This window comes from Amborella trichopoda, chromosome 5 (assembly GCF_054954075.1).
Source record: "Amborella trichopoda isolate Santa Cruz 75 chromosome 5, AtrichopodaSantaCruz75HAP2 v2.0, whole genome shotgun sequence".
Lineage (NCBI taxonomy): Eukaryota > Viridiplantae > Streptophyta > Magnoliopsida > Amborellales > Amborellaceae > Amborella > Amborella trichopoda.
Window position 1 is genome coordinate 45,574,591 of NC_142340.1, and position 55,959 is coordinate 45,630,549.

A 55,959-nucleotide genomic window follows, 5' to 3' on the forward strand; every position below is an offset into this window, starting at 1 on the left:
TTTGTAACACATTTTTGGATCGTCAATTTTCACGTTTTCATAGATATGTCGATTTACATTATTTTTTAAGCTTTAAACTTTATAGATAAATATAAAAATATATTTTAAGGCTATCAACGAAGATTCCAGCATTAAAACCACATTTCTTGACACTATTTAAAGGTGGGTTGTAACTTGATTGTTCAAAGTCTGGGCTCTATACAAACGGCACCCTTTAGATGTGAAATAGTTCTCAAAGGTTTTCAGGAGCGTATCGTCGATATTTACGCTATAATCCAGCCCCAATGTTAACCGTAGGGCTCGATAGACTGTAATTAAGAGGGGAACCTATATATGGCGCTAATCCTGCTCAACTGCTTTTGACCTAGCAGGCCCTACCCTCTTCTCTGAAGCTTGGGGATTTGCGGTCTAAGCTCTGACAAGATTAGGGTTTCGAATATTTATTACTCAGAAATCAGGAAGCTGATATTCAGTTCCAGTAATGGCGATGCAGGCTGGAATGGGGCTTTCCAGGATCATCATACTCGTTGGAGCAGGTACTTTTGCCTGTGTTCGAGTTTTTATTTTTTCATCTCTTGGCCATGGTTTCTGAGAGTAAATTTGCTGGAGTAATGATGGATAGGTGAATTTTAGGATATTGACATCAGTGTGCTGGCTTGGTAGAATAACGTTAGGTTTTTTGTTTAGTTCCTTGATCTGTTGGAGTGGTTTTAGTTTTGTGTTCCTTTTTTTTTTCCTGGATATACTGGTTTTTTTAGTATCTTAGGTTTTTGAATGGATTTCTTAATTTGAGTGCACCAAGTTAAGGTTATTATTATTCTTGGGTCTATAGAAGGATTTTAGGACGTCTAAAATTTGATTTTGATCTGGTGGAATAAGTTTAGTGTGTTTTGTTGTTTTTCTTGGATTGATAGAATATTTTTCCAGTTACCAGTATTTGTCTGGTATATAAGAAATATGTGGTCTATTTTGTTGGTGTTTCTTTTTTTACCGTTTTCCTGAAAATTCTTGCTCAGACTTGCTCTCTAGTCCTTTCCTTATCTGAACTTTTTGACGCATCATTTTTCAGGATTTAATTGGACTTCTAGTTGCAGATTTATTTGAATTATTCTGGGTACTATTTTGTTTCTGATTTTTTGGCGGGATGGATTTACAGGGTTCACTGGCACAGTACTGTTGAGAAATGGAAAATTATCAGATGTATTGGCGGATCTTCAGGTTAGCAGTAATTATATTATTGTTTCACTTGCGATGATTGATCACAGATAGATGAAATTCCTGATGTAAAGTTAGTTTCATATGAATGCAATTTTTTATGACCAAACAGTCAGAAATATAAATTCTATAAAAACTCTAAAATATGGTTTGATGTTCGAACACACGTAAAAACACGTATCATGATAATAAGTAGTTTGAAAAATATAGAAAGCCAACAGTGCCTTTATTCAGATATTCAAATATCCAAAAATAACATATGTTTTGTCAAACTGGCTTGTCATTCAAAATGAGATATAAAGATCGGAAAGGAATAGTTTGTAGCTCCATTTGGAGGCAACAGTATGAAGAGTGTTTCGGTGCACAGGTTTCTTTTCTAATGGATATAGGACTCCTGTGGCCTGAGTACCCTTGATTTCGGAGTTTATACTGGTTTATCACTAGCAAAATTGGTGGTTATGTTCATTGTATTTTGTTCATTAATTGTTTCCAATGGATAGAAGTGTTATTGGTTGCATTTGGTAATGATGCAGTATTGGTAAAATGAACAGTGAACAATAGAAGAAGCTGATAGAATATTAATTTGGGAAAATATCAAAATACACCTTACTGTTAATATTTACACATTTTCAACTATTCCAACCCACGATCATGTGCATTGTGATGGGCTTTTTGAAATTAAATCAGACTATTTGGTTAAAATGTCAAATAGCCCATCTATTAGGTGTATTTTGATAAATTTCCCCGTCTATTATTATTTTACATCAAATTAATCATATATTCTTCGTGACTTTTGGATATTATATTTTGGTTTGTAGTCAGTCTACTTGGATTTAGTCTGAATATACTCTCAGAACCTGCTTTTGTTTTATTGGAGCAGGCATTGGTTAAGGGATTAGAGAAATCTGGGGAGAAGAATGCTGATGCCGACCACTCCGATGCTCTTGCTTCTCAGGTAATATGTTCTTCCCAGAGTATAAGGAAAAATTAAATTCATGATGCAAACTTGGAGGACACAAATGAAATATTCTGTAGTCTTTTTCTACTATTCATTTTTTCTCATCCTTTTTTATCTAAGATATTACATAAGTACACTCTTTACTTGAAAGGTTTTTTGTGTTCGATAACTGAATTGTCATTGGGATCAATAATATAAGGGCATCAAAATATTAGATTGGAAAATTCTTTCCTTGGGTACTTGTTTTACTTTTTTTTTGACATGTCTCAATATTTAAAAGTGGGGTAAGTCATTGTTTCCATAGGCTGTTGAGGAGTGTTCACTATGACATTTAGTCATCCATTGCATAAATGCATGATAATATGGCATATTTGTTACAATGTTCTTAATAGTGATATCTTTTGTTATATATATACTTGTGTTTATGCACGAATCTGCGTTGATCTCTAATGTGAGATCAACTGAAATTCATGCAAAACGAATTAAAAATTGATAAATCGATAGAGAAATGGGGCCGCTCAAATTATAGATCCAAAACTGGTACAAATCTTGACAGGTCAGACCTTTTATGGATCTACTGGCACTCTCGCAACAACAGCTGTAAATCTCACCTACGAGATCATACAAAGCTATTAATTCTAAATTAAACTAAGGAATCAAGAAATAAACAAAAAAAATAAAGATATAAATAAAGGAGAAAGGAAGATTACATACCTTGAAAAACCCAGAGTTGGGGCTTGTATCAGGACTGCGGGTTGATTTACACCTTTGGTGCATTCTTTTTCTTTCTTAAAGAACGACTTTAAAGGTTTTGGATCTAGGAGATCTTGTTCCTAGTTTTTGATTTTGGGGGAATTTTGTAGAAAATATTTGAAAGAATATGAGGCGTAGGGTCTCTAGCTTAGGTTTTTTCCTAGATCTAGGGTTTATAGAGCCTAAGAGAATTTTCTCGGAATTTTCCCTGATTTTCTAGAGGTTTTTCTTAATTTTCTAGGGGTTTTGGGAATTTTCCTATTTTTTGAATATTTTTTGACGAATTTTCTAATTTTCCTAATTTTCTAGGCTTTCTAGGGATTTTTCAGGATTTCGAGATGATTTTATGGAATTATTGAGAGGGGTTAATATAGACCTAGCCCAGGGGTATTGTTGATGTTTGAGGGATTGAAATTAGAGCCTTGATCCAAGTGTGAAGGGGTAAAAATGTCATTTTTGAGTTATCCTGTTCAAAACCCCCCTCAAGAAGCTTACGCGGGGAGTTTCTAGAAGGTCTGAACCAACTCTGGCCCATTGGGCCTGTGCGAGTTGTGGAGACTGGTGCGGTCCATGAGTGGCCGAGGCTCGTGCTAGGGACCAAATCATTAAATTTGTTTTTTTAGGTATTGAAATAGAACAAAAGTACAAAAAGAACCACTGTTATATGGTGTAAGCAGCCCACAAGTGGGTGCTCAGAGTACAGAAGAGGTAGGGGAAAACAAATTACATAACAAAATATCTTTAAAACAAAACGGGCAGTGACTGGGAAAAAGACCAAATCATCATTTTCTTGAACAATTTTGTTCGGGCCATAACTTTATACCCTAAGTTAGATTCAACCAATTCTTGGACTATTAGAAAGCTTGTGACCTCTATAATTTAGAACCAAATTTGATTAAATTTGAGTTACCTTGCAAGGGTGTACAAGGCTAGGACTTCAAGGTCTCGGTTTTGGGTTTCTAGGTGTCGAATTGGTGTTTGGGTCAGTTTTCTATGTTTCAGTAGGCTCAAGCCTCAGGGTTATCTAAGATTACAATATTGGGGTATTAGGATAGGTTTTGGGTGACTTTCGGACAATTATAATGAGTCTAGGTTCACTATGATTCATTAGGCTTAGTGTGGTCTTAGGACTTAGAAGTTGAGGTTTATAGGAAGTCCCTTAGCCAGAATTTCTAGGGGGGTGTCTACAGCTTGCTTAGTTGATTATGAAGCTAGAAGGATTTGCTTGGTATATCACACTGTCCATCACTAGTAATCATACTAGCTTAGTTGCTTATGAACCGAAAAGTAGGTGCCTGGTATATCACACTGTCCAGCATTACTAATCATACTATAACAAAGCTTATATTCTTTCATCTGTTTTAACTGGGTGTAACTTTACAAATACGCTTTCCTGCAAGGACAACCGATATTTTCATGTTCAACTTGTGCTAAATGTTTAGGAGATGGCTGCAGATACAATAGAGCTTCATAAGAAAGCAAGGCATTCTTGCATTAGTTTTCTACATCAACTTGTTCTGAATTTAATTTCTACCTGAAGGTAACTTTTTACCAGGCAATCCAAGTTCCTAGGTGGGCATCTAGCTGCTTATTGACAAGTGCCTTAGGCATCTCCTTTTGAGGCAGAGTTGACCTGCCTTACTTCGAGGCAGCTGTCTTAGAGCTCTGAGAGCCTATTCGGTTGCTTTTGACTACCATTACATTTCTCTATGAAATATCTTTCATGTTTTTGTCTAGTTAATACGATGAGCTCCTTAAGATAATGCCGACTATTGTCTCTACATAGGTGATTCATGTTGGTCTGCTTTTATATCCTACCGCACATTTCTAATAGTGTGCTGACCAGCATATGAAGGTGCCTATTCTATTATGGATGATACCTCTCAAAGCCTGTAAAAGGCTAGAAAATGAATTAGGCATAACCTAAACCACTATAAACTAATTTAAAATTGCTGTCTTCTTAACCAGACTTCTCTGCTATACTTGGAAGTGTTGGAAGTTGCAATTGATCAAAATGTGATCCACTTTGAGTCTTTGACGTCCTTGAATATTTGGCACATGCTCATTTCTCAAAAACAAGAAAAAAAAGAATAATAGGCACATGTTAGGGCAAGATCATTCCTTGTGTTGCAATGATTAATGTTATATTTCGGGGAAGTCGTAACAGGTTGATACTCTCTTCACATATGGTAATGTGACTCACCCTCTATTAATCATTTTGAGGAAAAAGGGGAGAAGGCCCCGAGGACTTTTAGGAGACTACTTACCTTTGTCTCATTTGATGCTGGTACTCTCAAGCCCTGTGAAAACCTGTAACACAATCATGTCTCTAGAGATATTTGATATGCCCGATTGGCTTGGGTTTGCAGTGGAGCTACTCTCAAAGGTGAGCATCAGGATTCCACCTGCTGTTATGGCCCATTGAACTCTTAGAGTGTATTTAAAATTTCATTGAGTCCCCCCATCCCTTACTTGCATATTTTCTCTATGGAGAGACTTTATTGATGGAGTTTCTCCTTTCCATCTAAGTTTGATATAGTGTTCTTCCAAAAAAAAGCATAAATTTCATTAAGTTCCCCCGTCCCTTACTTGCATATTTTCTCTATGGAGAGACTTTTATTGATGGAGTTTTTCCTTTCCATCTAAGTTTGATAAAGTGTTCTTCCAAAAAAAAGCATTGCTTGTAGATAAGAAGTACTTTGAATCATTATGATGGTGAATCTTTTGTTGTTTTTAGGATGGACCTTGTCAGATGTGTCCTTTGTTCTCGAGTGTGGAGAGTTAACATGTCAAACTTTCAGTTGACGAACATGTACCATTGCAAAATTTATCGTGTTCTTTTTCTTATATATGTTTTGTAACATGTAAGGGTTATATTATGTTGGTAGTGTGAACTGTTACCGTTATCTGTACAAGTGGTAGTTTCCCATATTGGTCATTTATACTCCATGACCTTGTAGATCCTCTTATCTATATGAAGCTGGGTGTATTGTTTGAGCAATTTCTGTAAGCTCGTTTATGACTCAAGAGAGTCAAAGCAGCTTCCTGTCTTTTATTTATTTTGCTTCCCTAGATATGGGGACTAATGGCCTCACTTGAGGATTTGGCCTTTAATAGAGCAGAATGGAGAACCAAGATTCATGTAGCCAACCCCAATTAATTGGGAAAAGGCTAAAATGATGATGATGATGATTCATTTTGCTTCCCTCTTGGCTATGAGAAAGAGATAAGCTCAGTATTTCCAACCTTATATATCTTGTGACATATAGAGGGCCCAAGGGACACATGGTGTGCTGTTCCTATTTGTTTCTTGATTGGGGATGTGGAGGCAAGAATTGATGCTGTTTTTTTCTCTCAATATGTTCTATGGTATTTATCTGTTTTGTGAGTGTCATAATTATCCGATTTCTATGGGGGAATGTGCTTAGTAGCGAAACAGCCATTGCTTGGATATATACATGTGGTATTGCCTAGTGGTAGTAGATACTTATGGGAGTCTTTCTACTCGTAAAAGTCTATTTTATGTGTATGATGCCTTATTTTTCTATATATAGCTAAGTAAGTTGTGAATTTTCTCCACTTGAATGATGTAGGTCCGCCGTCTAGCGCTGGAGGTTCGACACTTGGCCACAGCACGCCCTATTACAGTTCTCAATGGAAATTCAAGCCAAGGTAATCACTTTTTGGAACTCTGAAACATAATCAACAAATTTTTGAAAGTTCCTTTAATAAATCTTTGTCTGAAGTTATCACCTGCACTGTATTAATGGCTTTCTCCAGGATCCAAGTCTGTCCTATTCATTTCAAGTTGGGAAAAATTATAGATTTGTGTATATGTGTATCACTAGTTTCTTCTCAATAACCACATAAATGCTTGAATAAATAGAATCAAAATTTAAAACTTATGTTTTCAAAATAAATTATAAGCATTAACATTTCTTCCCACATATAATTTTTGTCCTAGATATTTACTTTCAAATAGGTAACCGTCTTTCTCTCTCATTTATGTGCCCATCTGTCGCATGGGGTAGAGTAGTAGTTGCAATTTATTTATGGATTTGGTTGTTAAATATTTACTTCTCCTTCTTTGCAGCACTATTATGATTTATATTCTTCTATAGTCGATGTTAATTTTTCTTTCATCAGGGACCATTGCAACACTTGTGATGCCAGCTGCTGCTTTAGGGGCCTTGGGTTATTGCTACATGTGGTGGAAAGTATGCCTTTTTTCTCATACATATGTTTTTTTCCCTCGTATATGAAATCTGAACTGGAACTGGAATGTATTTCTTAAAGGATTCACTTATATTTGAATCCTAAAATTGTCATGGATGGAAACAACCTATTAATCACTTGTCAGCCTATGTGTCTCTAGATTTCTTCTTTTAGACCTGCTGAGGTTCACTGTTCATAGAAATTTGTCAGTGGTGACCGTTGCCATCTATGTTTGTTGGTGACAATTTATTTTACTTGCTCTGTAAATTTAATTTCAAACCACCTATCTAGTTGGCTGGTAAAAACCATCTTATTTAGTTGAGAGCTTTCGGTTTTGAGTTTCAGCTGCTTAGATAAAGTTTCTAATTTCCTAACTTTTTGTTGGTAAGCCATCTAAAATGTTCTGCAGTGACTAATTTCTTGCTTGTTTTGTAATTGTTCAGGGGATTTCCTTCTCTGATATGATGTATGTGACCAAGCGTAACATGTCAAATGCTGTAGCAAACATGACAAAGCATCTCGAACAAGTCTCTTCAGCTCTCGCTGTATGTTTAAAACATCATAGTTAGCAGACATTCTTCATTCAAAGGGCACTTTTCTAAATTACACTGCTTTAATTTCAGTTTGAATGTTTCCAAACAACAAAAAATGGCATACTTGTTGCTTCTGTTCTCTGTGTGGACACTGAATTATCCAAAATCCTTCGGGATTGGGATGTTCACTAAAAGTGGGTCTGCTTTCTTGTCTCATCCCCTTTTCATATTGTAGTGAGATTGATGCTTGTTCTGTCTAGAGGTGGTTCCTTGTGATATTCCTCCTCTAGATTTTCAAATGTTTAACAGCATAGGGCACTCTTCTGTGTACTTTATGGGGCATTTAAAATTAGTGTTGGTGTTTTTGTATGTTCTTTAAGATACTTGGAGATAAGGTCATCTACCAGAAACTTATTTTAAAAGAAAAAACAAAGTAGAATTTTTTTCTTTGATAATTTTTTTGAATATTTGATTTCATTAAATAAATAATCTTTCAAGAAACAAAAAAATTACTTCCAAATATCTATGATTGTTAATATACTATGTGGAGTCTCTAAACTGAATTTTCTCATTGTAGATTCACATAATCGTTATTAAGTTTTGAATTGAAATAATAGTTCACACGGGAAGGGACCTTTTTCCACCGTGTAAGTAAAATTTTAATGTTAGTGTCCTTGTAGCATTTAGAGACTGTCTTCTGTGCGACGTGCCTGGTTGCTAGTTTCCTGACAATCCAAACTTGGATTTTAGGTTCTTTTTAAAAGTTTTAATTGGTGAAACTGCAAACGATGGTTAGAGTTCCCCTTAGTTTTGGACATCATCAGATGCAGGCCTTCAGACACTGATTGATTTGGTATTACAGATATTCAGAATGGTTGAGAGATGTTTAATACTAACATTCATCCTTTGTTGATTAGGCCGCAAAGAAGCAATTGGCACAGCGAATTGAGGGCTTGAATAACAAGCTGGATAGTCAGAAAAAAATGACAGAATCAATACAAAATGAGGTAGCATTAGTGTGGGCTTTATATGCGTGGATAATTCCTTATATTCTGATTTGGTTAGGTTGCTTAAGATGAACTTGTTTATTTCTGATGATTGCAAAATATGTTAAACAGGTTGCTGGGATCAGCAATGATCTTAAATTAATTGGTTTTGACTTAGATGCTCTGCAGAGAATGGTTTCTGGTCTGGTAAGTTTATTACTTATCTGGGACGAATAACTTACAGGGTTGTTGATGGTTTATATTCCATTTCTAATCACACTGTTCTTGTCACAGGATGGGAAGATTTGTTCCTTGGAGGACAAACAGGTGCGGCTCTCTTCATTTCTCATGGATAGTTGAGCAGTGCCTTGAGATTTGCCGTTTTCAGTGAAGCTATACTATGATTGTTTAGATATTCTCTGACCTCCACGATGCTAAGATATTCCACAGCCCCTGTAATAAGTACTGCATGTTCCTTCTCAGTCTATCTGAAAGGATTTTATGAATTGGGCTTGGCTTGATTGGTTAGCAATTGACGAGTGCAACGCTGCATCACTAGATTGATTCCTATTGCTGAACTCCCTATACATACATACATACATACATGTATATATATGTGTGTGTGTATGTGTGTGTGTTTGTGTGTGTGAAGAAGTTTATATAAGGTGTTAACTTTATACTATTGAAGTAAGGTGCACCTCAAAAACCCATCATTAAAGGTTATTCTGTTGCTGAAAAACTCTCAAATTTATCACCTAGACCTCGAGATGTATGGATATGAGGAAAAACAAAAAAGATTTCAAGTCATGAAAATGGTGCTGGAATGCATTATCTGGACCATCCCTTTTCAAAAAAATTAATTGTTTATATATCTGCTCGATCCGCATCGCTTTTTTTATCTTTAAATAAAAAAAGGTTCAATAAATGATAATTTTTGTTTTCCTTCTGTTAACATAGATTTTGTCAGATCGTGGGTTAGTTTGTGTTATTAAGACTCCAGATTTGAGCGAAGAATTGTTGTTTATGTTTTGATCATTTTTCTATGCTATTTGAACCTTTTTTCTTTTCTTTTTTTTTTAAGCTTGGTCTTCAGTTAAGGTGTGTTTATTTTGCTTTGATTTCCCTTTAAGAGTTTAAGTTTATTTTATTTGGCAATCGTCTGATTTGAGCTTGCAACATAGGCTCTATTTTACTAGGCTCCGGGCTGAAGCAAAGTTCTGAAGCAACTATCTACATATGTTTGTGTTAGTGAAAACTGGAATCCCTCTTAAGAGAACAGATGTGTCACCATTCCTGTCAGGGAAAGAAAAGAAACAATCAAACAAATATTTTAGGATTCAGCATCATGGATATTAACTGGCACCAATTCTTTTGGTCCCCATTGCCATTTCCTGATTGAAATATGTTTTCAGTTTCCAGCTTCTCTAGCATTCAGCGTCCTGATTTACAGTAGACTTTTATATTCCCTTGGCCTTCCTCTTTTGTAGGCAGCTGATGAATTGTTGTTAACAGGACTATGCAAATGCTGGAGTGTTGTACTTGTGCCAGTTTGTTGGAGGAGCAAAAGATCCTGAAATGGCCAAATTTTTCCAGGTTCGTTCGAAAGTTACGAGGTTAATGGTTTTGTTTTCCTACCTTCTATGGTTTTTGAGTTAGTTACAAATCATGCCTTTGCATTGAGCTATTATAGTAGACAGGAGCTGGTCTGGCCTGCGTCTCTCAGAAAACATAATCACACTGGTTACTTGGAACTAGTTTCATAGAGTTCCTTAAACCAAACGCTTTCTGGGTTGGTGTGTTAGAATTTGAAAAAATAATCAAATGGCTCCAGAATACTCTGTTCTAATTGCTTTGTCCACTGCAAAAAGAAAAATTAAAGAATGAGAACATGAATGGGGAGAATGTATACTTTATTATTTATCTTGAGTTGTAAACATAGTTGTTGGGATCGGGAGTGGGAATCATGGAAGGCTAGAATGCATATGCTTGGGGTCTCGGTCCTAATGTGTTGTGGATTGAGATCAACCTTTTGGGAATTGAGATCCCAACCTTTTAGGGATCTCCCTTATGACATTAAACGGTTAGGGATCTCTGTAGCTATAGCCAGTTGAATTGCTAGTTGGCTGTAAATAAAGAGAATCATGACTCTAGTCGCTATCTTGATCCTTAAGGTATGGATTGAGATCCCTAGTAGTGGGCATAGATGTTGGATTGAGATCTCAAAATTCAAAAATAGAGATCCCTTAAAGATCCCATTCCTGCTGCGAAATTCTAGTGTGCGATGGCCACTTGGGTTGGGTGATCCCAATAACTATGGTTGTAATGAACTTGGTGTAGCATCTTCTATTGATTATTGTGTTGTTATAGGTGTTCTAGGGTTGATAACATTTGTGAGTGTAGATGTATCGGTAATGGGGAGTCTCTCGAGTTGTAATGAACTTGGTGTAGCATAGTTTTTACTTTCCTATATGTGGTTTAGGGTTGATGATATTTGTGACTTTCTTATATCTGGTTTACTGTCACAGGGCCTACCTAAACCTGCAAACAGGCGCCCTTTGGAACTTCCAAAGAGTGAGACCGTGAAGGTACGATGTTTGTTTAAAAAAAATTGTTCTTCTCAGTCCCATTTCAGTCTATACTTTCAAGTTTAGATCTCTCTCTCTCTCTCTCTCTCTCTCTCTCTCTAACTAGGACAGTTACAAAAATTGCCGACCCGGCTCGGGACTTGCATGAGTCTGCTTCAGTCATGTCTCTGGCAAGTACAGAGGCAGGCCTTGGAAATTGCCTCGAGTTGGATCCTAGACCCTATATTTTGTGTTAGAACATCACTGCCCTAGGCCTTGGCAAATTTGACTCGGTGACTCAGGCTCTGGACCCTGGCAAATCCAAGCTTGAGTCCCTGTTTTTAGACACTGTTACTAGTAGCATGGGAGATCTAACATAGGATTCCTTTTTTAAAGCTTGTCGAAATTATTGTCCTATCGCCTATGAACTCAATTGATTTTTAGTTTGATTTATTTCCGTTCTTTCCCCCCACAGGGTCTACAAGGTATTGCAGATATTGAGTCTGGGAACATCGACATATCCAAGACAAATGCAGTCCACGAAAACAACTTCGATAGCTTGGACAAGAACCCTAGATGCCTCAACAGGTTTGAGATACAATTCCCATGCCAGTCACTTTTCTTCATCTTTAACTTCGTAAGCATTACTATATAAAAGAAGAAAGCTATCCCTCCATTTCATGCTTTATTTCTCTTTTGAGTATCTACAGGAAAGAAAATGTCTCCTTTTCTTTTTACTGATAATGGAGCTTTTTCTCTCGGCAGGACTGCTTCTATGACTGCTTCCATCAAGTACTTGTGATTGATGCCAGTTTCTCTTTAGAGAGAGAAATTTGTATTCCTAATGTGAAGAATATTGGAGTTTATTTGTTTTTTGACCTGGGTTGGAAGGCTCATGTATAGAATTTGCCAGTATATAGCAGCCCTAGAAGGCTGGATACAGGCAAAAATAAATCCATGGAAGCAATTTTATGTTAGCTTTTCATGATCGATTGATCAAACGTATATGAAGGAAGAAATGTATGTGTGATGAGAATTCATGGTTTTTATTATGGGAAAAGTTTCTATAAGGTTGCAACCTTGAATTACAAATGCACCTCAAAAAACTATCGGCAAGGTTGTTTTAATGTTGGAAAACCTTCTATGTGATAATCTCGACATCGAGATGTATGAATATTAAAAAAAAAAAGTTTTTAAGTCTCAGAAATAATGCCTTGCAATACATTATCGAGACCGTCCATATTCAAGATTTTCATATGTTTATAGATCTTTTGGATTTTAACCATTTTTGGAGTTTAAAATTTTCTAATTAGATATGAAAATAGATTTTAAGATAATTCTACGATTTTTTTACAACAAAATCAAGTAAAATTAGGAGGTGAACCTTAATTGAATTGTTTAAGGTTGCAACCTTAAACCGCACTTTTTTATTATTCCTTGAAAGATTTCTCCCACACATTCCTAAAAAATGGCATTTTTGGCATTTATGCGCAAAGTGTTTTGAATCCCGGATGGGTGGGGTGGATCGTCCACCCCATAAATCGACATTGGATTGCATCCAAATTGGTGATCCCAAAAAAGTAAATAAATAAAATATGTAAGGGTCTGTATGACAAAAACAAAATCTGAATATTCAAAATTTTGGATAATGCCATTGCGGGTTTTTCAGATATATCTGAAATAGATACTAACCTGATATATAATTTTGGAAGTGGCCATGGCTGCCTTTCGGAACGGCCAATCCCTATTTATATCTTAGAGATCAAAGGCGAATAAACAATGGCTCTTCACGTGTTTCATGGCCAAATTTCATGCGATTTCCCTATAGGAGATTACTATTTAGCAGGACTTTCCATTGATGATATGGCCGTGCTTATACAAATTTGTGGCCGTGCTTATACAAATTCCGGTGTTGTACAAACTCCAGCAAAAATGGAGTAGTTTTAGGCAATTTGAGCTCGAATTCCCTCTAAAATACAGAAATTTCTGGCGGGGGATTACTTTGCTGGCAAATCAAGTTTGTTCTCCGGCCAAGCGGGTGACTTTTTTGGGGAAGTGGATGACTTTTTCGATTAGTTGGGTCACTTTTCTAGTTAGTGCAGGCAGTGAGGGTCCATTTTCCAGTACTTTTGAGTCAGTGTTCAACCGATTCAAATAATTTTTTCGACAAGGTGGGTAGCTTTTCTTGCAAATTAGGATATTTTCCGATGAGATAAATTGCCGGAAAATGGTGGATCAGGAGAGAGACAAAATAAAAGATAGTGGTTTGGATGGATTTACTAACAAGAAGACATTATTTTGGAAAGAGAGAGAGAGAGAGAGCAAACTGCATCCCGTCGTGGAGTGACGGAAAATAGAATGCCGCCTGATACAATTTTTAGTATCATGGAAATTTCAAGCCCTAGCTGAATTCTTCAGGATTGAGATATTAAGCGGTTCTTAAGTTATATCATAGTACGATTTGATCTTATCAAACATGGTCGCTAACTTCTACAATTAGAAATACATTTGCTTCTATAATATTCAGTAATATCATCATTTTAGTGGGGTCGGAGGGGGTGTTGTTGGTGTTTGGTGTGAGTTAGGGACAACATAAAAAAATATTAGACAAGTTAAAAAAAATAAAAAGAATAATTAATAGGGGGTTTCGGAGAGACCAGGCCGTTACCTTTCAAAACCGGTTCGAATAAGTCAATTCCAAATCTGGATTAGTGATTTTTAAACACTGATTTTAAAAGGAAAAGTATAGAATTTACCTTTTATCTTTCATACGGTCACAATAATCTTGACCATTGGATGTAAAGTTGGGTGGTTGCAATTATTCCATTGATCAAGCTCAAATTTCGAAAAAAAAAAATTCGAACTTTATGACACGTCCAAGCTATCAAATTACACATAAAATAGTTGTAAGGAATTATGACCACTCTATATAAAAGGTAAATGCTCTATACAATTCCTTTAAAAAATACCACTGAAATATTTCGTTTGTTGAAAAATGCCTTGTTTTCCTACTTAGATCTTTTCCATGAACAACATGATAGCAATAAAAGGGGGAATTCATCCAACCAAATAAATTTTATGAGGGAGATCACACGGCGTCACTCGACATTTATAAAACTCTTGAAAATGTGGTAGAGGGAGGATGGAGGATAAAAATGTCTTGATTCAAGGGGGAGAGAGAGAGAGAGGTGAAAGGTGAAAGTTTTGTGTGTATACATACACACTAGCAATAGAATGTGCATTGTATGCTTTAATTTGTGCTTTTTATAGGTAAAAATGGTATATAAAGAATATTGTCGTTATTATCTTTATTAAAGTTTTTTTTAATTAGTTGGGGTCGGTTATACGAATCTTAATTTGTCATTTTGCTATTAAAGGTCATAGCGTCAGTGAGGCTACTAGTCCTCATATTTGTTTTTATTACTTCCAACCATATCATTTTAAGTCAACCTTTTGTTCTTTTTAGCCTTCCACTTGAATTAACTTGCACTTCTTAAGAGGTGTTGTACTGAGTATGCGAACACATAGCCAACCACCTAATTCCACTTTTTCTCATCTTATCGCCTATTGGCGTCATGCTTAAATACTCCCCAATATATTTATTTTGAATTATATATCTTACTATTCATCCATCTCGACATCACCATCTCAATTAGATTCATTTTATAGGTATGTTGTTTTTTGACCGCTCAACATTCTGCCCTATAAAGTAAACTAGTCTCACAATTGTCTTATAGAACTTGTCATTCAGCTTCATTGATATGCAACGATTATATAACACTCCGGTTATACATCTTCACTTCGCCCATCCAAATTTAATTTACGTGTGACATTTTTCTCAATCTCTCTATTTTCCTGAATTATCAACCTAAGATATCGAAAGTGTGTTATTTTTTTGTATTTTTTTGCTGTCAATCTTAACTACTTCATCGTCTGTATCATACTATTACTAAACTTCTATTCTATATACTATGTATTTGTCCAACTAATGTTAAAACCTTTAGATTCTAGATCATCCCTCCAAATTTCTAATTTTGTTTTGACGCTGTTTCGGGTCTCATCTATCAAAGCTATGTCATCCGCGAACAATATGAACCAAAATACCTCATCTTGTAAGTACCTACTTAACTTGTCCACAACTAAGACAAATAGATAGAGGTTCAATGCTAACTTCTGATGTAGGTCTATTGTCACTGAAAGCTCACTCGTATCTCCATTAGTTGTTTGTATGCTAATTAGTACTCCCTCATATATCTCTCTCACCAAGTCGATGTAGTATATGAAGACTTTTTGTTTTCCAACACCCGCCAAATTAAAAATTGAAGTACTCTATTATTAATCATAATCACGTTTTCTTTGTTTAAATTGTTGTGCCAAACGTTAAAAGAGTTCCAAATGTACTACTTAAGAGTGTTTTAAATTTGTATAAACGTTTTGTAAGGCAAATTTGAGGTCCGGAATGGATCACAAAAAAGCTTTAAAAAAATAAAAAAACCAACACTAGTTCTTTTCTCTTTGTACCTGTCACTCCCTCCATTTTCTGTATCTCTCTATTTTCGTTTCTTGTGATCAACATTTAGAGTTGTTGCTTCAATCAATTTATTTTGAATGTATAACTTTTCCCGAATGTCTTATAAATATTTGTGTATTATTCTTGTGAATTTAGTCTCGTTCACTTGTTTGAGATTTAAATGTGTAAATATGATTAAATGGATGAACTAAGTCAAGGGCAGTGTTCATAATAGATTAGTCTTTGTATTTTATTCTCCTCAATAAATAGAGGATATTTCATAAATTATTTCACTATGTAACCCTATGCTATTAAGGTCTCATCGAAGGACTTTTCTTGAATAAACACTCGAACTTTAAGGAAAAATAGGGTTGAAGCATATTGTGAAATCATCAGTAGTAACTAATTTGAAGTATTTCATTTTTCTAATTTTTTTTTATCGATTATTGGGTTTTGGTAATTTCCAAACCTTATATCTGAAAATTGGGTTACAGATTAGTCTAATTCAAGCAAAAAAAAAAAAACCATCATGTGCTCAGTTGAATTAATCAGAAATAAACGGTTAAATTTTCTTTAGTTGATAAGGTTTAATTCAACTAATTAAAATACGAACTTTTTAGTTGTTAATTTAATTGGAAAGAAATAGTGGACTTGTCTATAGCTGGAAATCTGCCTGACCTGCTTGGGAGTGGCAATATCTTAGCATTAGACATATGTACAAAATAAAAATAAAAATTACTTAAATAAAAACATTTATCAAAATATTTGTACAAACTTTAGAGGTATTTTGCTCCTTTTTGGTTAAAATTTTTATGTTTTGCGTTGCAGTGAGAAGACGGGCACCCAAAATTTGAGTTCAATCCAAATTATAACAATTTTAAATTAAAATGTACATTAAAAGTGAGATTTGAGCATAATAATTTTTAAATTTCATATAATATAATAAGTAATATTTATGAACAAATTCCAAAAATATTTTTAGGCCATTGTTATGGATATTAAAGTTGAAACTGCATTTTGCACTTCATAGCGGTGCCCGATTTGGGGTGGGCTATTGTTAGGGCAAGCAACAAGCCGGGCCAAGATCACGCAGAAGCAGCATAGCCTTGCCAAGTGCTTTAGTGATAGATAAAATTACGTACGGATACTATTGGGGTCAATTACAAAATGGGATCAAGTTTGTTTCAAATTACAGGTGACACTCCCCTCTCGCGGTTTTATTTTTTATTTTCTCTAAGTTGCCATCTTGTTCGACAATGCAAATACCGAACAATAATAGGGCAGCTTTTTTTCAAAATAAAAAGAACTATCTGGTGTTCAAAATACCGGACAACTCTATATACCTATGATAAAGTTATAGAGAAAGAGGCATATCTCTAAATACATCTAACCAAAAACCCCCCAATTTTTATTACATGATACCCTTCCCAGTTGCCACCAATTCAAATCCCACATCCTGTCCATTCCACAATGTGTTATAGTTACAAAAGAGTGCAAGTCCTTGGTCACCCTCCCCTAAAAGAAAACAAAATAAATAAAAGCCAAAAAATAGAAGATACAGAAACGAAGAGAAAGAAAAACTAACAGCAACAAATTAGTAGATTTTCTTCTTCCTTCTCTCAGTATAAAAAGGAGAGAGAAAATACATTTAGACTATTTCTCCCATAAGATAAGAGATTAGAGAGAGAAAATAAGAAAAAGCTTACAGAGAAAAAATAGATAGTGTTTCTCGCTCCCAATAAAGATGTGCGAAGAGAGAGAGGGACATGATAGAGAAAAGAAACATAAGATAGAAGTACGTGGTGTTTAGACTGTTTCTTCTATATGAGGAAGCGCTTCCCACTTATGAAAACCCCACTTTTTCTCTATATAATGAGGATTGATTAGTAGAAACCACTTGAGTATTCAAAAAATCCTCTCTCTCTAAAACACCTTCCTCGCCTCTCTGGAACACCCCCTCTGAAATGAGTATTCTGCATGCATACAAAGGTGCAACAAGAACAATATCCTTCACCTGCAAAAAAAACTCCTCTCTCAAGTTCCAACCTCTCTTTGTCTCTGCATGTTTCCCTCTTTATCTCGAGCTTTTCTATGCTATGATTACCGTCTCTTTCTCACCTGACTTTTCCTTCTCCCAACTACCAACCTCTCTATTTCTCAATCTCTCGACTAAACCTTTTTATCTGGTTTAGCCTCAATCCCCTAGAGAGTTGTACAACAATTCAAATGCTGGGCAATTCTTTTATTTTGAAAAAAATTAGCCTTTCTCTTATCGGATATTTGCATTGCCAGACAGGAGGGAAACTTACGAAAAAAATAATAGTGTCTGCCATTTGTATTTGGGACAAACGTGATCACTTTTTGTAATTGACCCCTAATAGTGTCAATACGTAAATTTATCTTAGTGATATGGTCCTGTATTTATAATGTTGTTTTAAAAAAGTATGAAACTACCCTTTTAATTTACTGTTATTACCCAAACTCTCCCTAAGATAAAAACATTACATTCATAAGCAATTGCTTTTTTCATTTTTCCAAAAAATGCTGTAAATTCGGATTTCGATAATCTAAAGTTCTCAAACTAATTTCCTTTTATGGTATTTCGCCCCTTATATGCCTCAAAAAATAAAAAACCTCGAATTCTCAAAATCAAATGTTTTTTACTTGACAAAAATTATCACCTCTAAAAATTTATCCTAAAAAAAAATTAAAAAAGAAAAACTCCATATTCTCAAAATTTGAATTTTTTAACTTGAAAAAAAAGAAAGGAAAAGAGAAAAATGGTCCGTCAAACTTTGCAGTTTTTAAATCCAAAGTTGTTACTGGAATTTTTTGTGCATCAACAAATTTGAATTTGTATATGTATTTTCCTTCTACACAAAACTTTGGATTTTGAAAATCGAAGTTTTTACTTGACAAGAGGAGCAAAAACTTGGGTACTTTGATTAGCTAAACTTCAGATCTTCAAGATGTGGAGTTATTTTTACGGTTTTTTATGGTTTGGGAGTATTTTTGGCCATTGAACACACTTAAGGGACTTCAAAAACTTCATATCAGTATTTTTATAATTTTTGAAAAAAGAAATTCGAATAATACAATTTCTAGAAGGCTAGGTTTTATGAAAACACAGTAAAGCCTCTTTTGGAGTTCTTAAAAAGTATTTTGGGCATTCAGATGAATTTTCAATACCAATTATAAAATTGAAGCTCATCAAATATATAAATTTTATGAATTTGTAAATATTTATTTTTAAAACAAAATGGACATTCTTAATAATATGTTTCAACAAACTTTTCTAAGGCTTAAAATCCAATTTTTTATTTTTTTTTATTTTTATTTTTTTATTTTTTTGCAAAAAAGCGAAGGTGATCGATTAAAAAGTTTTCCAATACTTTGACGTAAACATTTTTCTAAATAACGTTATTACACGAGGATAGGGGCGTTAACTACTATGAATTTCAATATCAATCCGTCTTTTCGCTATAAAGCGCAAGCTTTCCCACCAGAATAAAAATACAGCCAATTACAGTTGAGGAGCTTTCACTATAGGAAACCCTAATTATTGCAAAACAGAGAAGAAGCCATTAGAGTTGCAGGAACGTAATTGCAGGAACCATTTTTCAGCGCCACTTTATTCATGAGGGGTTTGTGAAACACTGGTGCAGAAAAGCCAAACTGTCCATCCAACTGATAACGTTCTTCAAACCCTAGTTATGGTGGCCTTTAGAGCTGCAGAAGGTCTGAGTGATTAAAAGGACCTACAGGCTAAAAGTTTTGATACCTGAAACCAGATTTCTTCTCCTGTCAACTGTTAGAGTTGCAGAAGCTTTGGATTCTTAAAACGCTAACTTGGATGGGCATTTCTCTTTACGCGAAGCATTAGAATTTTATGCTTTCGCATTCTTGGAGGAATTGTAGTGGAGGGGACTTGTTCAGGTAATTAATTATCTCACTTGGGAATTCTAGAGCCCTAATTTTTGCAAATGTTCTTCCTTCCACATTGTGCATAAATGTAGAAATCCTCTCATTTCATACTCATGGATGAATCTTGGGGGTTCAGACCAGGTCGAGGTAATCTCTGCCCTATCTGTTCAACTCAACATTTCCCCTTTTGTTCACAACACCATGGTTTCAATCACAGTCATATGATTAGGGAGCCTCATCCAATGCATGTAGCGAACAACATGCAAAACCCTAATCCTTTCAATGGTCCAAAGCCTGTTTTCAATCCTCATGGGCACGACTATAATTCAATGATGCCTGGTTTTGAAAATAGAACTGGTTCTATATTGTCAGTTCCTCCCCATTATAACAACCAACCATCGAGAATGGTGCCTTATTTTCATAATGAAATTCGGGCAGCTCCTGGCCCTTTCCATCATGAAATTCACGCAGGTTCATCACTGCCCGAGTCTTACATGATGAAACCAAAAGAACATCTAAGGCAGGCAGAGTATCGATATAGTGGCCCTTCGAATTTCAACCAAGGTGGAGGGGATATGTTCCATAGAAGTGAATCCCGATTTGCAAACGGGTTCTTGGAGAGGGAGGGGAATTTGCAGTCTGGAGTGGGTTTTCGAGGTCCACAAGGTTTGAATCCATCTGAAACAGATGTGGTTCCTGGGCCTAATATGCAGTCAAGAAACGCTTTGGTGGATCCATTGATGGGGGTCAGGCTATATGGAGAAGAAGCATTTCCTGAGAGATTTCCTAAGAAGATGAAGATTGAAAATCTGGGTTCTTTTCCTCCGACGCCTGAGAGTAACAATCTCAGGCCACTTGAATCCTATGGTCAAGGAATGATAAAATTCGAGCAAGACTCGTTGCATTTCAATAGGTATCATAGGGCACACAGTGGTCACATTGGGAACTCAGATCCATTGAGGCAGCCCCCATTTCATTATGGGAAGGAAGGCTTGTTTGATTCTAGGATTCCTATGAATGTTGTTGAAAGGGACAAGCATTTGGGAACGAGGGTTAATGAAAGTACTGAGAATCAATCGCTAAACTGTGACGATGGTGGGGTTTTTGGGTCCGACTATAATTTTAGAGGGAACGTTTACCATTGGAGTGACAAAGTTGAACATCGTAGGAGCTCTGGGGTAGGGCTGCCTCATGAATCGATTGGAGGTGTCCCCCCTAATATGAATCAGTTTAACCCTATGCATTTTACTTCTTCATCGATAAAATTGCCACCAAAACAGTTAGGTGTGCTTGATAACTGTTTTTCAGGTGGTTCAGTGTTCTCCTCACAGGACCCATCAACTCAGAATAGAGTGTATGATGGTCACCACTTTCCTTTGAGACATCAGTTGCATGATAGCCATCAGATTCCATCCAGTCATCATTATAGCGAGGGTGCGTTCTACGATATGCAAAATGAGAACACACAAGATGATCATGGCAATCAAAGTGAAAAAGGAGAATACAATATATCATCTGATGCATACATAAGAGTCCATTCAGGCATGGAATCTATGAGGAGTGGTGAAAACTTAACTGTTTTTTCCAGTAGGCAAAACCATGATCCAGTAGGTAGTCATCAAGAAGAAGAAAATTACCACAAGTGGGGTAGACTGGATCCGTCTCTTTTAGTTAGGCAGTATGGCAATATGGAGCAGCAGCAGTATGGGCCTTCACGTACTGTGGACCATGCTTCCCAAGATCATGAGAAGCATCAAACACAAAATGATCAAGGCCAACAACCTCCAGGCCCCCAAAATCTTGGCCAACTTCCTTTGAACAACTCAGAGCAACCAATAAGTAATTCTTACTGGCATGAACAAAATTTGCAGCAGCTGAGGCCGCATTTACCTGGAGAAGATCACCAACACCATTTATCAATGGAGATTAGGCAACATAGCTCTCGATCTCCCCTTCCAACTCATGAAATGCAAAACTTACAAGCAGTTCCATCTGACTTTTCCGGGGAAGATAAACGATTTGGTGCTAGCACACATAATACAAATCATCAGATGGAACACCCACAACCATCGTCTGTTACAAGAGCTCTTGAACCTCGACACATACATGGGATTGAATCGTCTGACGCACAAAATAATAATCGACAAAGGGACTTGTCAGTGATGCCTAAAGGTCATGCAATGACAAGTCACATCCGAGCTTCTCAGATGTTTCATTCTCCTCAGTCTTTTTCCCAGCCACAATCTCTAGGAGAATACCCACCAACTCTATTCCGATCTCAAGGTCATGCTCCTGCTTCAGCACCTTCGCCAAATTTTATAGCACCTAAAAGTACTTCAGTTGCTTTTCATTCATCTCTTGCGCAATCTGCTAATGTTTTTTCAGACGCCCAGTTTCCTCCAGGAGCTTGTTCTTTTCCACAGCCTGTTGACAATGCTGCAAGTGGTTTTCCATTGGAGGTATTGTTTCCTTTTAGATATAAAAAGTATATTGTATTTTTAACAGTTGAGTCTTGACATGGGAAATATTTTGATTTTTGTTGTTCGGCCGATCCTTTGTGCCATGGATATGGTTTTCCACTTTTTGTGGTCATCATGAACTTTAGGAAGTCTTGGTTAGCATGGTGGTCAGTGATTCTGAGATGATAATAAACTAATTCGAAGCTGATTCTTCTGGGCTTCTTTAGGTATTATAGGCAGCAACCAGATGTTGTTTATGCCTTTGTTGTCTCTGGGCTTTCACTGGCTATGGTGTATTGAATTTGTGTTGAGGATTCTCATAATTTTTTGGGAACCTCTACGTCAACACTAATAGCTGTGGATAAAACTTCCTCTACATATAAATGTCTTATAAATTCCATGCCTTGATGCTTATTGATTTTGTATTCAGTTGATAATGTGTGATCACTTATATGCTGTGGTTGTTGATATCTTTTTTATGCACTCTAGGGATCTCAAACTAGCCATCAAGCCCCATTGAAGCAATTCATTGACAATGCTAGACCCTTTGATTCCAAGCTAACTCAATCGGATAAGCCAAAGTTTGTTGATGCATCGCTTTTGTTTAAGCATCCACATCGATCTACTCGTCCAGATCATTTTGTCATTATTCTTCGTGGGCTTCCAGGTGAATTTTTGAAAATTTGTTTGGTCAATATTTGATTTTACTTTTCAGAAAAGTCATGTCCTTTTCCTTTTTTATTGGAGCTAATAATAATAATAATAATAATGATACCACAGGTTAATGTTTTTGTATACATAAAAAGTTAGGAAATGAAATAAAATTTGCGACCTATAAAAAATAGTAAAATAGCAATAATACTAATGGTACTAAAATGTTTATGAAGTGGTAGTAATGATAATATAAATAATGATCATGATATTATTAGTGATATTGATGATATGTTTTTTTAAAGTAATATTTTTTTGGAAAGTGATATTGATGATATTGTCCTGATGATGATTTTAATATTATTTATGGTGATTATTTTATTCATAATTCAAAAAATATTTATGATTCCCAAGAAAGAGTGTAAGAATGGATAGATCCTCTGTTTTTTCGTTTGTTTTTGCTATAATTTTGTACAAGAAGAAATGTATGTGGAGCTCATGCATGCTGATATGTGCTTCACGTGTTGTGTTTAATGAATATATATCTTGCTTTTGGAAGTGTACCTTCTAGAAGTGGTTGAATGTGATGCCTGGTATTATTACTTGACACAGATAATTTCCAACTAAAAAATGATTATTATAATAATTAAATTTTATGTTATGTGATTTTAGGTAGTGGAAAGAGCTACGTGGCAAAAGCATTACGTGATCTAGAGGTTGCAAATGGTGGAAAAGCCCCTCGGATTCATTCCATGGATGATTATTTTATGACAGAAGTTGAAAAGGTGTCTTGATTGAGTTTTCTGGACTGTTACTGTCCATCCATCTGATTAATGTTTAATATTTTATTGTATTTAGTATTATGCTGACGAATATAAAGTTTGTTAGTATTATATAACTGAATTTTTTTTTCCAATATTATACATGCAAGGCATGCTTATTGACCTTTACCTTTCACCATAGGTCGAGGAGGTGGATGGTTCCAAGTCATCCAGTTCAGTGAAAAGCAAGAAGCGAGTCACTAGGAAGGTGATGGAGTATTGCTATGAACCTGAGATGGAGGAGGTGAGTCTGGATTCCATTTGTGATCACGTGTGAATGGTTTGAGAAAGGTCTGCTTTCTGATCTGATTTGATTTGTGTATCAAGCCTGTATTATGTATTTTTCCAAGTACAGTTTGATTTTCTGTTCTCTTGTTTGTTTGGAAAGGAATGGAAGCAACAAGTGCTTCCTAGGGCTAGGCATTTTACCAGGTTCAATGTCTACAAATTGGAAGAATGCTGGGACCATTTTGAATAATTTGATAGTGGGTTGTTGATGTGATAAATAATGGTGTCTCCAAGATGGCCTTTCCTGGAACTCATTCTGATTACGATGGACAGATGGAGTACAGTTTTTTATAATCTTTAGCAAGTTGGCATGAGAACAACTTATTGCTATACCAGTTTTTTAAAATCTGGCATTTCTGATCTAGATCACCGATCCGGATGGGAATTGGTTAGGACCAAACAAGTTTTGGAATGGTATGGCTCTGAGCCTGGTTCCCCCCCAAAACCCCGCCACTTATATATATATATATATTTATATACATATTATTTTTTTTTTATTTTTTATATTTTTTATATTTTTCTTGTTTTAAGCTTGTCTTTCTTAGGTCCCCTGAAATCTCCACCCTATAAACCATTCATCATCATCCTCAGAGCCTTTTCCCAAACTATTTTGGGTTGGCCCTATAAACCATTATTTTTATTTTATTTTATTTTAATTTTGAATTTTTTGGATCGTCTATTCAGGCTGATTCAAATCGCTGATCCAGTGATTGACATGGATCTGTGGGTGAACAATCTGTCCCACCGTTCCGGTTTTTAAAACACTGTGCAATGCCATCAAGGGATCATTTGGAGTCCATATCTTCCGTTTTAGATCACTGCCTCACATTTTTAAGTAGCTGTCAATTTGATATTGAACCTCTTGCTCTAGTTTTCATCGGTGTGAAGTATGAAGCATTTTGAATGCATATGCGCTCGGAAAGTCATTTCACTAATGATGCATTATGGCAGGCCTATCGTGCAAGCATGTTGAAAGCTTTTAAGAAGACCCTGGAGGAGGGGATATTTACCTTCATTATTGGTATGACTCTCTTATCCATATACTGCATGCTAATCACCCATTTAAGTTCTCTTGTTTTAGTATTTAGAGAAAGTTGCCTCATCTGGAAATTATCATTTATTGATACTTTTCTTCCTGTGGTCGTTTTGGCTTGTCTTCTATCATCCGTTCCGAATTCTATTATATATTCACGGGTTGATATTTTGTGCTTCTAAGATGTTTTACTCAGTTTGTATATCACTCCAACCTTAGTTGAAAGGAAGTTTATATCAGTCTAGCCATGTTTTGAAATGATGGTGGGAATTTTGTTTAGAAGAATACAAACTTATAATACCCATTCTTTGTTTGTGAGATTTACCCATCTGAGTAATCATTGCGACATGGTGTACATAAAAGTAGAAAAATGCAGTGCTTGTGCACTGCTTTAAGTTTTCACTAATTACATATGCAGCTGTTCGGACAATTGACCCATTTGTTGCTGGCATGTGTGCCTTCTCTTAGTGGATGACCGCAATCTGCGGGTTGGTGATTTTGCTCTATTTTGGGCAACTGCAAAGGTATACCCTCTACTCTCTCTTTAAGACCACAGTGAGTATTATTTTTCTAGTATTTTCCCCCATCTCTTGATGAGGTACTAAAACATGAAGAATGTACTCCTGTCATTCCTAGGTGATGCATATCCACTTATGAATTCATCTTTGAGTGTTTCTATCGATCAATTGTGTGAACATGGCTTTTGCATGGGGTGCTTTCTTTTTGAATTTACATCTCTAGATGAGGTACTAAAACATGAAGACTGTACTCCTGTCATTCCTAGGTGATGCATATCCACTTAAAAGTTCGCCTTTGATTGTTTCTATGGTTCAATTGTGTGAACGTGGCTTTTGCATGGGGTGTTCTCTTTTTGAATTTACAGTAGTTTGTATGTCAGGCTGTAGCAGCACTCCGTTTAACAAATTCAGTGTTTGACATATTTTTGTGCTTGTCATCACCTTGATTTTGGAACTGTTGAAAGAGTAATGCTCACTAATAACTCAAATATTCGTATGAATAGTTCATATATGATTCATAACCTAAGCTCTTGAATGTGGGTGTTGAATATTTAATGATGCATGGAGGGATTTTTTTTTTCTGTGTTTTTTTTTTTTTGGGGGCGTGGGGGGCGGGTTTGTAATTATTGTCTTCCTGTTACTTTGGAGGCTAATTTTGGTTTTCACACATGAATTTTGGACAGTAATCTGGGTTCTTGCATCTGAATATTTGATTGAATATTTGGACTTTTGGAGGTATTTTAGGTTATTTTTCAGGTGAACAGTATTAGGGGACTGATATTTGGGTTGGATTTGGAAGGGGGAATTTTTAATGTGGTCTTTAGAGTTGCCTTGAAATAAAGCTGGAGCTTCTGGGCACTGCTTGTGTAGGCCTTGACTTCCTTGTTGAGGATTTCCTTCTTCCTGTTGGACAATGTATCTGCCATCAGCAGTTCTCTTCCACCTTTCTTTTCTGTGGTTGCTGCTGGGATGAAGGTGCTTGTGGAAGGGGAGGCAGTTCTTTACTTGCTTTATATTTTATTTCATAGAGGCAGGACTGCAGGAGGTAGTTCCTTCTTTGGTGTCCAATTATAGATTCACCACAAGGGTTTTGGTCAAGGGTTTTGGTCAAAGTTATTAGAATCAGATAGGCATTGACTCTTCATTCGGTTTTCTGGTCAAAATGATTCAGAAAGTTGTAAGAAGATCCGTCTGCTGATTCATATTGCATACATCCCGTCCCAACCCTTCCAAACATATGCATAAAGAGATGACTTGTCTTTTTGGTCTTTTGAATGGCGGTGTCTCATTTGTTCCTTTGTCTGTTTGGTTTTTCATTTTAAATTTGGGTTGTTACCCCAGTGCTGTGGATTTCCTTCTTTTTTGAGGGGGTGTTTAGGGGGTAGGGGTAGTTGTTGTTATTTGGTGCCTAGGGGACTAAGGGTACCCCTGTGTACACCAGCTAAAAGATGAGTTAATTTCTTTTGATCCTGGCGGACTCTTCCAAAATTGGATTGGACAGTTTGAGTTAATTTCTTTTGATCCTGGCTGGATAAGCTAGTTTTCTGCATGATCTTAACCCTTGGCGTGATTTGGATTTGGGCACTAGATAGCTATTTTGATTATAAAAATTGTTTCATCCAACCAATTTTGGGATGGAGAGAGTGGAGGAAAATCATTTTGTATTGGGTCGGTTGACCTATTTTTTACTGAGAGCCCTAGCATGGAGGGACTCTCGGTTCAAACACTCCATGTAAAAAATATTTATAGTAATACAGTTAACTTTATAAATAAAAAAAATTGTTTCATCCAAACCAATTTTGGGAAGAAATATTTCAGTGAGGTTCATGTGCTTGTTAATCATAGGAGTGTTGTGTTATTTAGTGGCAATCGCTTATGCAAGAAAAAATGTAAAAAGTTTCGGTTGAGTTGCTGGCAGTTTGGATGGTTCGGGACCTTGAGTTCCGAATGCCTCAGCTATTATTTGTAAGTAAAGGAGTTAGGGCAATCTTTGTCATTTTTACTTATTCTTTACTGGCATGTACAAAGTATGCATGTAGGATATTGGTCAGACATTTGAATAGTCGGTTAAGTCGTGCATGAGTCTGTAGTTGTTTGACAAGACCTTACTAAAAACCTGAAGTAATTCTTTGATAGCTGCATGTTTTTGACTTGTACCTATGATTATATGTTACATTACACTTTAAAATACTGCAATTTTAGGAGTTACTTTTCATGTTCATGTTCTGTACTTTGTTGGGAGCTGTCAATATGTTGATAAGTTTTGTAGTAGCTCAAGTCTTTTTGTTCTTAATTTGGAAATGTTTATTAAAATGTACTGAAATCAACCTCTAATATCCCCTCTGTTGAGGATCCCTGACTCAAACCTCTTTTGGCAGAAGCAACAATTATTGCATTTGTTGACAGGATACTATTAGGTTTAGAACTTGCAAAAGTGGCTAGTGATAGATTATTTGGGGATTTCTATACATGGAAGCCCTTGAGCTTTTAGCAATACTTATTATACTAAAAATGCTTGAAAGTAGCAAATTGTAAGTCTAGTGATCCTTTCTGATCTCAACACAGAAATGACCTGTTCAGAATATAGAGAAGTGTTTCTTATTGAGAACTTTTGCTTGTAATGGTTAAGTTTACAACTAGCTAATGTTCCTTTCACATCTTTTATCTTTTAATTATTATGCATGGTTTACCTATACTTAATTGGTATGTATAGGTACTTTAGCTCTAAAAGATCAAGAAGTAGTGATCCAAAATTCCTGTTTTCCTGACATTGCTAAGTTTCATGCATGAGCCTATAAATCAATGCTGCATTTGTCAATGAAATAAAAACATGACCTGGAAAAACTTGGTGGTGGGGAGGGGGGGGGGGGGGGGGGGGGAGGAAGAAGATTTCTTGGGAAATATGCTACCACAGTTCTTTTTCTTTTTCCACTTTTTCGTTCTTTTTGAAAGATAGTTTTGTAAGTATTTATAATCTTAAAGATAGCTCAGGTTGCTTATTTCCCTTTTTTTTTTTTTTGTAACAGAGGTCGGGCTATGAAGTTTACGTGCTGGAAGCTGCCTATAAGGATCCTGTGGTGAGTTTTCTATGTGATATTTAAATATGCACATATCTAATATTTTATCATGGCATATTATGGAATTCTAGCATAATGGTCTTGTCCAAAAAAGGCATATTGTGGTGAATCCTTTTTAAGTGCTGCATTTTCTCTTGACTTGTGTATTTGTTAGAGAAAAAATGGGGTTAAAAACTTTTACTTCCGTAATGGAGTTCTCGGCAAACCTAAGAGGGTAAAGTGTCGTGACTGTGCTTAGAACAATTCTATCGGTCCTCTAGGTGATATAAAAACTTGAAATATCAAAACAGTACTGTTACACCCCTGCCACCCAACCCCACAACAAAAAAAAGAAAAAAGAAAAATAAAACCACCAAAAGCACACACATATATGGATGTTGTTTATATAAGGCAGCAACCTTATCTATAGAAGTAATGTTGTAGTGTTCTATACTGTCAAATTTGTTTGGACCAGTGGTTTAAAAATCGTCGAGTCACCACGGACTCGGGTGATTCGACACAGGAATTAGTCACCTCATGTCGATTCGGGCCTAAAACCGCTAGTCGCCCATGTTTAGAAAGAAACCGAGCGAGTCAAATGATTATGACATCACAGACCAGTTTATGATGTCACAAACACGGGCTAGTTGGGCGTGTGAACGGGCGAGTTGGGCATACACGTGTGACTTTTACGCACAAGCGTCCACGAAGTGCCAACCGAATGTGCAATGTTTCCAGGTACCCGTGAGTAATTTATACTTGCCAATCTTCCTCAGAAGTTTCGATGTGGGATATTAAGCTATGTAGTCTTGAGAACGTAAAGTAATATATATATATATATATATATATATATATATATATATATATATATATATATATATATATATATATATATATATATATATATATTATACGAGACAAGACAAATGTTGTAGCGTGGTACAGTCACCTTTGTTTTTCTCGCGAAGGGTTATAAGTTCGAACCCTTCCCGACAACATTTAATTTTTTTTGTTAAAAATAAAAAAAGTTATAAAAAGAAAACAAGTTATAAAAATAAAAAAAAGTTATCTTGATAAAAATAAAAATTATGACAAAAAAATATAAGTTATATTGACAAAAAAATAAAAGTTATGACAAAAAAATAAAAATTACTTTAACAAAAACATAATTTTTGTCAAAAAAAAATAAAAGTTACCTTTACAAAAAAAAGAAGAAGTTATTTTGACAAAAAAAAGTTACATTGACAAAAAAATAAAAGTTATGACAAAAAAATAAAAGTTATCTTGACAAAAAAAATAAAAGTTACCTTTACAAAAATAAAAGTTATAGCAAAAAAAATAAAAGTTATCTTGACAAAAAAATAAGTTTTTGTCAAAAAAATAAAAGTTTCCTTGACAAAAAAATAAAAATTACCTTAATAAAAAAATAATAGTTATAACAAAAAATAATATTTATGACAAAAAAATAAAAATTACCTTGATAAAAAAATAAAAGTTATGACAAAAAAATAAAAGTTACCTTGACAAAAAAATAAAGTTACCTAGGTAGCACCATCTTCTTATTTTTCTTGTAAAAAAAAAAAAAGGGTAATACAACGAGTATTTATTGTCAAAAAATAAATAGAAAGTAATACAACAAGTATTATGCTTTTCAAGTACGCATTTGAGTTGCGTTTATTCTAGAAACCTTAAAAAATTTGAGTTTGAAACCTAAAAAATTAGAATTTTAATAGTTGGTACGCATTCTAATAATTTCTATATTGATAACCAAATCTTATATTTTATTTATTAATTTATTTGCATTATAAATTATGTTACTTACTATTTTTCTTACAGCTGTCGATAATATATTTTATATGAGATGATATTATAAGATATATTGGATTTGGTATTATTTGTAGAGTAAAATAATTATAAAATGTAACAACAATTTCAATTTAAGTATATAAGATTATAATTAGTTAAGTCATAATAATTTTGGATTAATGTTAGTTAGGTTGTAATAATTTTGGATTAATGTTAGTTAGGTTGTAATAATTTTGGATTAATGTTAGTTAGGTTGTAATAATTTGGATTTTTAGTGGATTAAGGTTTTTCTCCAATTCCAGATTTTGGTGGTCATTTTTTCATCAATTTAATCCATTCTTTATTATAGTCCATGTATGATTATATACTTCATTCATGATAATTCTATGATTTTTGTTGATTTTTCTTTTGTGTGATGTAAATTTAATTGTTAACATAAGTTCATACAGGGAAAGAACATCTCAATATTCGCATATTGATGAAAAAAATAAAAGTTAATAATGTAGTACCTCCATTTCTTATTGGATTCCTGGAAAAGAACATTTATAATGAATTTTAATAATTGTTTTTTATTTTTTTTAGGGTTTAATCCGACCAATTCTGTCGATTCCTGATCCGGATCGCTGATTCGTCGATCCGGATGGGTTTTTGGGGTGCCCGATCCGGGGCACCGATTAGATTTTAAACCATTGGTTTGGACTATTTAACCTTGTTTCTAGAAGTATGTTTGCTACCTTAGATACACACACAAAGGCATATGGGGAGTGATTTCATGCAAACTGTGTTAGGGCCATTTGTTTTTTATCCCAATTTTTAACTATACACTACTTTCATTCCAATGAACAATTTTTTTAAAAAAATAATCCGACCTGGAAACTTTTTTTTAGCCCAATTAATATAGGTTGTTCATTAATTTTTTGTTAGATGGCTTTATTGCTCATTTCGACCATATCTAATATGCAAATTGATTTATTTTTTTTAGGCTTGATTGGGATAAAGAGAGGGTATATGCAATATTTGAGGCCATACAAATGCTACAAACATGATTTTCGAGAAGTGTGGTTTTTTATGTTTCAATGACACGGTGACATAAACTCACTCCCCCATGTATATATATACTTATACTTTGAAATTTAAACTTGTTTCTATAAATCAGATTAAACTGAAATTTTGGATTTATATACTTGACACCATCACACACCATATACAAATATAAAAATATATTTACAATTTTTTTAAAATGACCAAATTACCCCTGACATATTTCAAGGATAGTTTTGTCATTTTATGTTTTGTAGAATATTGGTTTTATATTTTTTTTTGCGGCCTAATATGTAGTACACACACGTCCAAGATTTCATCTTGATCAAATTTGTATAAATTTTTTTATTTTGATCGAATTTGTATAAAAAATATTAAAATTCACCCACTAACGTGCATTTTTGACCACTCAAACAAGATTTAATTATGGGGAGCATAATCTGAATTACTATTCATTTGGGTGATAACCTATTCGTATGTATGCATGTGTATTCTAGAATAGGCCATATAACAAAATGCCCTTACAAATATAAAATTACATTAACAATAGGTTGTTTGAAAATTTTGAGAAGGGCAATATTTGGAATTTTTGATTTCTTTAAAGGTTCATTCATCATTTAGAAAATCAGAATAATTTTTAATTCGAAATTGAGTTTTGGAGAGATAAAATGTCCTAAATAGACCATACAATAAAATGTCTTGCCAAATAGAAAAGTTACATTAACAATTGCTTGTTTAAAATATATGGGAAGGGCAATATTTATAATTTTAAATTGCTTTAAAGATCCACTCATCATTTAGAAAGTCCAAAGAATATTTTTAAATTTGAAATTGAGTTTTGGAGGGATTTTGAAAGACTAAATACCCTTCCTAAAATATATAAACTATTTATATTTAAAAGTTATTTTTTGAATATATTGGGGCACTTTATGGTCAAAAGTTTTGTAGCAGTAAGTTCCAAGTTCACCGTTAGTATAGTGTATTCTGGAATATATATGGGGAAAATTTCATATAGAACCCTAATTCCTCATAGTATTTCATGGTAGACGCTCATTCTGCTTTTTTTCCAAGCGGCATAAGGAAACCCTTAAAAATTTCATCATACCCCCTCATCTCTTTTCTCCCTCTTTTATTGACTTTTGATCATAAAAATTAACCTCAAAAAATATTTTTATACCATTTCAACTGAAAAACTTTTTTAATGGGGTGGAAAAGGAAAAAGAGGGTTAAAAAAGTTTTTGGGTTGAAATGGTATGAAAAGATTTGTTGGGGCTAATTTTTATGGTCAAAAGTCAAGGGAGATAAGAGATGAGGGGGTGCAGTGAAATCTTTAAGAGTTTCTTTATGCCGGAAGGAGGGTCTACCATGAAATAATATGATAAATTAGGGTTCTATATGAAATTTTCCCATGTATGTATATATTTGAAATACCAATAATAATGACGTATAACTATTGGGTTGGGGATGCGTAATTCCAAAAGAATTAATATTAATAATGTATATTATAGAATATACTAAGCATAAGTTGCTTTCTAAAGTTTCTTTCTAAAAACTAAAAACAATTCTTGATTGGTATTGATAAAAGTGAATCGTTGGGGAAAATAAGAATACCTATCTCATGAATCATACAAAAATGTACTTACTCTAGTACTATAACTTTATTATATTCCTATTTTAATATTCAAATTCAAAAAAAAAAAAAAAAAAATGAAATATTTAAGATGAAACCCTCGTATCTTGTGTTCAACCTCTTTTCTTTTCTTTTTTTTTAATTTTATGTTTCAAACAAAAGAAACATGTGCTCTTTCTGACATGAGATTCTAAGATTAGGGCCTATTAGATTAGACAGCAGAAGTCTAATTCTAGGTATTAAAACATATAGGTCTATCTACTATACGATGAGTTTAAACAAGTGGCTTAAAAAACGGATTAGTGCCCCGGATTGGGCACCTCAAAAACCCATCTGGATCGGTGAATCGGCGATCTGGATCTTGGATCAGCCGAATCGGTTGGATTAAACCTTAAAGAACAATGCAAAAAAATTATTAAAATTCATTATAAATATTATTTTTTAGGAATCCAATAAGAAATGGGGATATTACATTATTAACTTTCATTTTTTCCATCAATATGGGAATATTGAGATGTTCTTTCCCTGTATGAACTTATGTTAGCCATTAAATTTACATCACACAAAAGAAAAATCATAGAATTATCATGGTTGAAGTATATAATCATACATGGACTACAATAAAGAATGGATTAAATCAATGAAAAAAAGGCTACCAAAATCTTGAATTGGCTTGAAAACTCTAAATCCACTAAAAAAAATCCAAATTATTACAATCTAACTAACATTAATAAAATATTATTACAACCTAACTAACATTAATCCAAAATTATTACAACCTAATTTATTATAATCCTATATATTTAAATTGTTGGTTTACATGTTATAATTATTTTACTATAAAAATAATAACAAATCCAAATTATCTTATAATATTATCGAATTTAAAATATATTATTGACAACTGTAAGAAAAAATAGTAAGTTACATAATTTATAATGCAAAAAAATTAATAAATAAAATATAAAATTTTGTTATCAATGTAGAAATTATTAGAATGCGTACCAATTTTCGAAATTCTAATTTTTAAGGTTTCAAAAATCAAAATTTTTTAGGTTTCTAGAATAAATGCTGTTCAAATGCGTGCTTGAAAAACATGGTACTTGTTGTATTACTTTTTATTTATTTTTTGACAATAAATACTTGTTGTATTACATTTTTTTTTTTTGACAAGAAAAATAAAAAGATGGTGCTGCTCAGTTAGCTTTTTTTTTTTTGTCAAGGAACTTTTATTTTTTCGCCAAGGTAATTTTTTATTTTGTCATAACTATTATTTTTTTGTCATGGTAACTTTTATTTTTTTGACAAATTTTTTTTTTTTTCATGATAACTTTTATTTTTTTGTTATAACTTTATTTTTTTGTCAAGCTAACTTTTATTTTTTTGTCAGAACTTTTATTTTTTTGTCTATGTAACTTTTGTTTTTTTTTCAAGATAACTTTTATTTATTTATTATCAGGGTAACTTTTATTTTTTTTGGCAAAAAAATTATTTTTTTGTTAAAGTAATTTTTGTTTTTTGTCAAGATAACTTTTATTTTATTTTCATAAATTTTTTTTTTTTTCAAGATAACTTTTTTTTTTATATATATGTATAAATTTTTTTTTATATTTATGTTTTCTTTTTATAACTTTTTTTTTTTTTGGACAAAAAATCAAATGTTCTCCTGAGGGTTCGAAGTAAGAACTGTTAACAAGAAAAGAGTGGGGTTACCGACCATACCACGCAAGGTGATTTGTTTTGTCTTGTGTAATATAAACATATGTATATTACATTACGTTTTCAAAACTACCTAGATCAAAATCCCACATCGAAGCTTTTGAAGAAGATTGACAAGTATAAATTACTCACGGGGATGACAAACCACTGCGCACGTGAAAAGGCTGGCGCTTTGTGGCGACGTTTGTACGTGTTCGTCACACGTGTATGCTCGACTCACTTGTTCACATGTATACACGCCCGATTTGCTTGTGTTGTGATGTTAATAAACCGGTTTGTGATGTCAAAATCGCCCAATTCGCTCGATTTCTTTCTAAACACGGGCGGCTTGCTATTTTAGGCCAGAATCGACATGGGGTGATCGATTCCTGTGTCGAATTGCCCAAGTCCGTGGTGACTCGACGATTTTTAAACCACTGATGTAAACATATATATATATATATATATATATATAGGCTCCTCACATATGGGGGTTGCATAAGACCCTCTTATAGTACTGTCAGATCTCATTCCACATCTCAATGACAAATGGGGTGTCAAGTCACCCTTGTGAAAAAAAAAAAATCGGTTGAAAGGGTAAAAGTCAAAAGAAAAGAAAAGAAAAATTTGTGCAATCCTACTCTCGGGTAAAAGCAACTTTCTAGCTCTCTCTCTGCAATCCCACTGTCCCCACGATCTGGTAAAATTTTAAAGTGAAAAAAAAGAATAGAAAAAAAAACTATTACGTAGAGAGAGAAAGAGAGTAATTGATAGAGAAAGAAGCTTGCCACCATCTCCACGACCACTTGTATGTTGGCCCTGCCCACTAAATTCCTTCTCAACTTATAGGATTTCGACACCATTTTGCTAGAATCCGACCCACTTTGCTGGATTCTGGCAAAAAACCAACACCATTCTACTGGAATTTGGGACCATCCTGTGCAAATTTGGGGCAGTTTTACTGGAATTTGCCCAAATCGCAGTGGAAGTGATTGCGTGAGTGGCCGTAAAAATTTACGACTCCATCAAACAAGAGATGGATTTCAACAAAGAGCCTTCTCCACAAAGTTGGAAACTAACAAGGTGTACTGGTTGGCCTTTGCGCCGCCTCATTCTTCCTCTTCCATTTCACTGACAGTCTCAGGGGCTCGGATGGAAAGGTGTAGTGGTGTACCCAAAGATGAGAGATTTAGATTAGGGTTTGTTGATTTGTTGCACGCCCCCCCATTTTGGTTTTGGTGTTTGTTTCAATTGCGTTTTCTGATCATTGAGTGGTGGATTGCTTGCTTCCCAAAATGAGTGAGATGGATATGAAGGTGGTGATGGATGGGTTCCTTGTGATGGTTGGGCTCATTTGCAATGGCTTGTTTTTTGTATTTCCAAATACAAGGTGTGGAGTTGGGTGCATGACTACTTGAGTGAGGTAGGAGTGAGAATGTTTTGAGCATTGCTTCCCTCGAATGTTTTGAGCATCTGTGGTTGCCTTGTCTCTCAAAAATATCGCCTCTGCTTCCTCTCTCCCCCCTACACAACCCCACAAACTATCTCGTACAAACCACCACTTGCTACTGGTTTTGTCTCTCTCTTCAATCCCCACCCTCTTCACCTCATTTCTCTTAATTTTATTAGAGAAAGAAGCAATCTTGCTCCAAAAATTCATTGTCTCTGTGGTTTTTTCCAATTTCATAGAAGAAAGCAATAGAGAGAACCTCTACAAAATCCCAATCCTGCATTTAAGAGTGGGGTGGCATTCTCCCAAAAGTCCAATCTGTGGAGTGCAAGAGAGAGCGAGTGTGTGAGAGAGCTTTTTTTGCATTAGACCCAATCTTTCTTGTGTTTTTTCTAGAGGGAGAGAGCTCTCTCTCTAAAACCCAAATATTTGGTGGGTTTCTCTCACACCCCAGATCCCCAAAATCGCTGTTTCAACCAGTTGATTTTTTATTTCTTTACTGGGTGATGTGACTTGACACCCCATATGATGTCATCGAGATGTGAAAGGAGATTGACGCTGATAGAGGGGGGCTCCTATGCAGCCTTGTATATGTGAAGGGCTCATAGGATCATTATATATATATATATATATATATATAGAATACATTACACTAATTGTGAACTTAGAATTTAGTATTTCAAAATTTTTGACATCAAATGCCTTTACAAAAATAAAAAAAAGTACATTAACAATGGCTTACTTGAAAATTTTGAGAAGGGTATTATTGTAATTTTAACTTACCTTTAAAGTCCAATCATCATTCAAAAAGTCAAAAGAATCTTTTTTAGTTTGAAATTGAGTTCTTGAGGGATTTTAGAAAGATCAAATACCCTTTTCAAAGTATATGAAATATTTATGGTACAAAGTCATTTTTGACTATATAAAGGTATTTTATGGTAAATAATTTTTGAGTACTAAATTCTAAGTTCACCATTAGTGTGGTGTATTCTACAATAATCAATATATATTCTAGGATGCACCATAATACTAATGATAAACTTAGAATTTCCTACTCTAAATTTTTTTACTATGAAATGTCCCTATATGTTAAAAAATGATGATCGACCATAAGAAGCTTTTTTGTATTCTAAGATGGGTATATTTTTCCTTTTAAAATCCCTCCAAAACTCAATTTTAAATTTAAAAAGATTCATTTAACTTTTTGAATGATGATTGGACTTTAAAAGTAATTTAAAATTACAAAATATGCCTTTCTCAAAATTTTCAACCAATATATTGTTGATGTAATTTTTATGTTGTAAGGGCTATGTACATCAAGAGTTTTATGTTCACCGCATATCAGTGATATTGAAGTGACTAGCCATGCTTTATGGGACAAAATGTTTGGGTGGTCAATAAACAACATATCCATAGGATGAACGTAGCTGTGATGAGGATGTTGAAATGGATGAGTGGCATGACAAGAAAGGAAAGAATTCAGAATGTATACCTATGAGGGAACTTAGGTGTGGCTTCAATAGGCGATAAGATATGCAGCGCATACCTAATACTGCTCCGGTTAGGAGGTGTGATTTGGTTCAAGTGGATGGATTTAAAGGGCAAGGGAAAGGCCCAAAAAGACAAAGGAAAGATATTGGTGACTTTTGGTCTTACTAAAGATATGACCCTTGATGGAGAAGAATGGAGGAACAAGATTCATGTAACCGACCCCCAATAATTTGGATAAGGCTTGAATCATGATGATGTTGTGAATAATATATTATAACATAATACAATATAAGTTAACCATTTCCTTAAAAAAACACAATAAAATATAACATATATAGTTTAATAAAATAATATCTAATAACATAATACTTACAATGTCATCATCAATGGAAAAGCTTTTTTCCAACTAATTGGGTTGGCTAAATGAATCTTGGTCCGCCATTCTGCTCTATTAAGGGCCATACCCTCAATGAGGCCATAAATCTCCATATTTTTTCTCACCACTTCCAATATAATACAATATAATATATATAATATAAGGCCTTCATGTGAGCTTGAAAAGGAACTCCGCCACAATTTTCGATGTTTCCGGTGTTTAGGGCACATACTATGTTTTAAATCCGTTAGATGACATACCCATAAAAAGGGATTCATGAATAGAAAATTTTGGTTTTCTAAATTAATATAGAAACTAGCCATCATTTATATTTCAAAAAGTGTTTTAAATAATTATTTTATCTATAGTTATACGCACTAGAGGGACCACTAGAGCAATAGTTTTAACAAAGACTACAAAATTCTTTTAATGAATGAACTTGATCCGACGTACGAACCCCCGAACAACTATTCTACTAAGGTGCGATTGTGAAGGGAGCTTACGCTTTATATAAACTATAGATATAATGAAATAATATTTGAAAATCATGTTCGGCCCTTTGTTTGACCTCAATTTTTACACACACTCTTCTCATTCTGATGAAAAATCACAAAAAAAAAAAGTTATTAACCCAATTAATGTAGGTCATCCATTTGGTTAGACGCTTAGATCTAATCCTTGGAGTCATTTTTGTTCTTTCAAAATTTTATAGGTAAAGGAAAAAGCTGATATGAATTCTATTTTTGAGGGTTTGTTGTTAGGATGAGGAGAGTACATGTGCTAAATTTTGGGGTCATAGAAATGCCATAAACATGGTTTTCTAGAAGTGTAGTTTCATTAGACATGAGGGTATGAAATCACCCTTTCTATAGGGAGTGATTGCATGCAAGAATTGTATAATAATATAATGAAACAATCTTCAAAAACTACGGTAGGACTATTTGTATAACCCCAATTTTTAAATATACACTCTTTTCATTTTAATGAACAATCATAAAAAGGCAAAAACTGAAAATACAACCTAGAAAGTATTTTTTTAGCCCAATTAATGTAGGCCGTCCATTTTAGTAATATGCTTAGATCTAAGCTTTAGAAGAATTGCTTCGATTTCCAAGTTTTGTAGATGACTTTATTATGACTAGATGAACAATGTTAAAAGAAAAAGAATGATTTTGACTTCATAAAGGCCTAGTTCTTGAAATTCACCAAAATAATGGTGTAGATTTATTATTGGAGGGAGATTTATAAAGGGTGCGCATTGAACTTTATTTTTTTAGGGATAGATTATTGGGATGAAGAGAGGGTGTGTAATTTGGGGTCTTACAAGTGCCACAAACATGGTTTTTTAGAAGTATGGTTTCATTATATTACAATGGATACATATATATATATATATATATATATATATATACATACATATATTTTTAATTATTTATATGTATACAATATTATGTATTATATCTATACTACATTATTAAATCAAAGTTAAGGGGTGGACATATGCAGCAAGAATAAGAAGGGACTCTATCTTAGAGAAATTTTAGAGTAATGACCATTGAGAGGTAACTTTTGGTGTTATGGTTGTTAACAATTGTTTGGATATGAAGTCGTCATAGCCGCCCAATGAAGAGTTAAGTCTCTCTATTAAAGTTGTTGGAAACGTTTGTGATTCCGAATCAATTCTGGAATTGGAATCGCCGCATCACATGTATCTGATGTTTCGGAATCTGGGAAACGCTATCCGTACGATTCGGATTTGAGAAAACGATTCTCACTATTTTGGAATTGCGATTCAAAAAATTAGGAATCGTGTTTCCTATTTGCAAGAATCGATGTCCTTTCATGTTGGCATCACACATGACCCTACTTGTTTTGGTGGTTGCTGGAATCGTGATTCCTAAAAATAAGGAATCGTGATTCCTAAAATTCTAGAATCATTGTCCCCATCAACTTGGAATCAACATTCTCACCATTCCGAATCGTGATTCTCCCCATATTGGAATCGAGATTCTCCCTTAATAGAATTGCGAACCAATTCCCTCCGGTATATGAGAGAAGTATTTAGAAAATATATAGATTTACCCATTACTACAAGATCAAATTTTGGTTTGTATATACTCAGTCCAAAGCTCCAAGTACTGATGTTAACCTTTATGATAACTTTGTGGACAATCCCATACAATGGACTATGTCTATCGATAACCCTATTATGCCTACAAGGTCTGGAGCTAGTCTTACGACATACAAGGAGTGAGAACAAGGGCAATCTCCTTTCCTTGAATTATAAAATAAGTACATGACATAATAATTCTCTTTTGTTAAATGTAGTTTTGAGTCTTTTGACTTTTGAAAATTGAGTTATTCAATTCTTACTCAATTTCTCAGATATTTAAGTATTAATTTAACCTAAAACACCACACTGGGCATTTTGCTCGTATCGTTGTTATCTTCTTATTTTACTTAAAGAAAAGCATTTTTATCCTCTTATTCAACTTGAAGAAATGACAGTGCCAATCATATATTAAACATTATTACATTAGTAGTTTAATACCCACACCATTTACCTAACATTATTAAATTTGAAGTAACATATTTTTTTAGTATTATTTATTCTTGGTAAAAGTTCTTAAAAAGTAATATGGAATGAATGATGGAAATTAGTAAATAAGAAATAAAAAAATTAATATATTACTTATATTTTAAATTTTGATTTTATTGCCATGCGCAACAACTTCAAATTTTCTCACGCTTTCATACATGTCGCACTCACTCATGATCGAGCACACATCGAAGGGTTTCTGCTCTCCCTATGCTCACATATTACTCATATTTTAAATTTTGATTTTATTGCCGTGTGCAACAACTTCAAATTCTCTCACACTCTCATACATGTCGCGCTCACTCATGATTGAGCACACATCGAAGGGTCGAAGGGTTTTTGCTCTCCCTATGCTCACACTGCTTCCTAACAATATGGATTTGAAATTCCTTAATACTTTGAATCAATGTTTAGCATAAGTAGAATCGGATTGTTCTGTTGCAAGGAATCACGATGTCTGCGATATAGAAACTTGATTCCAAAAAACATGGATTCGCAATTCCAAAAAATTTGGAACCAATGTTTCTCACAACCAGAATCGCATTCTTGTTTAACTAAGAATCATAAAGTCCTCGATATGGAATCTTGATTCCGGCAATCCTGGAATCGAGATTCCTAAACTAGTTGGAATCACATTCTGCAAAAAATGGAAACGTGAATCCTTTATTTTAGAATCGACTTTCGCCTAGGGAAACGCCGAATCAAGATTCCGAATGGAATCGCTACCCTCATAGGTGATTCGGATAACTATACTCTCTACTCAATAGTCATGTTTTCGCTCTATAAATAACACCCATTTCTCTCATTTTCCAAACACTTTTTCTTACCCAAATTCCTAACAATAACTATTTTCTCTTCCTTAAAATAAAAATCTAGCTATAACCGTTATCTCTGGATACGTATCACAAGAATAAGAAGCGACCCTATCTATAGAGAGATTGTAGAGTAATGCATGATGGTAGGTAACTGATGGGTGTTGTGGTTAATGACTGTTGGATAGTTAAACTGTCATAATCACCCAGTGAAGAGTAACCCAGCTTTACTCAAAGGTAACTTCCTCACTTTATAAATAAAACCCTCATTCAACACTCTTTCAAGAACATTTGTAGAAGTCTAACTAGGAATTTTAATTGTAATATTTGTAGTAACATGCACTTGCTTCATTGATCTCGATGAAATATTATATACAATGTAATATTGATAAAATTATTTTAAGAAATAATATAGCATAATATTTTTAAAAATAATGAATTATTACATTGTAATTTTTGGCAAATTATAATTTCTGAATCATAGGGTGTGTCACCTATTTAATCCACTAAAATTGTGAGCACTCAATGCATCGAAGTTGCCTTTTATTTCTAGAGTAAAAGTAGGTATTGCTGATTTTTGTTTCTAATGAGAGAAAGTAGTTATTGTTGGAAATTTGGGTAAGAAATAGAGAAATGGATCATATTTATAGAGTGAGGAAGGGACCGTTGAGTAGAGAGGTGTCACTTTATTGTGTGGTTCTAATGGTTTAATTATTGAACAACCATTAAGCACCATAACACCCAACAATCTCTCTATAGATAAAGCCTCTTTTTATTATTGTGACATGTATCTAGTGAAAACAGTTATTGCTAGAATCTAGATTTTATTTCTATAGAGAAAATATTTATTGATGAAAATTTGAGTAAGAAGTATTCGTAAAATAAGAGAAATAGGTCCTATTTATAGAGTGCGGAAGTAACCGTTGAGCAGTGAGGTATAATTCTTCATTGGGTGGCTATAACGATTTAATTTCCCAGTAGCCACTAACCACTGCAACACCTAGCAATCACCTTTCAATGGTCATTACCTACAATCTCTCTAGAGATGGGTCCTTTCTTATTCTTGCGATATGGGTCTACCCATTAACTTTGGCTTAATAATGTTGTATTTTCGGAAGTGATTGTTGAATAGAGAGGTGTGACTCTTCACTGGGTGGTTACTATAATTTTGCTTCCTAACAACCATTATTCACCACAACACCCAACATGCACTTCCCAACAATTATTACTCTACAATCTCTATAGATCGGTTCCGTTCCTATTCATATGACCCATGTCCAAAGAAAGCAGTTATTGTTGGATTTTTATTTTAGAGATAAAATATTTATTGTTGAAACTTTGGAGAAAAGAAAAGTTTTTGTAAAATAAGCTAAACGTTTCCTATTTATAGTGGGAGGAAATGAACATTGAGTAGAGAAGCATGACTCTTTGCTAGGTAGTTATGACGGAATAAGTACCAAACAACCATTAACCACCACATCAACCAACAATCATCTTCCAACGGTCATTACCATACAATCTTTTTAGAGAGGTTCCTTATTCTTGTGAGCAGCGCTTAACTTTGGCTTAGTAATATACTATTGATAGATACAGATAGGAATTCATTATTTTTCACAATATGAACGTAACCTCATTTATTATGATGATAAGATTATTATTATGCTATATTGTTTTTGGTCATAATTCTATATTGTTTTGGTCATATAATACTTCATTGACACCTGTGAAGTAGATGCATGTTACTAGTTATATTACTAAGATAAAATCAATAGAAAAGCTGACATCAAGCTCAACTGAAGACCTTACATAGTTATTATATTATGTTATGTTATATTATATTATATTTAAAAAGAAGACAACAATAATAGAGCTTTGAATACTGTACAATATGTTATAAAAAACCTACCTCAAGAAAAGAAGAAATCACAATGTGCTCCTATGGTTGCAAACCACCTAATTGCTCCCTTTGTAAAAATCAAGCTAGGGTGTTGTTAAGGCCTCCCAATTTTAGGGATGTCAAATAAACTAGAATTTATATTTTATTTTATAGAATATGTTACTAATGTTATATTTTTCTGGAAGAAGTTTTTTTTTTCAATATTGTTTTAATAGATGAATTTTTTTATAGAATGTTAATTTTTTGGATATTTAAAATACAATTAGCATAATTTCAGCAATCAAGTAATTATTACTAATGAACAAGTAAAATTAATAGAATGTTAATTTTTTGGATATTTAAACTACAATTAGAATAATTTCAGCAATCAAGTAATTATTACTAATTAACAAGTAAAATTAAATCAAGGTATAACATCTCGTTAGTGGCTGTTATATTTAAGAGGGCAAGTGTACAATGTGAACCCGTAGGAGCACACATTACCATTTTTTCACTCTCAATCTAATATTACACCTGCATGAGTGTAAAGTCCACTTGTCGTTTTAGGTGAAAAAGTTAAGATCTTTTGGATATGAAATATTGGGATCCACTTAAAAATAACTGGATGAGTATTTTCCAAAAAATTAGGGCCGTCAAATCTAATTGTTTAGAAACTTAGTATCCATTTGTTTTGAAAAGTACTCATTCAGTTATTTTTTTAGTGGATTCCAAAATTTTAGATCCAAAATGTATTTCTAAACGGGCTTAACATTCGAGGGAATAAGTACAAGAATTATCATATGATTATTTTCAAGAACAAAAAGGGTGATCAACTACAAGCGTTTGGTTATTTTAAAGTGCATCCATGAATTTTAGACCAAGCTAAATGGATCTTATATCTGAGGGGGTTAAGTGCAAAATGTGATCCTGCAAAAGCACGCTGGACTATTTTTTAGTTTCTAATCTAATATTATATTGTATATTATTGTGTATACTATGCTCCCACTGGACCACAAAGTCCAATTTGCTTCCTCAGGTGAAAAAGCTTCTTAGGAATCCTATCTGGATCTAAAATTGTGGGATTATACAAGACTCTGCAAATGCTTTTTTTTTTTAAAAAAAAACGGGTAATTTTGTTTTATTAGAAAAACTGCTAAAAAATCATTCTGTATCTATTCAATGTACACTTACTCTCTAACACTTATTTAATTTATCGTAATTTCTAACAAAAATGACCATTTATCATTTTACTCATTAAAATGATTAATATTGTATCTTGATAATTGCGATTCAGTGCACTTGCTTGCTTTGATCGTCACAAACTAGTGAGAATCGCATCACATCATCATGTAACCAAAGTTCCAAACAGTCTCAAGAGTCCAACTACTAGGCATGAGAATTGCTGTGGTAGAGAGATGGGAATCTAAATTCAGGTCTGAAACAAGCTAAATTAGTACATGTATAGAAACCCCAAGAAAATTAAGGAGATGAAGTGCAACAACAACAAAGAAGAAATGGGTCAATGAATGAAAGATACATGGCTGCCCTAAACCCATTATCAGATGATTCAGATCAGCTGGGATTGCCTATATTTTTTTTCTTTCTAGAAACTAGAATATAAGTAGATTCTAGTTTGAGAAGATTTCAATTAAGATCACAAAGCAAATGTCAATAGAATCAAGGGAACCATTAGAAAACATAAGAAAAAGAATTATGCCTTTCATGCTACTCCAAACTATATAGCCCCATGGTGTTGACAGCGGGAGGAAGGACACTTCTCAATATTATCGTGAATGGAAATAAAGCTAACAATTAAATAAGATGCATGACCTTGACAATAACTTGTTACTTATTGCTTTTTAAAAAATAAAAAATATCATTATAGGAAATGGGCAGTAGAATTATTTCATTTTAGCACCCTTTATGAAAAAAATAAATTGAATTTAAGCTTAGGGTGATTAGTGTGCAGAGTCAGGCTGTCGGAATTAGATAGTGGTGGAGTCTTCAAGGCTGAAGAATGTTCCCTTGCTTTGCATTAGTCCAATGGATTAATCTTAGTAGTCAATTTAACTTTGTAAAACCAAAAAATGGTTTTTTCACATTCAGCAGTGGTGATATGGAAACATAAAAATTATATACAGGTCTCACCCTGAGATATGCAGGAGGTTCTTGTACTTACCTTTCTACTTTGTCAGCATGATTCCTCTTTTGGTCCAGCATCTGTGTTGTAGCTTCCATAACAGATTCAGGTAGCTCAACTCCAATGGTATGTTAATGAATTGGTTGCACCTCGGATACCCCTTTGCTATCCATCTTCTTGGATCCTTACTTTTAGATGGATTTCATTGGTGGTGTCTTTCTTTATTTTCTTACACTTTTTGTTTATTTTAATATTTATTTGGTATAAGTAATGCTTTCTAGGTGAATAATACTTATAGTTTTTGTTCAAGGAATGAAATAAGAAGTAGAGAGAATTCAAAATAAGCACGAGAGAGAAATTGGGAGTCAACAAAATATTACACAATAAAATTGCCACTTTCCAAGAATTACAAAAAAAAAAGAAGCCTAAAACAGAGAGAGAAGGACAAAGGAAGAGGTGAAAACTTTGTTAACAATAACTATGCCTATCTGTTGATTGCCATAGTTAGAAAGAGAATATTGGAGAGGCTTTGAAGTTATTTGAAGAGATGGTGCAAGGGCCATCAAACTTGATTAAATTTGATTGGGAACCTCAAGCTCAGAAATAGAGCTGTAGAAGATAAGAGTGTTAATCCGAATTGCTATGTATAATGAACCTCTAGGTGCAATTCACGGAAAAGTGTGATCTAATGAGTTGGGGGTTGAGGAACTAAGTCAGATAATGCCACCAATAGTATTTTGATCCATTTTCCATGCAAAATAAGTGATACATACGAAGCCACTAAGCTACAACAAATATGCAAAATCTAGTCATAAAATGAGGCAATTTAATGAAAGGATTTAGGAACTTAGAAATCCCAAAACTGTATTTTTTTAAAAAATGGTTGATTCGATGGCCATGGGGTGCAATTGGTTAATACTATGATATGGTTCCATGCAAAATGGAAGACAACAATGCCACATGTAATGACATTCAGCCTAGAAATCCTTACGGTTAGCATGGGCTGATTGCGATTTGTGTCCTCTATGGGCAATACGAAAGGGCTCTATCCATTTAGGCCTAATTTCAAACATATCAATACATGTAATTATTAATCTGTAAGAATGATGTATAAGGTAGAAAATGCTGGCAATGTTGAGAAATACACTTTATGCTAAATTCGAGAAGTGAAGAGATACCAAATGAATAAAGCCTGCCGACTTTCAGCTCTATTGAGGTCATTAGTTGTTTACCATTTATATTCCTTATGAGAATTAAGGGTGTATTTCTCTTTTTTGGGGTAAATGCACTAAGAATATAGTGATGCTCCTGCTTTCTATCATGAGGCCTTTAAAAGTTGCACATGCGACTAATGGGTGGTTATTTGTTACAACGAGTTCCACATAAAATGGCCAAGGCACAATACAAATGTATTTCATAAAATTCAATTTAGTTTCTTGCACTTATGAAAGTTTTATGTCTATTTTGGCACAATGTATGTGGTGGACATGTTAATAAAATTGCAAATGTAAATTTTATTGGAATTATGAATGTGCGTACGTACCTGTCATCCTATTTTCAAAATTGAGTTGCACATAAAAATTCAATGCATAATTGTAGAAATTGAACCTCCGGTAATAAGTCATATAATCCATTTTTAAGATGTTAATATTATGAAGGTTGTAGACACATAAAAATCCTTTTGTTTCTCTACTTGAAGCCTCTTTCTCTCTATAATTGTATATCCATACCATATCATATTACAATAATACCATATACCAACAATCGATAGTAACCATATTAGTACCGTATGCAATTGTGTTAGATGTACCGTAGCTATCACATAATACTCCTCTTTGACACCATTCACAATTTGTATTTATGACAATACGACTTGCTAAAAATTTCCATCAGAGCATGAATAAAAATAAAAAGATCTAAATCAGTAACTCACAACACGTGCAGAGCACGTACCATTTGCTAGTGCGTGTGTGTGTACAAGGACTGGAATTCTCCCCTTCCATAATCTCCCCATCAGAAGGACTTCCAGAACAGAATTTATTTCTCCAAATTTTGGGATTGAACATTTTCCAAAAAAAGAAAAGAAAGGATTTTGACCTTGTCGAACCCCACATCTAGCAAGGCATCGGCAGGTATTAACCCGATTTCCTTTTTCCTTTAAGTTTTTTTGTTTTTCATGGGCATGTTCATCAGGTTCAAGAGGACGTGTGCTTCAAGAGGACGTGTGCAAGAAATGGGGTTAAACGAGCAACCCTTTAACATTTTTTAGGGTGGCAAACTTGTATAATATTAGGTTAGGAGCCTATGTATATATATAATGTATGTATGTATATATGTATGTATGCTTTCATTTCTTTGATCCCCATGTCCCATTTGTATTTGGCTTTCCACTAAGTTTTGATCTTGAATGATCAATGGGAGTTAGATATGTGTCTCTAGAGGAAGATCTTTAATGTAATTGTCATTGCTGCATGATGTTTTTACAATGACAGGGTTGTGCTGCTCGTAATATACATGGATTTACGCTTGATGCAGTACAAAAAATGGCAGATCAGTGGGAGCAGGCTCCACCTTTGTATTTACAGTTGGATGCACAGGTTTGTTGCTATGGATCACTTGGTATATAGTATTCTACACTCCAATGCAAAGTTGAGAAACTGCAGTCTGTTGGGTTATCCCCATCCATTGAAATGGTGGAGAGAGTGGGATCTTGAATTATCGCCATCTTGTTCTTGTGGATCCCACTTCCTTCAGTACAATTGGATAGTGATGACTGATGGACAATGGTTTTTGTTTTTATGGTCCTGTAGATTATAGCGTACTTTCTCCATTCCGTTATTTTTGGTTAGGGTACGCTGGAGTCCATTGTGAGCTATAACTATCTGTGAAATAAAGTTCTTGCTATTTCTCGTCGATGATGCATACCCAAATGCTTATTGCTGTTATACGATGTGTTAATTATATATCTATGTTTTGCATGGTAGTCACTATTCAGTGGAGATGATCTCAATGAGCACGATATCCAAGAGGTAATTTAAATTGAGTTTAGGAGCTGGTTACTTTTGTGCTAGTTGATTTCATTAAAGGCCTGTACTCAGTTAATTATGGCTTCTAAACTAGTTCCTTGAAATATATCAAAATAAAAGATAGCTAGGAAATGATTGAATTATAAAACATATCTGGACAGAATCTCAAAATAAAACATATCTAGGAAATGATTGAATTATAAAACATATCTAGACAGAAATGGGTATGGGAAGATTCAGTAATTGCCTTACCCTTTATGTTATTGCTACGAAATCTCAAAATTCGCATTCATGGAGAGAAGCAAAGTGTGCAGTGCTGGTACACCGGGGGTGATGCGAAGAGAGTGGGACCCATAATGAATGATGGATGGTCCATAATTGGGGGTATATATTCTATTCTCTTGGGTCCCGCTTTCTCTTCATCACTGTGTAGACAGTGATGACTGCAATAAAATGAGTGTACCATAGTATATTTGATTATAGTAAACTAACTGCAATGTGCATTGATATTTTCTTTTTCTTCTCTTTTTTTCATGAATCACAATGAGGTCATGCCATTTTTCCTTTTAGGTGGAGATGGATTCTGAAGATCCATCTTGCCCTGAAGAAATCGCTTCCGAAGAACACAAAGCGGAATTGCATGTCACACCAGAATCTCCTTCTGAAGATGAGAATCCCTCTGGTTAGTCTGATCCTGCAGCTTTATGTGTCTTTGGCACCTAATTGGATTTTTCTTTAGATTGTGATTACTTATTCCATGGGATTGTGGTGCAACTAATTCAGATTGCTGTCTTCTTTCACTTTCTTAGACATGTCATTATCCTGGAGTAAATCTCTCTCTTGATACATGCAGGCGCACAGCTGCATGCACACACGCACATGCGCACACACACACACAGATTTCATCAAGTAGCCTTGGCTTATTGATGATCTTTAAGAACAAATGTGTCTTCATCATAGAGTTTGTTATTCGTTGATTCTGTCATCGTAGGTCTATATAAGTTTGGGGTGAGGTGGGGAACAGATAAATTAGATAAATCAGACTCGCTACACGAAGTAGGGGAACTGGGGAAGAGCAAGTGGTCAGAATCAGATGATGCGGTCAAGCTTCCCAAAATGGCAAATCCACGTAAAGAGAAACAGGGGAATGCACTCTCTGGCTTGATTCAAGCCTACGGCAAGGGAGAGAAATCTGTTCATTGGGGTGACCAGGTATGTCTTTTGAAATTTTAGCTTGCACCGTTGAATGTTTATTATAGATGAAATTGCTCTTGGTCGGCCAATAATTGATTGTTTGCATGGGTCATGATGCTGGAACTTAAGAAAAGAAACCTAGTGCTAGTTTGGATGTACCCGAAAGTAGAAATTTTTTGGATTGTAATCCAAAAATCTTGCCAAATGCACTTTGAGAAGTTTGGACAAGCTTTTTAGCTTGAAAGAAAAAGCTCCTACATCAAAGCAAAAAATGCCATAAAAAAGAAATTCAAGTCAAGGCCTGAGTTTTTCTGGATGAATGTTCCACCTTCTCTCAGTCCGAGCAACTCTCTCTCTCTCTTTCTCTCGTCCCCCCCAAACCCAAAAAAAAGATATGGATGATATTTCATCCTCATCTACGATAATTGAAGATATGATGAATTCAAAGTGATACCATTAGGTTGGTTTGGAAGAATCAGCTGCTGCAATGAGATGCAGCTCGCCACTCCCCAACAATTTCTATTCCCAAGCCATCTGTGCATACTCCCATTGACTCCATGTCAGCCCCCAAAACTGCCTCTCTCTGTTATTTTTTATTACTTTCATTGGCATCTGCAACCTAGTAATCTCCTTTGAAAGGGACGATTGGGTCCAGGAAGAAGGGATGGGGAATTGAAACGGGATTGTGAAGAGCAGATTTAAAGGGGACATATGGGTCAAGAAAGACGGAACGGGTGGCGTTTCCAGTGATAATAGGTTTGTTTTGAGGTTGAACTACTTGTTTCTCAATCTAGAGAGAAGAGATAGGGTGTTGACAGAGTTTATGGTTCTTTTAAAATGTTGGAAAAGTTACCTCGACAGACTCGGGAGATTTCTGGTTGTAATTTGGGCAAATGCGAAGGCGCAGAGAGAGGAGGGCATCTCGGGTGGGACACAAGGGTTTCATGAGAGCACGTTAAATTTACCGCCTTGGGCAGGGGAGGTGGAAAAAAAAAATCTACAACATCCAATCAACTTTATCAGATGAGAAAAAAGAGTCAAATTTGACGTCCAAAACTAACCCTTAGGAATTACCAGAAAGGTGTATATAATGCATAATTTGTACGCTGGTCCTCTGACTAGTTCTCCTTGCCATGGTCTATTCCTTGTATCCACAGTCTCTCTCTCGCTCTCTCTCTCTCTCTCTCTCTCTTTCTGTAAAATACACAACCAGCAGTAGGTTGCACTGTATTCTAAGACATTAAAAATCTCTCTTCCTCCCTTCCTCCTCTCTCTACCAGAATTGAAATGATACTGTCCATTCAATGTTCTTACATAGATTCAATCATTTGACTAGTCTTATTTGATTTTCATTTTGCTGGCTTTCAGATTGGCAAAGGTGGCTTTTCAATTGGCGGGGGGAAGAAACCCAGTTCACGGTGTCTAATAATTGGGCCTGGTGCTGGTTATAACTCGGTAAGCCATATTATTCACACACATGATTTTAATTTTTTGTTTCACACAAGTTATCATAGATGGATGATTACATAGACGACCCACCTACAAGATTCTCTGCATAGGTCCCTTCCCCCAATTCCTTGGAGTTTTTTATTGCATAAGTCTCCCCTACACTTTTATTTAGCATATCCCCCTGAATCAACTTTTAAGCTATTTTTTGGACAAAAATGCCCGAGTCAAATGAAGCATTCCCTTATGTCAAAGCATGTTATGTTAAAACAAAAGCCAAAAGAGCAGTTTTAAAATTAAACCAAAATCCGGTGGGGCACTCCATGTGTATGTTAAAATAGAAGCCGGTCCGGCACATAGAGTGCTGCCTTCAAAATTAAACCAAAAAAGGACTGGCACTCCATGTTCTTGACCAGATTCTATCTTAAAACAAAAGCAGTGCCAGGCCGGCTTAAAAAATAAACCAAAATCTTGTCTAGCACTCTTATGTGCCGGAACATGGCTCGTTTTTCCAAAAATAGCTGAAAATGGGCTTGTTTGTCTTGGGCATTTTGTCCAAAAGTAATCTAAAATTGATTGGGTGCTATACGCTAAAGAAAACTGTATTGGGGAAAAACTATCAGGGAGTGGCGGCACAGAATCTTGTAGGGGGGCAGGGGTGCGGTTTATGTAATTTTCCCAAACACTATTATATACTGCTAAGTTTATGTTTTGGGGGGGCGATTGTTCCTGCTGCTTATGTATATCTGAACTTATTTTTTAGCATAGGTATGTGTTTTACTTCTAAATTTACAACACTCCATTCTCTCTCTCTCACACATATCTGTGTTGATGAACCAACAGGATTCGAATCCATTGATTGAGGATGATGAAACTGAAGCAACTGATGCGAGTAACCCTGCAATGGCAAGGAAACACACTGCATTCCTCGAGCATCTCAAAGCAGAGAAAGAGTCGTTCCGTGCTGTTTTCGATAGGCGGCAACGCCTTGGCCTTATTGATGCAGAAGAAGATTGAGATTTAGTGGTTTTTTTTTTTTTTAGGCATAGGGAATAGGGTAGGAGTTGTAGTTCTAGGAGATTCATGAAACCACCTTCTTTTCAATATTTTTCTTTTTTATTCAATTTGTTGTCTCCCTCATGATTGGAATCGAATGGTATCTTCCATATAATTGTAATTTGTAATTTTTTGAGTTGGATGTATGTTGATTGTTTTGTGGTTTGATCGCATGTCCCTTTCATGCTGATTAGGGATTGATTAGCCTAGTATTTTCTGTCGTGCTGCTGCTGATGATGACATATAAATCAAATTAAAATTAGGAAAAAAAAATAAAAATCCAGTTGAATGAGACCCATCTCAAAAGTGGGTACTTTTATCTGTTTCTTCGATCAAAAAATGTGATTAAAGAGAAGCTAAGGCTGGGATGAAACAATTGGTTCAGAAGGCAGGCCGTTTGTGGACAATGACCCAGAGTGTTGGTGTCTACAAATGTCAAAGGCGTCTCTTATTTCATTTAAGAAGCTGATACGGTGGGACCTGTATTTATCGTTGTTATTACAGGGCATTAAATCAAAATATAACGTGGAGATAATCCAGGTAACATTTTATCTTACTTTTAGATTTAATTTCAAATATTTTATGACAATGTTGGAATAGTTTGGATTCGGTAATAAGTGAAATAATTGATAAGCTAGGTGTATTTTGATAAGCATTCTTATTCTTCATAAATAAAAGGGAAAAGTTTATACAAGGTTGCATAAATAAAAGGGAAAAGTTTATATAAGGTTGCAACCTTAAAATGTAGAATCACATATGCACCTCAAAAATCTATCGGAATTGTTGTTTTAATGTTGAAAAAACCTTCTAATCGATCATCTCAACATTGAGATGTATGAATATGAAGAAAAAAAAAAAAAAGGTTTGAGTTTCGGAAATAGTGCGTCTTGCAACATATTATCTAGATCGTCTATTTTCATGATTCTCATATATTTATAGATTTATTGAATTTTAATCATTTTGAAATTTAAAATTTTTTAATTAGGTATGAAAATAGATTTTTAGATAATACTAAGAATTTTTTATAACAAAATTGTATGTTAAGATAAAATTTTAAGGTGCGTTTTAATAGGATTGTTTAAGGTCGCAACCTTATAGAAATTGCAGCTTAAATAAAATATGGGAAAGTATAGAATGAGATTATTTACCTTTGGTATAAGGTGAGACATTAATGTTGACCTTTGGATGTAAAATTGGGAGGTTGCAATTATTCCATTGAACAAGCTTAAACTTCAAAATAATTTTTTTTGAATTTTGTGACACATCTAAGCCATGAAACTTCACATCGGATAGTTGTAAGTAATTATGACCATAAATGGTCTACTTGTATGTTACAATACAACAGAGAGAGGTGGATAGAGACATGGATAGGTGGATGAAGATATGACTAAAATTGTTTGAATCTCTCCTGTGCTGATCTGTAGCATTTCATTCTTTAATATATGCGCCCGCCCCCGCGGCCCCTCTTGTTGCATGGGCAGTGCCCTGCCGGTGTTGAGTTTTGCTCTAGATGATGGTTCCGTTTCCCCCTCATTTGTGCTGCGCATGATGCACCAACCCTGTGCACTGCGAGGCCTCCTGCCGCACCACGGTGCATAAGTGCCCCTCCATGTGTCTCCTTTAGCCTTGTTGCAGTAGGCCTCCTGCCGTACCACGGTGCATAGGTGCCCCTCTACTGTGTCTCCTCTAGCCTTGTTGCAGTAGTTGATTCATTCTTTTATCTGATCTGGGTGCTTTCAAATTTGTTGTTACATGTTGAAATGTGACACCAGGCTAATTGACACAGGCCTAATTGGTGCCATTGAACAACCAATGCAGCATATTGGTTCATGATTGTTATGAAATTACGAATATATTCAAAACTAATGAATGTTGAATATTAAACATTCTTAATTTGAACTTTCCAAATCTCCTATTCATTTCAAAATTGATCCATTCCATCATTCCCATTTCCAATGTCTAGAAACCAATAGGAGTTTCAAATTAGTTCCCAACACTAGTGTCTCATCTCTCTCCTCTTCTCTGCCATTTTAGGTGACACTGTTGGACAATTATTCTTCTAGGGTTTATATTGCATGAGGTTTTTGTGCCTCTGCTAACTCAGCTATTCATGTACAGTTCCCTCAAAAATATATTTGGCTATGGATTTTGGACTTAAAATTTTACAAGTCTAACAAATAATTAAGAAATAATAGATCTTGATACTTTGAAAATAAAATATTTTAATTTGGGTGAGGTTTATATAAGGTCTCAACAATAAACAATCGAATTAAGGCACGCCACCAAAAGACCATCAAAAGATGTAGTTTTAGTGTCGGAAATTTCAATGATGACCTGAGAAACTAGTTCACATCTAGTTATAAAATTTAAAACTCAAAAAATGGTATAGATCGATTAGACATAGAATGCATACAAATCTTGAAACTAGACGGTCTAGATAATGTATTACAAAATGCACCATCTTTTGCGCTTTAAAATCTCTTTTTTTTCCTACATAGGTATATTTCGAGGTTAAGATGATCAATTAGAAGGTTTTTCATAATCTAAACAACTTTTTTTGATAGATTTTTGAAGTGTGCCTTTTTTTTTTTTTCTACATTGCAACATTATATAAACTTTTTCTTTTAACTTTGATGGTTAGAACATTTTATGCTGTTCATTTTAATGCTTGGTGTATCATCATATCTGCCCTATTTTTTGAGCTGCAAATCATGACCCACCGCAGAAATCCATCTAAAGTGATTCACATTGTGATTATATCCCTAGTCACTTTTATAAGGGGCATCCGACCTTTTTTAACCCTCCCCTTAAATAGTCCCTAGCGCGCATGCTAACTCCCTGGGCTATACAATACACTTATTCTACTAAAAGCCACTTAACAGGAAGTTTTAGAGTTGAAATTTTGAGATCCACTTAATAAAAATTAGATGATTATTTAAGGAAGCATTTGACAAGACAAACTTCCCAATTCATTGTAAAATAAAATTTTGGTTATGAATGTTTTAACACTTAGATGTTTTTGGTAAAAGGTTGTGCAGTTTAAGTTCAATTTGAAGACTTCTTTTCACGCTCATTGTTTTTTAAAACTCTAAGAAATTGTGTATGGATTTTTTTTTTTTTTTAAATTGATTACTAAGTTGGAAATAATACAAATGCATATTAGAGAGCGCTTTCGATTTTCTTTTTCAAAATGGAAATATTAAAATAAGGCTCAAGCCTCATGAAAAAAAAAATACTCAATGAAAATTGCAGAATTGGTGTCTAAAAACCTTCAAATTGATCATCTTAATCCTGACTATTATGGATGTGAAAAAAAAGCATGTGGTTTGTATAAAGTGTCAACCTTAAATAATTAAAGGTGTACTAGCAAATTCTGCCAAAAGATGCACTTTCAGTGTCGGAATTCCTTGTCATTGCCGAAAAAATTTCTACTCAATTTAAAAAATTTGAAGTTTAAAAAATAGTACAAATTAGATAAATCTATAAACACTTGAAAATCTAAAAAATGGATAGTCCACATAAGGCGTTACATGACACACCACTCTCATGATTCGAAATCCCTTTTTTCCCATATCCATATATTTAAAAGTCGAAATGATCAATTGGACGGATTTTCAGCACCCAGTCAACCGCGTTTATTTTATCTTTAAGGTGGGATTATTTGGTTGAAACCCTATATCAACTTTTTCTTAAAAATAAGGAATTTAAGTCCTAAAAATACTTTATATTGTAACGTCTTATTTAGAGTGACCATTTTCATGCATTCACAAATTCATTTGTACCATTTTTTTAATTAAAAATCTCGTAATCAGTGGTAAAAAAAGATTTTTGAGT

At 34.4% G+C, this 55,959-nt stretch overlaps 2 protein-coding genes across 15 annotated transcripts; both read left to right on the forward strand.

Annotated features, from left to right (window-relative positions):
- Positions 1–361: 361 nt before the first annotated feature.
- On the forward strand, positions 362–12,316 carry LOC18431953 (GRIP/coiled-coil protein, putative (DUF1664)). The gene is made up of 13 exons (XM_011624201.3): positions 362–536; positions 1,157–1,218; positions 2,096–2,170; positions 6,520–6,598; positions 7,073–7,143; positions 7,585–7,686; positions 8,592–8,681; positions 8,793–8,867; positions 8,955–8,987; positions 10,173–10,253; positions 11,186–11,245; positions 11,700–11,812; positions 11,990–12,316. The coding sequence occupies exons 1-13, from the start codon at positions 482–484 to the stop codon at positions 12,024–12,026; spliced, it is 933 nt and encodes a 310-aa protein (XP_011622503.1). The 5' UTR covers positions 362–481; the 3' UTR covers positions 12,027–12,316.
- A 6,822-nt stretch (positions 12,317–19,138) lies between these two features.
- LOC18431951 (P-loop containing nucleoside triphosphate hydrolases superfamily protein) lies at positions 19,139–52,291 on the forward strand. 14 transcript variants are annotated; one of them, XR_016056498.1, is made up of 14 exons: positions 19,139–21,941; positions 22,044–22,117; positions 22,607–22,784; positions 23,441–23,553; positions 23,732–23,833; positions 24,829–24,898; positions 25,329–25,434; positions 28,455–28,505; positions 47,896–48,000; positions 48,388–48,432; positions 49,000–49,111; positions 49,421–49,641; positions 50,992–51,078; positions 51,913–52,291. XR_016056498.1 is itself a non-coding variant. In XM_011624200.3 (14 exons), exons 1-14 carry the CDS (start codon positions 19,772–19,774, stop codon positions 52,084–52,086), a joined length of 3,558 nt encoding a protein of 1,185 aa, XP_011622502.2. In that variant the 5' UTR covers positions 19,139–19,771; the 3' UTR covers positions 52,087–52,291. The 14 variants fall into 14 exon arrangements, 5 of the variants coding, with proteins under 5 accessions (XP_011622502.2, XP_020521560.1, XP_088724439.1 ...); XM_011624200.3 differs by having other exon boundaries at positions 25,379–25,434; XR_016056495.1 differs by having other exon boundaries at positions 19,139–22,117.
- Positions 52,292–55,959: the final 3,668 nt, after the last annotated feature.

Bases quoted from the DNA above. Each gene is read 5' to 3' on its own strand.
- LOC18431953 (XM_011624201.3), top strand. From the start codon at position 482: ATGGCGATGCAGGCTGGAATGGGGCTTTCCAGGATCATCATACTCGTT. The intron at 1,219-2,095 runs GTTAGCAGTAAT...TTATTGGAGCAG, and splicing joins ATGTATTGGCGGATCTTCAG to GCATTGGTTAAGGGATTAGA. The intron at 2,171-6,519 runs GTAATATGTTCT...TGAATGATGTAG, and splicing joins CCGATGCTCTTGCTTCTCAG to GTCCGCCGTCTAGCGCTGGA.
- LOC18431951 (XM_020665901.2), top strand. From the start codon at position 19,772: ATGGATGAATCTTGGGGGTTCAGACCAGGTCGAGGTAATCTCTGCCCT. The intron at 23,834-24,828 runs GTGAGTCTGGAT...GCATTATGGCAG, and splicing joins ATGAACCTGAGATGGAGGAG to GCCTATCGTGCAAGCATGTT. The intron at 51,079-51,912 runs GTAAGCCATATT...ATGAACCAACAG, and splicing joins CTGGTGCTGGTTATAACTCG to GATTCGAATCCATTGATTGA.